The sequence below is a fragment of the Dromiciops gliroides genome, chromosome 2 (genome assembly GCF_019393635.1).
Source record: "Dromiciops gliroides isolate mDroGli1 chromosome 2, mDroGli1.pri, whole genome shotgun sequence".
In the NCBI taxonomy this organism is placed as follows: Eukaryota; Metazoa; Chordata; class Mammalia; order Microbiotheria; family Microbiotheriidae; genus Dromiciops; species Dromiciops gliroides.
The window spans coordinates 322,024,010-322,096,098 of record NC_057862.1 but is presented as its reverse complement, the minus strand read 5'-3'; positions in this window follow the sequence as shown (position 1 = coordinate 322,096,098).

Sequence of the window (72,089 nt, the reverse complement as noted above, 5' to 3'; positions counted from 1 at the left end):
GAAGTGGAAAGAAAACCAAGAAAAGCCTCTTGCAGAGGGTAGTGCCTGAGTGTAACCATGGCATTCCAAGTGGCAAAGGTAAGAAGGTTTGAGGTATAGCAGGATAAGCATTCCAAAGGCATAGAGACAAGAGATGGAGTACTATGTGTGAGAGACAGCAAATGAGCCAGAATGACTGGGCCATAGACATGGAGGTGATAAATCATTGAAGTTTATTAAGTAGGAGAATGATAGTTTTCCTTTTTTTTTTCTTTTTCTTTTTCTTTTTTTGGCGGGGCAATGAGGGTTAATTGACTTGCCCAGCATCACACAGCTAGTAAGTGTCAAGTGTCTGAGGGCAGATTTGAACTCAGGTCCTCCTGAATCCAGGGCCAGTGCTTATCCACTGTGCCACCTAGCTGGTCCCCAATAACTTTGCTTTTTAAAAGTATCAGATGGGTAACTTTCTGGGGTATGGATTGGGATAAGGAGAGATCTGAGCATAGGAAACTAGTTAGGTTATTAAAATGGTATAAGCAAGAGATGAGGGTCTAAACTAGAATAGTGGTTGTGACAGTAGAGGGGAGTAATAAAAAAGATATAGACATAAAAATGAGATTTGTCAGCTGATTGGATAAAGAGTTAAGTGAAAATGAAGAGTTGAGGACAACATTGACATTTCAATCTAAGACGACACCCTCAATAGCAATAGAGAATTTTGTAAAAGGAATGGATTTGTGGTAAAGATAATGAGTTATGTTTTGGACATCATAAGTTTGAGATACCTATAGGACAGCCACTTCAAAATGTCTAGTAAGCTATTTGTAATACAGGACCAGAAGTTCATTGTCTTTCTCTTAGTCTCTCTCTCTCCCCACTTAGATTCTACTTTCATACTAGGGGACTACAACTCACATGTCATTCCCTCAACTACTCTAACTTTTCAGTTTTTTAATATACTCATCTCCCATGTACTACTATGTTATACCTAAACTACACAAGGGATGAGCATATCCTTGCCTTTTCTATAACCCACATGTGTTTTGCTTTTGTGTTCATAAACTCTGAAATTCCTTTAATTTCGTTATAATCTTTCTTAATTCTCAAATTCTTGCTCCCTTATCCCATCTCAGTTTATACCTTGCCAAGCCTCAACCCTGGATCATTCACATCATTTGCCTCTGTTCTTTTAAATCTTTTTTTTGGTGGGGCAATGAGGGTTAAGTGACTTAAATGAGGGTCACACAGCTAGTAAGTGTCAAGTGTCTGAGGGCAGATTTGAACTCAGGTCCGTCCTGAATCCAGGGCTGGCGCTTTATCCACTGCACCACCCAGCTGCCCCCTTTTTAAAATCTTTTTTTTTTCATTTGCCTCTGTTCTTACTCATGTGCTACTGAATGCAGCTGAATGCCGAATGCAGGAAGAAGTTATGCAACCATTATCCTTCTGTCTATTACAAATTTACATTACCTAATTTCAACTGGACTCTCATTCCAGCAAGACATTCCTTCTATTCCTCCATAAATGATCAGCTATCCCATGGTTATATCAAACCATTTCTTCTCAAGTGTCCCACAGTGACCCTTCTAAGCTGAGAACCTCACTTCATACTTTGCTGAGAAAATCAAGGCTATTCACCTTTATCCCTCTCTTCTCTCCCACTCCTGAGTTCAAATGTGGCCTCAGATACTTGACACTTACTAACTGTGTGACCCTGGGCAAGTCACTTAACCCTCATTGCCCAACCAAAAATTTTAAAAAATGTTTATATGAACTATTTCTGCTCAGCCTGTGTTAGAGCCTTCCAAGCTTGTATTGGTCTGATCAGTCACAGTCAGATTCACTGTACCTTGACCTCAACAAAGTGATGTCATTGTGGTCCTCTTTGAGCACAAAGGATGAAAAACCAAGCCAAATAATCTCGGTGGAGGGGGGAGGCGCTGGCAGATCTAAATGAGTACTAGAAAATAGAATAAGCATGTCTAACCCAAATCCCTTCTGGTTCCATTCAAATACATTACCTCTCATCCTGTTCTTTGTCAAAGTATTCCCTCACATGATGTCCTTCACATCCCTTGAAGGCAGTTTACTATGACTATTCAACTTTCCCTTCATCTTGCTTAATAAGGTTCATTTCCTTTTTTTTTTTCCTTGATCTGTAGAAAAAGTGGGTCACTTTAAGTGCTCTTTGACATCCTGCTTAAAGATTAAGGACGGGCAGCTAGGTTGCGCAGTGGATAGAGCACGAGCCCTGGAGTCAGGAGTACCTGAGTTCAAATCCAACCTCAGACACTTAACACTTACTAGCTATGTGACCCTAGGCAAGTCACTTAACCCCAATTGCCTAACTAAAAAAAAAAAAAAAAAGATTAAGGCCAAAACTCTGAGTCAGATTATCCATGGTGAAGAGTTTGGAGCCATGTATTTATTAAAGCTGGAGTGGGAGGCATCTGACAGAGCCAGCCAGCATGTTGATCAGATTCCTAGAACCCCGTGGGGGTTGTTTCATTGATCTTCCATCTCAGATTAGCCTCCCATGTTCACCAGACTTATTACTCAAGTCTCATAGGAAGCTTTGCTAATTCCCCCAACAGCTAGTGCCTATCCTAAATCCAAATTGTCTTGAATGTACTTTGTATATATTTATTACTTATAAGTATATATAATATTGCTCCTGGTAGAATATTAACTCCTTGAAGACAGAAATATTTTATCCCACAGGGAGAAACTAAGGCATTTAGCAATTAATAGATATTTCATAACTGCTTATTATTTGATTGATTTTTGAAAAATTAGCTGTTTTGAATTTCCCGGGAGATCTACTTTCTTATACAAGTTTCCATGACAAGTGGAAAGAGATGAACCATAACAGAATCCTTGAAAGTCAGAAGTGAAAGGGAATGGATATTGTAGGATGCTGGTGATAAAAAATAACTTTAAAACCTAAATTTTATATTCCAAATATCAGAATGGAAGGAAATGAAGAACATAAACTGCCAGACCTGGAAGTGCCCTGACCACATAAAACATAAAGCATTAGGAGTTAGAAGGCACCTTGAAACATAAAATGTCAAAGGACATCCTGGCTAAATCCCTTCATTTTACAGTAAAGACTCCAAGGTCTAACAAAAGGGAGGGTTGTGACCAAGATTACACAGCTCATTAAGGGAAGAACTAGAATAATTATCAAATATCTCCCTCAATTATGTTAACTTTTATTTTGCTTTTAGAAAACTCAATGTGGCTCTATGACACCAAAATGCATGTAGATTTTCAGTGGGAAATCTGAATAAGGAAATGCTCATTGCAAACGTTGCTTCACAGCTCTAAAATTAGGCACGAAGTAAGACAGATCTGGCATTCCCTGTCCCAAGTTCTCTTCCACCTGTAACACTTACATTCTATGTCCCAAATCAGTTATGACATTCTGTGTTCTACACTTTACATTCCAAATATTTTGTTTTACTTCCTATGGCTCCTTCTAGCTCTAACATCCTATAGTTCTATTTTTTTTAATCTTTTGAGAAATGATGGTCTCAGAGGGATAAAACCTAACATTTTTTTTTCAGATAGATGCCTTGAGTTTTTCAAAGTCCCAGTGGAAAGGAAAGGAATGTCACACCAGGACACAGAAGTATCCATCCACTTATGTAAAATGAGCAGCAAATCCATAGAGGGGGAAATCAATTGATTCCTTTTTCCCTCTGCTCTTTTCTTAATCATAAACAAGAACCAGGCAAAGACTATAAAACTGTAGAGCTCAGTTCTTCAAGCAGTATAAAAACCTTACCTTTTCTATGGTACAGGAAGTCATGGTGCTAGGGAATATTTCAATGCCTCTGGACAGTGTGAGTAAACCATCAGGCCCTGCAGTGAAGAAAGGAATCATTTAATTAAAGACCCAATTATATTGACCCTAGTTATAGAAACCTTTTAGTCCCTATCTGTGCCAAGGCTCCATTTGAGGCAAGAGGAAGCAAAGAGCAGCTCATTAGTCCTTGGAGAGCATGGAGAGGCAAAGAAAGAAATTTTCTAACCCACAAAACCCTTTTGAGCTGAAATAATGTGAGAGTCATTTCTGCATTTTCACTAATTGACTTTTTGTAGTCTATTTTCATTTTACCATCCATACGAATGGAATATATTGGAGCTATTAACCTTGATGGAAGTAGGGAGGGAAGGACGTGAGCATTATCATGATGATGATGATGGTGATTCATAATACTAGCAAATATTATACATAGTGTGGAAGAGATAAGTTTACAAATGAATATTATTTAATCAAATTGTTGTTGTTGTATGAGAGGCTTCCTTGTCATATGAAGGGCCCAAGTACAAAGACCTTTCCCTTCTTTAACTCCTCCTGACCCAGGTGATATCTAGGAATATTAGTCTCCTTCACTACCCATGCATAATTATTAGCATCCCCTTGCAAGCACTGAGGTTCACAAGATTCCAAACATACAGCTTTTTGTTGCAAAATTAAAGGATTCACATCCAAATCCATAGACAATTTAGATACCTCCTTCCTATTCTAACAGGAACACTCTACCCAGAGATTCATACAGTCTCAAGTACTTTAAGTATTGTCATGGTTGGGGCTTTAGTAAACTGAGGAAGCCCGGCTTTGCTACTCACTCTCCTGTGGTTCCTCTTAGCTTACATGAAGTGGTGGTAACTACTTGTAGGTACCACTTACTATACTCCAGTGCTCCATTTCCAATATCCCATATGGTTATGCAAGAACTCAGCTCCTGGTACTATTGTTCCAATACCTATAGTTCAAACTCTCTGGCGATGTCAGATGTTCTACTGCTTTCTAGCAGATTGCAATTGTGAACTCTGCCAGAGGTTCAATTTTCTCTCCAGACCAGGAAGGACAGGTTAGAAACATCCTGGCTTGAGGCCAGCTAGGTGGCGCAGTGGTTAAAGCACTGGCCCTGGATTTAGGAAGACCTGAGTTCAAATCTGGCCTTGGACATTTGACACTTACTAGCTGTGTGACCCTGGGCAAGTCACTTAATCCTCATTGCCCTGCAAAAAGAGAGAGAGAGAGAGAGAGAGAGAGAGAGAGAGAGAGAGAGAGAGAGGGAGAGAGAGACACATCCTAGCTCAATCCCTTAATTTTACAGATAAGGACTCTGAAGTCTACCAAAAGGAAGTGCTTTGATCAAGATTACATAGCTTGTTATGGGAAGAATTAGAATAATTATTGAATTTATCGTTGAATTATATTAACTTTTATCTTGTTTTGGAAAACTCAATGTATTTCTATGACACATGTTGATTTTCAGTGGCAAATTTCAATAAGTGACCCCTTGGTTCATATGGGAGTGACTACTCTGACATCCTTACATCATCCTATTGTCTTCCAACTTGAAAGCAAACATTGGTATCAGTCTTGTGGTCAGAGGTCCTCCAATTATTTGAAAATATTTTGTGCACTGGTGTCTTACAGTACCTGTCCTAACAAGCCACTGAATTCTTAGTGCTACAATCAAGTCTTCTTCTTTCACTTTTCATATCAGTCCTTGTCTTGAACCTCATACAACTCATACATCATTACAGCAAATAATGTTTCTGTTCTCTCATCTCATGCCTACATATCCTATCTTGTAGAGATGGGTCTGGAGGAGAGAGTGAGCTGGTGATTTTGCACAACCCTGGCTCACAAGTTCAATTCACTTTTAAGTCATGGCATCACCTCCCTGATGCCATTGGTCCTTTTGGAGAACAAAGGACTAACAACAATTATGTCTTGTACTCACATCAGAACATCACCATTGAATCTTAAATTTCAAACAATTCCAAATCTTAAAAACATGAGTATCCTTACTTTCTCCCCAAGGCTTCCTCACCAAAGTGATATTTCTTTCCTTTTTTGTGGGGCAATGGGGATTAAGTGATTTACCCAAGGTCACACAGCTAGTAAGTGCCAAGTGTCTGAGGCCGGATTTGAACCTAGGTACTCCTGACTCCAGGGCCGGTGCTTTATCCACTGTGCCACCTAGTTGCCCCCCAAAGTGATATTTCTAAAGCACTGGTCTAACCACAGGTCTCCCCTCCCCAACAAACTTCAGTAGGTCCCTCTAAGACCAGAAAAAAGACTCCTTTTCTTGTTATATAAAGGTCTTCAAACCTGGCTTTAGCCCAACTACCCCAGCCTTACACATTCCTCCATTTACCCTTTGGTCCAGTCAGACTGGCCTTCTCACTGTTCCTCATATACGAAATTCCATCTCCCATTTCCATGTATTTATAAAAACAATCCCCTGGAATGCTTTTCCCCCTCATCTCAGCCACTTGGCATTTTGCTTCCTTGAATGCCAAGCTTAAACACCAACTCCTACCTGAAGTCTTTTCTGATCTATCCAGCTTCTGTTGCCTCCACTAAAAATCATGCTGTATATATACACATTATGTACACACACGTGTGTTGATGTGTGCTCATGTATATGTATGAGTATGTGTACATTTATACGTCCATGTTATATACATTGTAGACATATTGTCCCCCTATGGCAGTGCCTATATACCTTGGCTTTCAGTACCTCATATTCAATTTCAGGTAAACGAATTCTAGAGTTTACTGTGCAGATGAAATAAAATAAAAATTAAATACATTTTCAGAAATAAAACTATATAACCTATGGACATAACATTTTATTATCATAAAGTTGTTAAATATTTATCAGAACACAGTCAAATAAATTAGTGAGACCCTTAATTCTATTTCTAGCCAACCATCAGTTTTATTCTCCATATAGTTTTTGAAAGAGATTCTTTGGGGGGGGGCTGGGCAATGGGGGTTAAGTGACTTGCCCAGGGTCACACAGCTAGTAAGTGTCAAGTGTCTGAGGTCAGATTTGAACTCAGGTCTTCCTGAATCCAAGGCCAATGCTTTATCCACTGCGCCACCTAGCTGATCCTTTGAAAGAGATTCTAATATGTAATGTTCAACCTACAGGTTGTTTCTTGCTTTGAATTTGATCAAGATCGGAATGAAGAATACTGATTCACACACTTAAGTCGTTATATATGTAAATCAGGACTGGTGAGTACATTTCAGTAAAAAGGAGATAGGATTCTCCAAGGGGTATACCAAAAATTTGGTAACTTCATTGTTTGGAAATCAATTCAGAGTCTCTGGATATTATAGAAATCAATTTGTTCATCTTTTACTGGGTCGTTGTTCTTGGGGGTGGGGGGTCTGGCTTAATATGAAAAGAATTTCCTATCCAAACCTCGTTCCTTTGATGTAGTTCAGTAGATGCAATTCCTTCGATTGTATCTAAATTTTTCTATTGCTATTTACCCCTGCCTCTTCATCTTCGTCTCTCACATGCATTTTGTTGTTTTTTTTTAATATTTCAATTGCACAATATAGTTACATATCAAACATTGCATGTATCCCCTTGACAAGCTTCTCATTCTCCTGGGAGATAGGCATACACCAAATTGGGAACCTTTGTCCTATAGAAGATAAACTCCTTGAAGGCAGGAACTATTTCAGTTATCTTTGTTGTCACCAGTGCCTAGTATATAATTGAGACTTAATAAATGATTGCTTGTTAATCAATTAATTGATTATCCTCTGGTGAAACTTGGCCAAATAAATTATTCTACAGCTACTTCCCTCCAAAAGGGAGGGGGGGGATCAGAACCAGTTTTTTTTTCAATTGAAGGTGTTATATGTTTCCAGTGAAGGTGTTAAGGAGCTGTGTGGCACAGCTAGATCTATAGTAAGGAAGACCTGAGTTCAAATCTGGCTTCAGACACTACCTATGTGACCCTGAGCAAGTTGCTTAATCTCTACCTGCCTCAGTTTCCTCATCTCTAAAATCAGGATAATAATAACACCTAACTCCCAGGGTTGTCACGATGATTTAATGAGATGATATGTGTAAAGGATTTTGCAAACCTTAATGTACTATATAAATGTTATTTATATTATATTGTGTATGCTATTATATAAATGCTATATTATTACTAAAGCAACAGAGATTTATCAATCTTATTACATTTCCATTTATTAATCATTATTATATAGTCATCAAAGACAGGGTAGTATGGCAGTAAGAGAACCAGTCTCAAAGTCAGAAAAGTTTGGGTTCAAGTCCTACATCTGAAACATACTAGCCATATCACCCTTGGCAAGTCATTGAGCTTTTTGATATCCCAAAAAAGTCTCTAAAGCTATTAATAGAAGATTCCATAGTGGAATGATAGAGGGATTTTCATTATCTTGAGGTTCCTGTATAAAATGAATTGACAAATACACACTCCATCACATCCCCTCCCAAAAAGGTATTCATCAGTATAGATTGTCAGAGCTAGAAGGAAACAGGGCACTGAATATTGGAATTTTCAGATTCCTTGCAGCAAAAATTACAAGAGCTGGAAGGAACCCGAGAAATCACCTAGTTCAAACTTTTCGATTTATTTAGAAAAGAAACTTCATCATCACAGCTGGTGAAGTAGAGGGCAACTAGGTGGCATAGTGGATAGAGCACCAAACCTAGAGTCAGGAAGACTCATCTTCGTGAATTCAAATTTTACTCCAGACACTTACTAGCTGTGTGACCCTGGCCAAGTCACTTAATCCTGTTTGCTTCATCTGTAAAATGAGCTGGAGAAGGCAATGGCAAATCATTCCAGTATCTTTGATGAGAAAACCACAAATGGGGTCATGAAGAGTCAGACCCAACTGAACAACAACAACAACAACAACAACAACAACAGTGGAGTGGCAATACCAGACTTCCACCTGAGTCTCCTTGTTTAAATGCAAGGATCTTTCCAGGACACCATAAAACTCCTTTTTAATAGTGAAATATGGTTCCCATTGGACTAAGCTATTGTTTCTCTCTAAAATGAGCAGCCTGGAGAGTCTTGAGGGACTTGAGATCACCATCTGTCAGAGAACACAGAGATGGTAGTTTTCTTGTCCCTGGTTACCTTGTAGTCAACTTGGGCCCAGACACACATGCTGTGCTTCCATAAAGAATGTTTCCTGAGTGCCCCTTCTGTTTCTGACAAACCTGGACTAGTCTACAGGTAATTAGACTAATTTTCAGTTGATCATAATAAGAAAAGAAGGAGGAAAAAGGTAGAGTCAGGAGGGAGTGTTGCTAGGAAACTGAAATTGCATTTCAATTCAAAAAACTACACTAAGGAAATTATTTCAATTCCTTCAATTATATGAGGGGAAAGAACAGGTCCACAGCCATTAGCAGATTTGGCCCATGTTCTTTACCCAATGTCTATCATTGCTTGAAGTGTAGAACTTAGGGAAAGGTTGCAGATGGCCCTGAAGAACCAATCCCCACTCTTGAAGATCTAGCCCAAAGTTCATGCCTTCCTAATCATTACCATCATTGATCTTTTGGGGGATGCTGATTTTGTGCCATCTGGACCTTTATTTCTTATTCCTTTGTTACCTTGTCCCCAAGCTGAAAATGAATCTAGAGTTATTGTTAAAAGTCTTGTCTCCATGTGGCCTCCTGCCAGTGTTAGGCCCCAGATATAATTCTCAACCCCAAGATGGCTCTAGAAGTCTCCATTTTTTTTTCTCTATCATAAGTCAGAATCAGGGAATGACTGGATCTAAGAGTGAGAAGGGACCCCATAAGTCAGCTAGTCTTACATGACAAGTGCTCACATGACAAGAAATATTATAACTTGAACACACCAAAAATGGCCATCTGAACTTTTTCTTTTTCTTTTTTTTTAGTGAGGCAATTGGGGTTAAGTCACTTGCCCAGGGTTACACAGCTAATAAGTGTTAAGTGTCTGAGGCTGGATTTGAACTCAGGTCCTCCTGACTCCAGGGCTGGTGATCTATCCACTGCCCCACCTAACTGCCCCCATCTGAAATTTAAGAAACATCAGTGATGGGAAAATCACAACCTTCTAAGTTAAACCATTCCATTTTCACACAACTCTAATTGTTGTAAGCATTTTTCCTTATACTGAGACTGAATCTGCCTTACTGAAAACTCCATACACCCTTGCTATTTCTGTCCTCTGAAGTCAAGAAGAATTCAATTCAATTCAATAACCACTTGTAAAGCAACTTCTTCCACATGACAGTTTTTCAGATAAGGGACATTTTGCCCTCTAAGTCTTCTCTGTTCCAGGTTAATTACCCCCAATTCTTTCCAACTTTCTTCATATACCATGATTCTCCATCCCAGCATGTGAATATCCTTCTTTAAATGTGATAACTACAACCATAAGTAATGCAGATGAGATCTGACTAGGATCAGGAACAACAGAAACTATTACCTATAAAAGTCCTACTTTGATAACTCATAATGGTACAGAGTGGACCCTGGCTTTTAGAGGTCTATACCTATGCAAACTCTGATGGGTCTTATCACAATAGGCTATGCCTATTGTCTGAGGAGACCAATTAGTCAGCCAATAAGAATTTGTAAGTGTCTATAAGCCAAGCACTGTGCTAAGTACTAGGGATATGAGGAGAGGCAAAAGAGTCTTTGCCCTCAAGGAACTCACAGCCTAATGGAGGAGACTACAAGCAAACAAATATGTACAAACAAGCTATATACAGGATACATAGGAAATAGTTAACAGAGAGAAGGCACAAGAATTAATAGTGGTTTTGAAAATGTTCCTTTAAATGGGATAATTTTAGTTGGTACTTGAAGGAATCCATAGATGCCAGTGGATAGATGAGGAAGGAGAGAATTCTAGGCATGGGGGACAGCCAGAGAAAATATCTGAGGCTGAGAAATGGGTGTCTTGTTCACCAGATAACAAAGATACCAATGTCATTGGATCAAAGAATATGTTATTCGGAGAAGGGTAAAGTATGAGAAAACTGGAAGGGGTAGGGGATTGGTTATGTAGGGCTTTGAAATCCAAATAGAGTATTTCATATTTGGTCCTGGAGATGTGGCTAGAGAACCTCTGGAATCTATTGAGTAGGATGGTGACATGGTCAGATACTTTATTATAGGCACTGAACCACATAAATATTTATATTTTATCATAATTGAAACCAGAAGATAATTTTTTAAATGTTCCAAGTAAAAGAAAGAAAAAAATCTTATGTACTCCCCAGACAGACAAACTAAAGATCAAAACTAAGCCTATATAGACCTTCACTTGTGTGATTTGAATGCCTTGGTCTAAAGGTAATGTGACTCAAACAATATTGTCTTGGGGAAGTGACAAAAAGCTGGAAAAATTAGGTGTGCCAAATCTAAGGGCAGCCTCTCTGTAAGACCATTGTTGATCCCCTTTCCTTTTCCAGGGATATTCATTATACTTCTCCCCCACCACAAAGGTTAAAGTACTTTATTAGATTTTTAGAACAGTTACTTCACATTCATCTCAGACCTTCATTGGTCTGAGATCTCCTGGTCAGCCAAAGTAGGCTTTCCTTAGTCCTTCATCTGTAGGATGATCATGTAGTGTTCATGTTCTCTTTGCAGATATGCTCTTCCCTCTGGTAAGCTGATACCCAAATCTAGAATTCTAGAACTCTAAGCCCATGAAGCTGAAAATGACAATTCTTCAAGGATCTCTAGTGTGAGATTTAAAATTGGATATTAGATCATAAATCTCCCCTACTTAACCCTTCCCTTAATTCATCTCCCAGACTAGTAAATGGAAGAAGCTTCTGGTTTTCTAGATAGAGCCTTTATTGTATATAAGGTGTTGTTGATTAGAAGGAAAGGAAAACAGAAATACAGTACAAATCGTCTTAAATCTAGGCTTTGTCTATATTCCTTATAAAAACTCACCAAACCGATTTAGGCCACCTTTGGAGTGAGTCAGACCGTCTGTGCCGCGCCGCCCGGAGTCCCGCCAAGCCGGCAAAAAAGGCTCCTCTCCTCCTCTCCACCCCGGAAGTCAAAAAACCCGGCAGGCAGTCTGACATGCGCAGCAGGCGGACTGTACCCGGCAGGCAGTCTGACATGCGCAGCAGGCGGACTGTACCCGGCAGGCAGTCTGACATGCGCAGCAGGCGGACTGTTCATCTCCTCCCCAAAAGGGTGGTCCTTGAAAAACTGGCGTCTTTCAGTTATCCTAGCCGACTGTTAAAAACTTTCATATTTTACCACACTAGTAATTGACATGTGCTCAGGGAAGGAAGCCAGGGATGCAAGGTCCCACCTCAGGTTTTCTTGGGCAACTACAGACTGATTGCTGATATCATGTGCTTCTCAAGCACATCACACTGTTGTTGGAAGTGAGTGCTGGCAGAGTCCCAAAAGACAAGACACAAAAAAGGCTGGAGCCATTTCCACATCTCTTGTGGTGAGTCCACCATGTATAGAGGGATGGCATTCATTCAGAAGAGTCCATACCCTTGATTCTCATTGGTCAATCATCTGCACAACCATCTGGTCATGGAAACCAACAAAGGAGTTTCTGTGTTATCCCAACAAAGTCCATGTCTCTTGTACATGAGCCAGAGCACACATTCAGCGCCCTGGGAGATGTCTTTTTCTGACAAAGATCTGCACACTATAATGTCATCAAATGAATTAGGGGATTCAACTGACCACGTATCACTTGCTATGTGTACAATGAGGGCATTGGACCTGAGTTGAAATACAGCCTCAGACACTTGACACTTACTAGCTATGTGACCCTGGGCAAATCACTTAACCCTCATTGCCCTGCAAAAAAAACGTAAATGCCCCTGGATCAGTTGATATCTTATAATTCTACTCTCAGGTAATTGGTGTCATAAGGGGTGGATAGGTGGCACAGTGAATAGAGCACCAGACCTGGAGTCAGGAAGACTCATCTATATGACTTCAAATCTGGCTTCTGACACTTACTAGCTATCACTTAACCTGAGCAAGTCACTTAACTTTGTTGGTCTCATCTGTAAAATTAGCTGGAGTAGCTCTGCCAAGAAAATCCTAAATGGGATCATGAAGAGTTGGATATGACCAAAATGACTGAACAATAAAAACTATCTTATCATAGATACATAATCAAAGTTTTATGTGAATTTAATTTATTTTAATTTCTACTCTATCCTACAAATTTCTGGCAATTTAGGAACATGATAATAATCATCAACTGCTAGACAGAGAGATCCAGGTGATGGGTAGGAGACAAAATTATAGTGTCACTGGCCACTTAATATAAAAATAAATATGTTGGACAGGTGTAAATTAATGGGGAAATGTAATTCAATTTACCTACCCTGTTTGCACACAACTTTGTAGGAATACTCCCTTCACCTCTAACTTCCATGTACCATGTAAAATAAATACTGCCACAGGCCTTGGGATGACTCATAGACCAACACAAAATTCAACCTTGCTATGTCAATCATACTTAAGTCAATTCCTAGAATGAAATTTCACAGGATTGTGCTTTCTAGGAATCCAATTTCACATGATGTTGGCTATTTCAGTTCAATTCCTAGCTACATAATAATTTAGGGATTCAACATAAGCGAGCAAAAAGAGCCCAGGATTGGAAATCAGGAGCCTGAGTTCAATTCCTGACTCTACGCTTCATAGCTTTGTGACCTGGATTAGATATGTCATATCTCTGGACATTGATTTCCTCAACAGTCAAATAGGAATCATTGGATATTTAGAGCTTAATTGAACATTAGAGATGACCTAGTCTTACAGATAAAACTGAGGCTGATGGAGTGATCTGAGGAAGAGCAAACAGGTAGTAAGAAGCAAAGCTATAGGATAGCTATATCATTTGGGATAAACAAATGATACAATCCATATGAATTATTTTACATAAAAATTGCACAGAAATGTCAGCTATTATTGCTTATGTTGACCTAATACATGTTTGTTGTTGGAGATAAGCCAAGGAAGGGTTTAGTGGGCGATTGAAGATGACCCCATAAAGAGGATAAAAGTTGAAAATCATGTAAAACATATAAGAAAAAAAGCCATGGCCTAGATATCTCTCTCTCTATTTTTTTTTAAATTTCTGGTTTCAATCCCCATGTAGAGAAACACTCTTTCCCAATATGGCTTAAGAGATGCCAAAGGAAATGAGATAGCAAATTATAGGACCACAGCTGGTATATCAGAGTCAGGATTTGAATCCAGGTCTTCCTGGTTCCAAGGCAAATCCTCTAACTACTATGGCTGCTTTTTCCCTCTAAATCTTTTTTAGGGTTTGAAAGGCCCCTGGGGCCACTCCATTTAAGGTTTCTAAGTTTTATGCTTCAAAATTCCCAGTAGCAGCAATATGAGCTGCCAAACAACTTCCCTTATGGGGATTTTCTCCCTTTCTGGTCACTGAGCCAGTCAAATTCCATCTCTTATTATTTCTCTGCTCCCTCCCTGTCTGCTGTTACTCCAGGGTTGGGTTAACTCAAATTTCTAATTGAGGAAAGGAGGGAAAGAAAGAAGGAAAGAAACACTGCAAGTGTTTAGAATATAGTAATATTTTTAATCCTCACACCAATCCAGTATGGTAATATAAATAGTGTTATTTCCATTTTATGGATTAAAAAAACAGAGGCTTAAAGAAGTAAATTATGTTGCCCATGATAAGGTCACATAGATAGAAAGTTTAAGAAGCTAAGTTTTGAACCTCTGTTTCCCGACTCCATCCAGTGCTCCTTGTAACTGTACCAAGCTACTTTGCATCCTGAAGGATTATTGGTCCTGCAGAGGCAGTTATTGAAATGTAAATGCCCCTGGATCAATTGATATCTTATGACAGTTGGTGTCAGAGTCAGAATGAGGATCCAAACCTCTTGACTCTAAGCCTGGTGCACCAGTCATCATATTGTCTCTGGATGCCTTAGAATAGTATTAGGGTTATAAATCCTACAAAGAGCTTCCTAAGAGACAATCACAGACACAAGTGGTAGGATTGCTTTCAATCAATAGACAATTAGACTTACCCTTTCCAATCTTGGAAGCCTAAAGTAAGGGGAAAATTAGCCTTGACTTCAATACCTTCCTGCTAGACCACCCTGCAATTGTCATAGGTGCAATCTTCCATCTGGATCTATAATGCCTGCCTGTTCTATCCTGCTTAGAGGGAGTTTACCAGGCCTAATCACCTACCATACTTCATTGCCATCTTCCTGCCATGCCACCCTACAGGCATCTCCATTACCACCAACCACCACCCCCAATTTGGGAACAATAATCAAGAAAACACTACTATTGCTTCTGGAAAGGACAAGTTGATGAATTTCCCTATGGTTCCACTCTACATCCCTGTGACTTCCCAGAACAAAACATACCTCACTGGTCACCACTCCCATATGTATGTGTGTATGTATATATGTATGTATGTACGTGTATATGTGTGTATTGTCTCTCCCTATAGGATGTAGCAAGCTCCCCCAGTACTATAACCTGTATTTTTATCCCTAGTACTTTTTCATTCATTCATTCATTGATATTTTGGTGCCATCCGAAAATAAGTCCTCTAATCAGCCTGATCCTTAGACAATGAATTTACCTCAACAGAATCTCAATTCCTTAATTACTTAATTGGATCCATGGCTTTTTTGGCCTATTGATTCCAATTTATTTTAATTCAGGGCAATGTGAGCATAGGGTCTGTATTTTACCTTGTCATATTGATCTGTTCATATGCCCCTGCTTCCCTGCTGTTGTTTCATGCTAAAAGGGCCTTGCTTCTCTACAAGGTCCTGTGCTGTTCTCTTCTAGTAAATGTGCTTGATACATTCATAAATTTCCAAGAGGTGATACTTTGATCCTCTCAAGGATCAGCCCAGGTTTGGGTTTAGTCTCTGCCACAGAAAAAATGGGTGGTTTAGTCATTGTTGTTGAGTCATGTCCGTAATGTCCAACTCTTTGTGGGTTTTTTTTTTGTTTTGGTTTTTTTTAGTGAGGCACTTGGGGTTAAGTGACTTGCCCAGGGTCACACAGATAGTAAGTGTTAAGTGTCTGAGGCCGGATTTGAACGCAGGTCCTCCTGACTCCAGGGCCGGTGCTCTATCCACTGCGCCACCTAGCTGCCCCAATGTCCAGCTCTTTGTGACACCATTTTGAGATTTTCTTCACAAAGATAATGAAGTGGTTTTACATTTCCTCCTGCAGCTCATTTTTACAGATGAGGAAGCCAAGGCAAACAGGCATAAGTGATTTTCCCAGAGTCACACAGATAGTAAGTATCTGAGTCCACATTTGAACTCAGGTCTTCCTGACTCCAAGCCTGATGCTCTATCCACTATGCCACCTAGCTGCCCTGGAGTGATGTAGGCTACATGCTTTTCTCCAGATTTCTGTTTCCTCTCTCAAATGAGATCTAAATGATCCCAAATTTCCCTTCTATAGCTAATGCTCTACCATGTCAAGTTCCTAGAATCATTGACCTAGAAGGAACATTGAAAATCATCTAGTCCAATCCCTTCACTTTACAAATGAGGAAACTGAGGCTTCATGAGTTGAAATGATGTATCAAAAGAAGCATAAGTATCTAGTATCAAAGGTGGAATTTGAATTTGGGTTTTACAGATACCAGAGCCAGTGATATTTCCACTGAACCACATCTTTCTGAGTTCTCATTTTATCTTCTGTAAAACGGGGTATGTAGTAGATAGAGCACCAGTCCTGGAGTCAGGAGGACCTGAGTTCAAATCCAGCATCAGGCCCTGGACAAGTCACTTAACCCTGATTGCTTCCAAATAAATAAATAAATCACGGGCGTGGTGGTGGGGCGGAGAATACTTGTTCTACCTCCTACACAGCCAAGCCATGACTTTAGAAATGACCATTTTCTCTCGCTATCCCCCATGCCTGAAATGCTTTCCCTCCTCTACTCCACCTACTGACTTCCCTGGCTTCCTTTAAATCCCAACTTAAATCCCACCTTTTACAGGAAGCCTTCCTTAATTCCTCTTAATTATAGTGCCTTCCTTATTTTAATTGTTTTCTATTGATCCTGTGTATAGCTTGCTTTGAATATCTTTGTTTGCACATTGTCTCCCATATTAAACTGTAAGTTCTTTGAAGACAGGAACTGTTGTTTGCCTCATTTTCTATCCCCAGCACTTAGCATAATGCCAGCAACATAGTAGTAGCTTAACAAATAGTGATTGATTAAACTTTAAAACACCATGAGGAAAGGGGGTGGCTAGGTGGCGCAGTGGATAAAGCACCAGCCCTAGATTCAGGAGTACCTGAGTTCAAATCCGGCCTCAGACACTTCACACTTACTAGCTGTGTGACCCTGGGCAAGTCACATAACCCCCACTGCCCCACCCAAAAAAAACCCAAAAAACACCATGAGGATAGAGAGCCATCATTTTTATTTTTATTAAATACGATTTCAATGAAAGCATTATATAAATGTGCTATTGGTCTCCTTGACAATCATCCCATAAGGTGTGTTCCTTCCATCCTTCTCATCCTAAGGCAAACACCATGATAATGCTTGAGAAACAGTGTAAATGTACCTGGCTAAAAGATAACTAGTGTGTCCAGTCACTAGGTCACACCATTGGCTCTCACTATTAGCCATACATAGCTACCACACAGTTCAGCTCAGTGGCCACTAGGGATCACCCTTGTGCCACAGAAAGCAGAACAGAAGGCAGTCAGCTTACTTTAGCAAATTCAATCTTTACCTTTATCGCCTGATTCTAAACAGAAGACACTCAAGAAATCTCTCTCATAGAATCACTCATGTTCCTCTTGCTTTTAATTCACTTCAAAATATTAATACCATTTAAAATCCAAGATCCTAATTGGAGGTGATTCTGTCAAGCTCAAAAATCCCTACAAAGTCCCAAGATCTCATAAAGGGATATCTTTTCTTCCCTGACTTCCCACTCCCTGCCCTACCACCATCCTCGGGGCATAGAGGAGAAAGATGATGTTCATTTGAATTTTTAAGAAAAATCAAAGTAATTTTAAAAATAATAATGCTGATGAAAGCTCATTTTTATAGTATTTTTTTAAATAGCTCTTTTGCAGCATTATTATCCCCATTTTACAAGTGCAGATCTCAAAGCCAGGCACATCAGAAGTAAGAGAGTCTGTGTCTGACCACAAAAGAAACAAGCCATCCTGAACCATTAGGCAAGGCTGCTCCAACTCATATATAATAATGTTTTGAAGATGGCTTCACTTCAGTCAATTAGTTAATAGTAAGTCAAGGGACATTTATTAAGGACCTAATATGTTCTAGGTCCTATGCTAAGCCCTGGGAATACAAAGAAAAACAAAACACAGTCCATAATTTCAAGACACTTATAGTCTAATAGAGAGACAACATGCAAACTATATACATACAAGATATATACAGTATAAGTGAGGAGTAATCTCAAAAGGAAGGTTCTAGCTGGAAGGGGGGACAGGCAGAGACTACAACCGGTCATTCATTTTGATTCAGCTTTTACCATTACAGAAGATCAAAAGGATCATAGATCTAGAGGTGAAAAGGATCTTGGATGTCAGTGAGTCCAACTTTGAAATTGTACATATGAAGAAAATGAGTCTCCAGGAGGTTGTGACTTTTCCAGGGTCAAACAGGAGCCAGAATTTGAATCCAAGTGTACTAATTCCAAACTCTCAGTGGCTTTTTATTTTGTTTTGTTTTTTTTTTCCAGGGCAATGATGGTTAAGTGACTTGCCCAGGGTCACACAGTTAGTAAGTGTCAAGTGTCTGAGGTCACATTTGAACTCAAGTCCTCCTGAATCCAGGGCCAGTACTTTATCCACTGTACCACCTAGCTGCCCCCTAAACTCAGTGTTCTGTGCATTATTATACCATGCTTCTTTGGATCCTTAAGGATTTTGGTTTTTTCAAAGACTGTTATTAAAATATAAATCACTATGAATCGGTTTACACCTTACTTAATGAAAATAACACTGACAGTGAGGACACTTGGGGATCTTATGAATTAAGAAGGTAACTACCAAGCTTGGAAACATTCATTTCTCAGGATCACTTGGGCTTAGCAAAGGAAACAAAAATGCAGAAGAAAGAAGGCAGGACATTGAAGCCAACTCTGATGCTTGCCTAGGCAAGCACGTTTCCCACTGATATGTTCTTCTGCTGCTAGGTGCCATTTGCCAAGGCGGGGAGGTGTGGTGGAAAGAAATTCCTCCCCCCAACAAAGCTCTCAGTCACCAATATCTTTGGCAGAGATCTGTTTGGTCAGTCAACAAACATTCATTAGTCACTGTGGATGAATCAAGAATTTCCTATGTCATCCTAACAAGAATGTCTTCTCACATCCTGCTACACACGTGCGCACATGCGCACGCACACGCACATACCCCAAACATATACTAGAGACATATTAAACTGGTGCCAGAAAGATTTTTATGCCAATTTTATCAGTATTAATTTATACATTTTCATTTATATAAGTTAATATAAGACCAACCAAATAACTATTGTTAATCATTGCCAGAAGAACATTGTTAGAGAATGAATGGTCTGGCTATATAGCCTTCTATCATATGTATATTAGTAGAATGTATTGATCAGAATAGCTAATTGCCACCTTGGAAAGAAGATTACGTTCGGCTCTAAGGGGATGAGTGAAAGATGATCAAGCAATAAGGAAAGAAGAGAAGATGAAAAAAGCACGGTCTCAGAACTGGAAGGAACCTCAGAACACCCTTCTTCTGAGTCCAAAGTATACTTGACAAGCATCTATTCCACAACATTTCCAAGCCTTTTATTGTTTTGTTTTTGGTTTGGGGTTTTTTACTGAGGGGCAATGAAGGTTAAGTGTCTTGCCCAGAGTCATACAGCTAGGAAGTGTCAAGTGTCTGAGACTGGATTTGAACTCAGGTCCTCCTGAATCCAGGGCTGGGGCTTTATCCACTGTACCACCTCGCTGCCCCCACCAAGTCTCTTAATGAAACTCTGCCTCACAAGACTAACCTATTACCTCTCAAGACAGATTGTTCCATTTCTGAGCAGCTCTAATTGTTGGGGGGGGGGGGAATTGCTTGTCATTAAATTCTCTTTGCATTGCCTCTAAGTCTGTCTCTCTACTGTAAACCCATTTCTCCTAGTTTCAATTTCTATGAACCACCAGATCAAGAGGATTTTTGCAGGTACCATTGATTCATATACTGAAAAATAACTATGATGCCCTTTCTAAGTCTTCTCTTTTATCAGATAAGTATCTACCAGTACCTAAAATTGATCATTCTATGCTATGAGCTGCAGTCCTCTCCTCTCCGGTCCAGTCATTCTGGTGACTGTCTTCTAGACATACTGTTGACTTATGTTGCACTTGTAGTTTATATAAAAGTGGGATAGCTAGCCACTTTCCTATAAAAAATGTCTCTTACATTTGGCAGCCCCACAATTATTGGGGAGGTTTTTGCTCCATGCTGCTAGATGGAAGTACTGAGAAAATCCCAAATTCCCTTAAACAAAGACTCAGTAACTTTTTGTCCCCCAGATATACCTTTCTCAAAGGAAGGTATAGATACATACAGAAGTATGTAGATTTACCCAATCAGAACAGATCTCAAGTCCTTATCCTATTGGAAAACCTTGCCTACATCTTGAACAGGATATGTTTTAGCAAGCCCTAGTCACATGGTATTGGCATGCTAGAGCCCCCTCTTATCTTAAACAAACATGCATAGTGATTTTACTCTTAGAATAGACTCAATAAACAAACAGCACATAATAACAAGAAAACCATGCATAATAAAATACCTTCCAGGGGGACAGCCAGCTGGCGCAGTGGATAGAGCACTGGCCCTGGATTCAGGAGGACCCGAGTTCAAATCTGGCCTCAGACACTTGACACTTAATAGCTATGTTACCTTGGGCAAGTCACTTAACCCTCCTTGCCCCACAAAAAAAAAATTAAATACCTTCTAAGTGCTGTGTTCCTAAAGCCACTCCCCAACTCTCTGCTGTCCCCACACATAATTTTTCCCAAATCCAGAAATTCTAAGAAATGTACAGTTTGAGCTTCTTTAGTCAATAAGTCAATAAGCATTTAATAATTTAATAAGTCAATAAGCACCTGCTATGTGATAGGCAGTGTAACAAGTGCTAGGATTATAAAAAGAGGCAAAAGATAGTCCTTGCCCTCAAAGACTTCACAATCTAATGGGAGAAAAAACACAAATATGTACAAATAAGCTACAGCTTATTTGTACATATTTAAATGATGTTGTTGTTATTGTTGAATTGCTTTGGAGTCTTCTTGGAAAATATATTGTAGAGGTTTTCCATTTCCTTTTCCAGCTTATTTTACAGATAAGAAACTGAGACAAACAGGGCTAAATTATGTGTGAAGGGTCACACAACTAGTAATTGTCTGAAGCATATTTGAGCTTCCAAAGATGTCTTCCTGACTCCAGGCTGAGCACTCTATCCACTTTGCCACCTAGCTGTCCTACATACAGGATAAATAGGAAATAATTGAGAGAGAAGGCACTCCAATTAAGAGAGATTAGGAGGGGCAGCTAGGTGGCACAGTGGATAGAACACCGACCCTGGATTCAGGAGGACCTGAGTTCAAATCTGGCCTCAGACTCTTGACACTTACTAGCTGTGTGACCCTAGGCAAGTCACTTAACCCCAATTGCCTTACCAAAAAGAGAGAGAGATAGAGAGAGATTAGGAAAAACTTCCTGTAGAAGACAGGAATTTAATAAAGATTTGAAGGAAACCAAGGAAGAGAAGAGGTGGCGATGAGGAAGGAGAGCATTCCAGGAATGGGAGACAGCCAGACAAAATGGACAGAGCCATGAATGAATTGTTCATGGAGCAACAAGGAGACCAATGTCACTAGATCAAAGCATATGTGGTGGGGAATAAGGTGGGAAAGGTTGGAGGAAGAGGGCAAGGTTATGAAGAGTTTTGAACACCAAACAGAGGATTCTGTCTTTGACTCTGAAGGCAATGGGAAGACACTGGAGTTGGGGAGGGGGAGGGTCCAGAGTGTAACATGATTGGACCTTTGCTTTAGGGAAGTCACTTTGTTAGATGAATCAAGAAACTTAAGGCAAGAAGACCCACCAGCAGGCTATTGCTATAGTCCAAGAATGAGGTGATGAGGGCTGGCACCAGAGTGGTGGTAGTGCCAGAGGAGAGAACAGGGTTTATTCAAAAGATGTCCCAAAGGTGAAATCAACAGGCCTCCCCAACAGATTGGATAAGGGGAGGGATGAGAGATAGTGAGGAGTTGATACCTAAGTTGTCAATCTTAGGGACAGGGAGAATGGTGGTGCTTTGCAATAGGAAAGCGTAAAAGAAGGAAGGGTTTTGGGGACCTAAGATAATGAGTTCAGCTTTGGACATGTTAAGTTTAAGATGTCTACTAGGCACCCTATTGGAGATGTCTGCAGAGAGATCAGGGAAAGATAGAATTTGAGAATCATAAACATAGAGATGATAACTGAATCCATGGGAGCCAGCAAGTGAAGTAGTATAGAGGAAAAAGAGAACCCAGTCCTGTAGGACATCTAAATGGTTAGAGAGCATGACCTAGATGAGGAGAATGAGGAGCAGTCTGAAAGGTAAGAGAAGAACCAAGAAACAATGAAAAGAGGGTAGTCATAAGGGTCAAAGGCTTCAGAGAGGTCAAGATGAATGAGAATTGAGAAAAGGCTGTTCTAGGGGCAGCTAGGTGGTGCAGTGGATAAAGCACCAGCCCTGGATTCAGTAGGACCTGAGTTCAAATCCAGCCTCAAACACTTCACACTTACTAGCTGTGTGACCCTGGGCAAGTCACTTAACCCTCATTGCCCCGCAAAAAAAGAGAGAGAAAAAGCTGTTTGATTGGGCAATTAAGATGGTGTTGGTAACTTTGGAAAGGGCTGGTTTAAGGTGGAATGATGTCAGAAGCCAAATTGTAGGGGGTTAAGAGACTGAGAGATAGTGGAGGCATCTGTTGTAGATGGCCTTCTCAAGGATTTGAGCCACAAAGGATAGAAGGAACATGTGGCAATAAGGAGAAGGGAAGGATCAAGTGAGGATTTTCTGAGGAGGGGGTAGATACAGGCATCTTTGTAGGGAAGGAGTCAGTACACAGGGAGAGATTGAAGATAAGTGAGGGGGTGGAAATAACAGAAGGGGCAATGTGTTAGAGGAGACAGGATGGAATGGGATCATTTGGGCAAGAAGAAGGGTTTGCCTTAATACAAAATAGAGTCACTCTTATGCATTGACAGGGGTAAAGGAAGAGATAGTGGCAGAAGGTTTCTGGGGGATGAGATGAGGAAGAGGGAAGAAGATGGAGCTCGTGGTGAATAGCCTCATGAAAAGCAATGTTTTCAGCTGAGAGATTGCAGGGAGAAGGAGCCATGGGAGATTTGAAGAGGGATAAAAAGGCTTAGAAGAGCTTCTATGGAAAGTGGTATAGTGAGTTGATAAGTTCCCTACAACTGGTCCTCTGTGAGTAGTCAAAGTGGTGAATACTCATTGTTTAACCCACATTTCCAGTAGGACAATTCTTTTAGAAGAACACCAAATATGGAATTGGTATCTTAGGTCAGCCCAAGGCATCAAACTTTAAAACCCTGTAAATGGGAGCTCAGGAGCATCTGTGCTTTCCCCTGTCTCTGCTGTCTAGTTGCTGGCAGGGACCTCTGGCTATTTTTGCCTATTGCAGGACAGGTTCGCGGACTCCACCATCAGTCCCAACAAGAAGTGATGCAGCTGGCATTGCTTTCTCTCTGGAGTGACATCACTTGGTCTTATATATTTCCTTTCTTGCTCTCTTACCAGGCAAGAAGGAAAGAGAGATGGAGATGGAAGTGGGGTGGTGCTTCTGCGTAAGTGTGCTATCTGAACAACCAGCCTAGGCACCCTATCCAAAAAGAAAATGAGATTAGTGTAGCATGCCCTGTGCTTGCTAAAGCCTTTTAGTAACCATCATTTCCTTTTCTAAGTGCTTACAAATTGTCCCTTAATAAAAGACTCTAGAATTTTGCCAGGAATAAAGGTCAAGATCACTAGTCTATAATTTGCAAGATTCCACCTTTCTCCCTTTTCTGAAAATTAGGACATTTTGGCCTTTTCCAATTCGGAAGCACATCTCACATTACCCAGGATCATTCAAACATCACGAACAATTTCTTAACTATCATTTCTGCTACAGCTTTCAGGTCCAAGTGTAGTTCATCTGGGCCTGATGACTTGCAGTAAGAGAAGGCAGCTAATTGCCGCTTGGAGGACTCCACTTTTCTTGAGATTCTATGCCCTCCTAACCATTCTATCCTTTCTAATCCAAAGATCATTCTTAAAGGAGAAAGCATGGGAGCAACATGCCCTGGGGTGGGGGAGCGGTTCCTGAATGGGGCAATCACTAAAGAAAGGGAGCTGGGGCAAGTGTGCTTTCACTGGGACAATGACCACCACGACCACCACCATCCTATACTTACTGCTAGAAATTTGTGCCTAGGACAGTGGCCAGAGGTTAATGGATCTCCAGCCATGAACTTACCTATCCACTAAGACTTGTTCTTGAGAGGAGGCAATACACCCAGGTACAGACCTGTTTATGCCCAGGAGCTCCCACTGCTGACCCTTCCTAAGGTCCTTTCCAACCCCTGACATACCCTGTCGTACAATCCCTTCTATGTCTGGTATTGGGATAATAAGATCTTAGCTTTGGACCTCTAACAGACTTTAGACATGACCTAACCCTACCCTATCATTTCACAGGTAAAGAAACTGAGAGCCAGAGAGTCAAGTGACTTCGTCACACAGGTAATAAAAGACAAACCAGGACTTGAACCCAGGCCCTCTGACCCCAAATCCAGCCCTTTCCCCGCTGTTCTACAACTACTTCATTCCCTGTTCTCTGCCCAAAACTCCCTTCCAACTCAAACACTGAGTCTATGAAATCTGCATGCAAGATCCAACAAAATATGAATGATGATGAGTCAGAAACATTAAATTATTTGAAATCAAAGAGCATAACCAGATCAGAGAATTTTCCATTATCCTGTGGACATCCCTAGTCATTGAATTCATGATAGCCTTGTTTTGTGTTATACTGGTTATCATTGACCAATAGATGGCTCTCTCATCCTTGGAAAGAAGAAATTCTAGAGAAGGAATCAGGGGCCCTTACATTTCCTCCAAAATCACTTGCAGGCCTCTCTGAAGACAAGAAATAGTCCTACACATCCCCTGCATAGGATTCTGGCCCTTCTTCTTCTAAAGACTTTTCTTTGAGCACTATCTTGGGTGTGGGTAATTGCTTATTTTCCCTGGAAGAGAATTTGATCGATTTGAGTAAATTCTAAAAGCCAGCTTTTCTGTGTTGTTATTGTTGTTTTGAAGCCTCCTCAGAAAACCTTTGCCCAAGAGGCCTCCCCACAAGGACATCCATCCAGTCAGAAGGGTCCTCAAGCCCATGTTAGGTAACTTTCCACTGCTATTAGGAGTAACAAGAGAGAAAAAACCTTCCCTCCTAAACTGACCCAAGATACAGTAATGTAGTGAATTCAGTGCCAGGCAGGAATTGGAAAATCCTAAATTCTATTCACACTGATTTGACATTTTCTTAATATATTTCTGTAAGGCATGCTACTCCCCCTCTCTCATCTTTAGTTCACTAATCCATAAAGTGAAAGATTACCAATTATCATCCACCATACTGGGCTGTTGTTAGAATCTGATAAGATGAAGAATGGATAATACCTTACAAGCCAGGAGCACTAAAGAAATGACAGGTAAAGCAAGCATCTTGCTACCTAAGCAGGTTCTCTGCCTGTTCTCCTGCCATCTCTTGACAGAGCCAAGGACCCCAGTGGCAAAAATCATTCTCTTATTATTAACAATAAGAGACCTCCCATTTCTATATTACTTCACAATCTACAAAATACATTTTTCACAACAGCCTGAGGCTGAGCAAAGATGATGCAGCAGAAAAACATTTAACTTATCTTCTGGTTCTGGCTCTTCCAATCAAGTGTCACCTTTGGACAAGTCACTCTAGCTTTCTGAGAGATTTGACTGACTCTAAAAGGTCCCTGCCAAGGCCAAAAGGCTGTGATTATTATTAGCATCATTTTACAAAAAAGGAAACTGATGTCTAGAATGCATGGAAGTGATTAGCCCAAGATCACAGAGCTGGTGAGTGATAGAATGGGATCAAGTGCTTTCTGCATCACCAGCCAGAGGAAGGGGCCAGACTAGCCTGCCTAGAGTCCCTGACTGAGAGCTGAGACAGTGCCAGGGGATGAGATTTGCAAGACTCTCTCAGCAAAGGAAACCGAGCCACTTACTGAGAAAGTGCTAGGGCTCAAGCCTTCAATCCATTTGCCAAAGCACTTGCTGTTCCCGTCCCAAAGCCAGTAAAGCAATAATGAATAAGCAGGCAAGGAAAATTAATCAGCTTCCAGAGCGTTTTAATAAAACTTTATTAGAAATCAATGCAAGCTGGCGCACATCTCAGCAGCACCAGCACCTGTTTCTATTTTAGCAGGATGAAGAAAGCAAGCCAGGCAACAAAGGGCAGGTTGTTTCCCCAGTGGCACAGGCCCGAATCCAGGAGCTCAAGAGCCAGTAAGAGGATCACAAAATCACAGAGTGAAGGAAGGAGGGCTTTGGAGACCATCTACTCTAATCCATACCTGAACAAGAATCCCTTTACAATGAGCTGGGAATGTGGTCATCCACCCTCTCCTTCCCTAAAGGTCTCTGGAGAGGGAGAGCTCACAACTTTCTAAGGCACTCTATTCCTCTTTGGGGCAGTTCTTGATAATGGGGACGGGCATTGCAGGTCCTGGCCAATGAGGTCCCAGTTCTCTGAGTAGGCCCAGGGGGTTATCCCTACTATGTATTTTTTTTAGTGAGACAATTAGGGTTAAGTGACTTGCCCAGGGTCACACAGCTAGTAAGTGTTGTGTCTGAGGCTGGATTTGAACTCAGGTACTCCTGACTCCAGGGCCGGTGCTCTATCCACTGTGCCACCTAGCTGCCCCAGGTTATCCCTACTATGGCCAGACTTCCTTTGCCTCTTTATATTTAATTGTGAGGAAGGGGGGTTGTTTGGTTTGGTTTTGTTACATTGAGATGAAATCTGCCTCTTTCAACTTGCTTCTATCTATTGCTTTCATTTTGGCCCCCTGGCATCAAGCCAAACTAGTCTAACCTGTCTTCTGCGTGAAAGTCTTTCAAAGACTGAAGTCCAGGTTCAAGTCCTTTCTCTCCTCAAGCAAAATATTTCTAATTCTTTCTATCAGTCCTCATATCCCATGCTTCAGATTGTCTTTGTCCTTCCAAAAACATAGTATCAGAACTGAACACAGTACTCCATATGAGGTCTAACCAGGGCAGAGCATAGGAGGAATGTTGTCCACCCTGTTCCATCCACTGGGCCTCCCAAGGTAGCCTAGCATATTGGGCATAAACTCTTTTGGATTCCATATTCAATTTTTTTTTGGTGAGGCAATTGGGGTTAAGTGACTTGCCCAGGGTCACACAGCTAGTAAGTGTTAAGTGTCTGAGGCTGGATTTGAACTCAGGTCCTCCTGATATCAGGGCTGGTGCTCTTTCCACTGCACCACCTAGCTGCCCCTCGTATTCAATTTTGACCTGTATTAAGTTTGCAATCCCCAAACCCCCAAGTCTTTTTTTCACCAGAACCATTATCTAGTCCTGTTTTTGCAATGTTGATTGATCCCCTCTGTCCCTTTCTTTCCTCTGAAATTGCTACCACTCCGGTACAGGCCCTCAACACTTCATGCCTGGTATTGTAATAAATAGCCTTCTGCTAGGTTTGCCTGTCACAACTCTGTCCGCACATCAGTCCTTCCTCCACTCATCTGTCCAAGTGAGATCTTCCCAAAGCATAAGTCTGGCCATATCACCACTCCCCACTTCTCCATCCCACTCAGTAATCTCCAGTGGCTCCCTATAACCTGCAGGACCAAATAGAAATCCTCTCTCTGGTGCTCATAACCCTTCATAGCATGTTCCCCCACACATCCCTTTCAGGTTTTATACCTTACACCCCTCTAGGCACTCTTCAATCCAATATCACTGGCCTCTTTGCTGTTCCTTGAATAAGTAACTCCATTTCCAGACTCCCAGAATCTTCACTGACTGTTCCTCATGCCTGCAATGCTCTTCCTCCTGATCTCTGTCTCATAGCTTCCATTGTTTCCCCCAAGAACTGGACTATCTACAGGAATCCCTTCTGGATCTCTCTTAATTCTAGCCTCTTTCTCCTTTTGATTATTTCCAATCTGTCTTGCATATATCTTAGTGTGTATATGCTTGTTCAGCTACTATCTCCCAACAACAACAACAATAGCAAGACTCCCATTGAGTTCTCTGAAAAGAGGAACTTCTTTTTTGCCTTTGTCTCTAAGCATTTAGTACAGTACCTAGCACATGGTAGGAGCTGAATAAATATTTATTGACTGATGGACTGATTGTGTGCTTTATGTAAGTCATTTTAGCTCACTGAGTTTTGTATTCCTATAAGGACTAAAGATCTATCTCATAGTGGAACTGCATTTTACAGCATTCATATTCTTGCCTTCGATTTACTTTCATACTAACAACTGATATTTACATAACAATTTAAGGTTTACAAAATCCTCTATGTGCAGATATACAATATACTATAATGGTTCTGGGAAGTAGAGAGGGCAAAGATTATTCTCCTCATTTTACAAAAGAGAAAACTGAGGCTGAGTGTGGAAAAGGAAGGAAAGTATCTTATCCAAGATAACCCAACTAGTAAGTGTTATCATTGAGACTAGACCTTGAGGTCTTCAGACTCCAGTGTCACATTCAAAATTTAGCATGTGACATATGGTGACAAGATAATGGTCTGAGGTTGGGGCCATAGTGTATAGCTGAAGAACAGCACAACTAACTGACTAATAACACTGATCTTTGGATTCTAGCTTCTGTATTTTCATGCTTGCTAAATTAGCAGGTGACATGAAGCTGAGAAAGAAAGGAAGCCCATTATGATAAGAGTCAGGATCCAAAAATATTTCAAAAGGTTACAATAGGGGGATAAATATGATGAAATACATTGGGATAGGTGTAAATACGATGAAATTTAACAGGAATAAATGTAAATAACTACCAGAGGGTTCAAAAAATCAATTATCCAGGTGCAGGATCAGGATAAATAACGGAATAATAGTTCTAGTAAAAAGACATCTGTGGACTTTAGGAGACTCCAAGTTCAATACAAATCAACGATGTGACATGGCAGCGAAAAGAAGTTAATTTGTAGAACAGGAGGGTGCATTAAGTGAAACATAGTATTCATTGACAATGTTTCATTGCAGTTAAGGTCAATTTCTATGTGGGCCACTATTGCTATGCTGGCGCTCTAACCACCAATATAAAGGTTAATAAGTAATGCTATTAAAGCTCTTTAGAACCTTACAGCAGACCCTTTAATTCCTATGATCCACACAAGGATCACATAAGGTAGGCAGTATAAATTTGAATATACCCTATTTTACAGAAGTTTCAAAAAAACTGAAGCCCAAGGAGGGGAAACATGAAACCAGGTCTCCTGACTCTCGATCTACTATACCCTCCACTAAAGCAAGAGATTCATTCATTAGTCAGGGTTTGGACTGGAAGGCCCCTATGGAATTCAGTATTCTTAGAATAATAGAGTGATGAGGAAACCAGTCATAAGACCAAACAGAGAGAGGCAAAACAGGTGAGCTGATTTTACTTAGGCTTCATTTAAAGTTTAAGACATCAAGTATAATGAAACAAATCATCTTCTTAGCTATAGGAAAAATATCACCAAGGCAACTTTGATATTAAATTTGTTAGAAAGAGCAGCGTAAGGGCTTTCCCCCTCCTTTGGTTTTTTATTTTCTCTTTTATTAATATTCTATATTTCATAGTTATAAAAAATACCTTCCACTGCACAGAGAAAATAAATTGGAGACGTCAGCACTTTTGCTTCACAGCTGGGTCCCAAGTTGGTGGTGTTTTTTTCTCTGTAAAACCATAATCCCATAAAATTTAAGGTTATTAAGTTGGAGGTGAATAATTCATGAGGCAATTATGAAACATTTATGATGAAATATTATGAGCTTCTGAAGGGAAGGAAACATTTGGGGTCACCCAGTTGAGAAACCCTGGGCACCATTCTGTGATCTCCCTTGAGGAGATGGAATTAGCTTGTAGATCTCATCTCTGCTCTCCCATCTCACCCTTCTGGCCAGAGAGGAACAGACTGCCTTCCCCTTCCTCCTCCTCCTCACACCTCATCAGCATGGAGTTTCTGGATCTAGACAATAGTGCTTGTCTTATAAGAATACAGGCCCTTTTCCAGGGTTGGAACCTGATCAATGAAGCTCCAACATGATGGGACTAGCTACTCAACAACCTCTGTCATCCATATTCTGTAGCTGTAATACTAATGAGCAAATCCTTGTAACACTCCTTGTACTGTGGTAAGAAAAATAACTCACGTTTTTATAATGCTTTAAGGTTCAAGAAATGCTTTCCTTACAACAACCCTGGGCTATAGGAAGTACAAAGTATAAAATCCTCATAGGCTACTAGGTAGTATAATTGAAAGAGCAAGTAATTGGGACATGAAGTCAGGACTCAAGAAGTGCTGAGTTCAAATACTGCCATGGACACTTACTAGTCAAATCACCTAATTTCTGTCTGCCCCAGTTCTCTCATCTGTAAAATGGGAATGATAATAGGAACTCGTTCACAGGGCTATTGCAATGACATTATGAAATAGCATGTATAAAGCTCGTTGCAAGCCTTAAGGCACTATATAAATGCTAGTTGTTGTTATTATCATTATTATTTCAAAAAGAATTGGTCTCTGAAAGGTGAAATCTTCTCAAGGTCACACAGCTAGTAACAGAGTCAGTGGTACTGGAGCTCAAGTCATCTGAGCCCCAGTAGAAACAGTGGATTAAAACTCCCTTTCACAACATGGGGTCAGGGCTAACCCTGGTGCTATAGGCTAACTGTGTTCCCTCACGTACTTCACCATGTACAATCCCATTTCAAGGAATGTAATCTGATCTAACTAGCTACCTTATAAAGGTGCAGTACTATATTTTCAGAGGAAAAAAAACCAGGTCTATCATTTTCTGCACCATTTGAGCAATATTGCAGCAAGGACAGTGCTACCTTGATAACACACACCAGTGATTCTAATGCCTGGGTCCTGCTATTTCTTTGACTTCATTCTTTATCACTACCTGCAGTCTTCACTGAAAACCCACTCTCTGTATCTTAAGTGTTAACTGCAGCCTCCCTTCTACCCTGAAAGCAAATATCCCCAACTCTTAGAAATCACAGTTATGGCCTCTAGGAGCCATGCACTGAAGAAACAGTGGAGAACAAATGAATTGTAATGCAGCAAATTTTACTTCCCCTGTTAGCAATGCTCAAAGAATTTTGGAAGGTACTGGAGCCACTGTGATCCTCAAGGCCTCTGCAAACCATCCCCTATAAATACTATTTTATTTTGAATACTCCAAAACAATACTCTATTGCCAAGACTTTGCATATGTTCTGTTAGCTATTGTCCAGTCCTGTGTAAACAACATTTTGTCACTGATGCTCTCTAAACTGTATCTGCCAACTTTATTCAGTAAATATTATAGCATGACAGCTGAAAGATCACTAGATTTGAGGGACATAGGATCATAGATTTAGAGCTGGAAAGGACCTTAGAAACCAATGAGGACAACCCCCTCATTTTACAGGTAAGGAAACTGAAGCACAGATTAAGTGATTTACCCAGGGACACAGCTTCTAAGTACCTTTGGCAGGATTGGAACTCAAATCTTCCCAAGTCTTAGTCAAGTGCTCTGGGCAGCTAGGTGGTGCTTTGTATAGAGCACTTGGGTTGGAACCAGGAAGACTCATCTTCACAAGTTTAAATCCAGCCTTGGATGATTTATTCACTGTATGGCCCTGGGCAAGTCACTTCACTCTGCCTCAGTTTGCCTAAGTTTCCTCATCTATAAAATGAGCTGGAGAAGGAAATGGCAATACAATCTCTATCCAAGTGCTACCTACACCATTATGCTTCTCTAAGAGATTTAAAAAGAAAAAAAAAACCAAGTTTGAATCCCAGCACTACCACTTACTACTGGGGTGACTGAACAAATCCCTTAAGGTCTCTAGGCTTTAGGTTCCTCCACTATAAAATAAGACTGTTGGTCTAGATAAGGGTTTCTTAACTTTTTTGTGTTATGGATCCTTTTGGCAGTCTAGAGAAGCCCATGAACTCCTTTTCAGAATAATGTTCTTTTTTAAAGTTCATCATTTAAATAAATACTAAATTTCAGATAGAGATTAGTGAAAATAAAGTTTTAATTTTCCCCCCACCTAGCTCATGGTTTTCCTGAAATCTCTCCATGGTCCATGAACCTCAGGTTAAGAACTCCTGGACTCTAGAGAATCTCCAAGATTCTGCCCCACCCTAAGTAATATGATCCTAAGCCCACTACTATAAAAATAATTAGTTATTACTAATACTCTGTAAACAACACTCCAATATATATAGTCCAGTCAAAATATCTTATCTATATCATTAAATAACCTAAAACACAGCAAAGATAAAGTTACCACCACCACCATCACCAAAAAAAAAAAAGAAAGAAAGAAAGAAAAGAAAAAAGAAAGTCAGAAAATATTCTGTCTTGTCACAATGTCAACATCAACCTGGAGAGAGGTGTCTACTAAAGAACCCTAAGTCTTTGTCCTTGGTCCTATCCTACTCATGACAGATTTGAGTGATGGAATAGAAATCAGGCTGTCAAATTTAGAAGTGACATAAAGTTGCAAAGGGTATCTAATACATTGTATGACAGAAGAAATCCAGAAGGGTCTCAAAAAGCAAGAACAGTACGTTTGATGAAATAAGATTGAATTTAATAGGGATAAATGCAAAGTTCTACATTTTGATTAAAAAATAAACTTCATAACTATAGGATAAGAGAAATGTGACCAGACAACAGGTCTTATGAAAAATATCTGGATGTTTTGGTGGCCCATAACCTCAACATGAAATTTGAATGAGCACTTTGAAATGGTAGCTAATATTCTCCTAGGTCACATTCAAAGAGGCATAGTATCGGGGCAGCTAGGTGGCGCAGTGGATAGAGCACTGGCCCTGGATTCAGGAGGACCTGAGTTCAAATCCAGCCTCAGACACTTGACACTTACTAGCTATGTGACCCTGAGCAAGTCACTTAACCCCAATAGCCTCACCAAAAAAATAAATAAAGAGGCATAGTATTTAGAACAATATAGCTGATTCTCTGTTCTTGTCCAGTTACATGAAGAGTATTGTGTTTAATTTTGGTTACCACATTTTAGGAATGAAATAGACCCACTGGACCATGTACAAAGTTTGATGACAGCATTGGAGAATAATGCATGTGAAGATTAGTTCAAGGAACTAGTAATCTACAGAAGAAAAGCCATAGAGGGTCATAATAGCTGTCTTCAAATATTTGAAGAGCTACATGGATGATGTCAGTTTATCTGTTTGGAAAACACAAACACGAGAGTTGAGCTACAAGGCAGATGGAAAGGCCTAGTATTCCTGAAGGTACAGCAGCAGGATAGCAAGGTACAGGGCTCCTTATGATGCACAAGCATGTTAGATAGCAATGCCTGGGGGTCTAAAGGATGTAGTGGCAAGGAAGATGGTAAAGCCCAGTGGGTCAGAGAATGTAGTGGCAGGGAAGATAAGGCATGGTTGGTCCACCATATTACCAGAAAGATTGCAGTTTTAAGTCCCTGCCTAGGAGATCCAAGGAGGTGAAAAGGAGTAGAAGTAGGAAAATGGTAGAGGTGACAGGCACACCACCATTGGGAAGTAAGGAATGGACCTATGGGTAAGAGCAGGACTAGACTTTTGGCTTCCTTTCCACAAGGATAGTGATAGGAAGTTAATATCCAGCCAAGAGAGGAAAAGGGAAATAGAACAGGGTCACAATGGGGTTTGGAGGGAAGGAAGGTCTCCTTACAGCACCTACTCCTTCTGGGCCCTATATTTTCCAGACAGGATCTGGGCAGTAAATTAAAAAAAAAACTCATGACAATGCATGACAAACACCTTCAAGAAAAACAAAAAAAGCAACTGGACTGGACAAAGTAAACAAAGAAGAGATCTATTCTGGAGGTTGCGAACAGGTTAATAAACTAGCTTACAAGGTGTCAGAAAAAGGGAAGATACCAAAGCTATGAGAGAGAAAATATCAGACCTTATTAATAGTAAAAAAAAAAAAAGTGACCAAGAGAACAACAACTACAAACTTATATGCTTATTTTCTCATCAATACAAACATTTTTATTAGAAACACTATCCATGTATCAAGGGCATTCTTCAGGAGGAAATTAGTAGGAATAGCCAGGCTCTTGCAATTGATATTCCACAATAGAACACATCTTTACCACCATGGAACTGAATGTCAGATGGAGAGAATAAAAGATCCCACTGTGATTATTGTTTCTTGATTGCATAAAAACATTTGATTTGGAAGGACAAAATGTTGCTTTAAAGGGTCTCTTCCAACAAGGGGCATCTCCATCCATGCAATCCATACATCACCATTATTCAGGATTCTTTGTAAAGCATAACAGAGGTGACATTTTTCAGTGACTGACCATAAATATCAGGTAAGGCATAAAACAAGGCAATGCATACTCAACAAAAATGGTAACCACTGTGATAGAGAAGATGCAGTATAGAGTACAAGTTGACAAGAAATCCCCTTCAAATGGTAAGGTCCTCCATGTCCTGTTGTTCATAAATTGTATTAAATCAACTGCATCAAACCCTGGAATACTGCAAAGCTTTCTGGAAGAGATACATAACCACTCAAAAAGAATTTTGCATAACCATCTGCTCAGGACAAATCAAGCAGATTAAAAAATGTCTATTGCCCAGATTATGAATACAGATAAAAAACAACCTAGAGAACTTGTGTGTATATAAACACACATAGGAACACATATACATGCATGTATGTGCACACATGTGTGCATATTCATGCATGCACTGTACACATGTGTATACAAATTGTATGTGCTTATGAATATGACAAACAGTACAAATGAATGACAAGTTGGACCCACAATTAAATAGGAGGAGAAAAGTGGAAATTTATTTTTGGAAAATTGAAAAGCTCTTTTAATAACCCCAAACTTCTCTCAGATTTCAAGGCCCATGGTTTTTGTTTTTTTTTTTTTCATGCCAGTATCCTACCAGAATCATTGTATGGCTGTAAGAGATGGAACACAACAATCTCTGAAAAACTAAAAATTAATATCATGCAGAAAGGCAATGGAGAAACTCTTAGTGAGTGTGAGTAGGCAGCAATAGGTAATGTTGTAGTGGATGTAAATAGGTAGCAATATATAATATATCTTATAATGTATCCAAGGCAGTGACATAATACAGCCAGTGAGAACCTCAAAGAACTGAAGTAGATGATGTCATCAAGAAAATGTCATTGAAATGGAAGATGGCAAGAGTGAGGGATGTCAGGTGGACAGCTCAAGTACCCCACTAGTATTCTTGTGATTAAGGAGAAAGAGGAAAGCCCATTAAATGGGCATTCTTTGGATAACTTATATAAGGTAATACCAGCATCACTCTGATTAGGTAGGCATGGACAAGAGATAATCTGCAATGTTTGAGGGAACATCTTAATCAATGAGAAAACATACATTTGGGTATTTGAGTGAGATCTGAGAATATTTCTAGGTATCAGGGGAGGAGATGAGATATGGAAAAGTGGAAAAAGAGAAGACTAACCAATCAATGGTGAAAGTTCTTAGAAAAGACACAAGGGATGGATCCAAGAACACAAGAGGCAGATGCTAACCAAGGGATTAAACCAGAGTAGGTCTTGAGTTTACTGGGCAGTGTAGTTCCCATGGCAGTGTGGGGTAATAAATAGAATAGTGGACCAGGAATCAGGAAGACCTGGTTAAAGTCCTAACTGATATTTATTAACTATATTATCCTGTACTGATCATTTGTTCTCTATGTGCCTTAGGCCACTTCCTAGGATTTACCTACTAAGTCCCAGATAGAAGATAGGTTGCAATCTGTGTTGATGGTGAGAGTTCCCAACATTGAAAAAAAAAAAAATCATGTCCTCTATCCATGCATGGTTTCTGTGATTTCCACATCTCTTTTCCAGATCTGAGTAGCATGGCTGGTGCATTAGAATTCTTCTCACAATACGATGGGGGACACCAGGTGGATTCCAAGCAGGTGAGCTTGTCTCTGAGAGCTTTGGCACTAAGCTCATGTTAAACAAAGCAGCCTACAGCCTGAAGCATGGGGGTTTGATTAACCAGCAGGCATCTCTGTAGAAAGATTAAGCTGACTCTATCCTGAGAATGTGAGACTCTTAATTTAAACCCGAGTCACTTATAGGAGTTCCCTAGAGAGGATTAGGTTCCCCAACCCCACCAGGGTGCCTGAGGCTCTACAACTTCTCAGCCACTCCTGGGATAAGCACGCTTGCATTTTCTTTAATGTATTTGGTTCCTGGGGAGGGGTGGAGTGGGGTGTGGAGGCTGCTGCAAAGGACAACACATAAATGCACACATATGCACACATGTATAAATTTACGGGTATAAATATGTCAATATATCTATTTCTTACATAATAAATATGACAAATTATTTAATTTGTTTATATGCATATAATTCCACTATCTATGCATATACATGTTTATATGCAATATATTTACATGTGTTTATGTGTATGTGGACATGTGTATATATATGTGTGTATATGCATATCTTGACCTTATGTGCGAGCCAATCATTTGCCTCCAAGTTTCAGTTATTTCAGCATAGTGCATTTGAAATCTGGCATTTATTTGGGAGGATAAACACAATGCTTTTGTGTTTCAATTTGTAAAGAAAATTCTGTTTAAAGCTGGTGGCTGGCCTAGGGGCCCACAGCTCCCGCAGCAGATCAGCACAGCTGCAGGCAGTCCTCTGAGGAGAACCAAGAACTATCAGTCAAGGTTTGAGGGTGAAGGATGCAACCCCTAGAACAGATTTTCTTTTGTCCTGCAGGAAAAGGTCCCAGGGCCTTGGAACCAGACACCTTCCCACACATACTAGTCTGTATTTGTTTGAGAAGCTTCATGGACTTGAGCCATGACCCCTACCCAGACTTGAGTTCTCACTATGGCTGAAAACATGGCAATGTGCTACTGCCACATTATTCCATTTGTCCTGCCATGGAAGCCCTAAGGACCACCAGGTTTTCCCATCTGCTCTGCTATTGTACTCTCCACACCCTGAAACACTGCCATCTAACCTACCAAATGCACTTAAGAATGGCTGTGATTTTGCATTCACCCTGAAGCTGAACCCACCTATAATGCATTCTTTCCCCTAATTAGAATGTGAACTTCTTAGGAATAGGAATGGTTTGTTTTTTTCCATTTGTATCCTCAATATATAGGACAATATTTGGTACATGGTAAGAACTTAAATGCTTTTTCATTCATTCATTCATTCATTCATTCATTCATTCATTCATTCATCCTTACGTTTGTTTGTTTGTTCATTCATTCATTTTTCTCAGTTTTCTCATCTTTAAAATACTAGTAAAAATACTATATATACATACTATAATAATAGTAGAAAAATAGAATACCCAATGAACTTTAAGGTTTGGGGCGGGAATAAGCATTCATATAGAACCTACTATGTGCTAGATGCTTGTCAAACAATAGCTCCTTTGATCCTCATAGCAACCCTGGAACTTATCACCATTTTACATTTGAGGAAACTGAGGCAAACAAGTGAAGTGATTTTCTAGGGTCACACAGCTAGTAAGTGTTTGAAGATAGATTTTTAACTCAGGTCTTTCTGATCCCTAACTGTGACAGCTAGATGGAGCAGTGAATGGAGTGCCAGGCCTAAAGTCAGGAAGGTTGATCTTCTTGAGTTTAAATTTGGCCTCAGACACTTACTGTGTGACCCTGGGCAAGTCACTTAACCCTGTTTCCCTCAATTTCCTCATCTCTAAAAAAAGGTCTGGAGAAGAAAATGGCAAACCACTCCAGTATCTTTGCCAAGATAACCCCAATTGGGGTAACAAAGAGTTGGATATAACAAAAATGACTGAACAACTTCCTGATACCAGGCCCAGAGCTCTACTCAGTGGGCCACCAGCTGCCCTAAGTTCATGGTCACTGTGAGGCTCAGACATATTGTATTAGATTATTAGCTCTTTGAGAACAGTGTCTGTGTTATATTTATCCTCTATCTCCAACTCCTGGGATACTTCCTTACACATAATAAGCCTTTAATAAGTGTTTGTCAAGTGAATAAATCAAGAGGAAAAAAAGACTTCCCACTATAGCTAAAATCGGGAAGGTAGCAACTCTTTCCATCTACAAGAAGCTTTTCTAAATCTTCCAACTCTAACCATTCCTCTACCTCTCTCAGGAATTTGGGGTTTTAAAATTAGGGAAGAAATAGAGTAACGACGAAAGGGAGAAATAAGGAAAGAACTGACTTTGACACTAACAATGTGGAGCTTTAAGCAAGACATTTCCCCTCTTTGGACCTTATACCCCCAACTATAAAATAAGGAAATTGATAATTGACGATCCTGAAGTTCTTTTATAGCTTTGACACCCTATGATCTATGCACTAACATCCTGTCCAGCCCTATGATGGTGATGGTAGTGACGATGGTGGTGGTGTTATGAGCTTCATCCTATGCCTTTTTGAAAGGAAAGGTGCAAGGGAAGGCCAATTCCCCACCCCCATTCCTCTCTCCCAATCACTGCCTTTGGAGCAACTAGGTAGTGCAGTGGATAGAGCACTGACCTTGGATTCAGGAGGACCTGAGTTCAAATCCAGCCTCAGACACTTAACACTTACTAGCTATGTGACCCTGGGCAATCACTGCCTTTGAAAATCTAACTGCAGCTAGCATCAGCTTCCCATTTAATGATGCTGTTGTTTTTAAATTTTGCCTGTGGAGCAGATGTGAAATCATTATCCTCCTTTTACAGATGAGGAAACTGAGGCTCAGAGACATAATCAAGGTCACACAACTAAGTAGCAGAAGATTCAAAGCCAGGTGTTTTGACTTCAAATCCAATATCCCCATACCTTTTCCCTATTGCATGATTATTCACCCTCTGAATATTAATTTCAAACATGTTCTTATGCCCAACAATGAAGGGTGATCAGGAGGGAAGATAGAATTTCTGGGGACCAGAATGTAAAGTCATGACCCATTAATCAAGTGCGAGAGGGAGAGAGAACCCCTGAGCTGCTTGTGTGAGAGCATCTGGGTACCATCGTGACCAGATGTGAGGCAGAAGACAGGCCCATAATTGGCTGTCAGGGAGGCCTCCTGATATGTCTCTACCAATTGTTCCAATCTCATGATGTCACTAGTGACGCCACCTGTGTTCATCAAATTACCCAGAGCCCTTCAGCTGGGGCCTCAGCCAATAATGATGCCTCCCAAAGCTAGGGCTGTGGGCAGGGAAGGGTTCCAAACCTGGCGGTTATTTAGCATTCATTTGCATTTTAAAATGAGTTAGGCCATGGACCGTTGCAAAGCCATGACAGAGGGTTTTTTATAATAATTAGTCTTGTGGGAATGGGCTGGGGAAAGGACGACTCTGTCCTAAGATTGCGCTGGAACAGAGAACAAGATGCAAGCATCTTGGCTGAGGGCTTCTTTTCCCAGCCCATGTCAGCCCAGTGGACTGATGTCAGCTGCTGCCCACTGAAAGAAGCTCCCCGACTTGTCCCAGCCTCCCCTTGCACCTCTTTTCTTCTTTCTGTTCAGCTAATGAATTCAATGAATTCTAAACTGTCTCTGATTGTTCAGTCTCAATTAAACATACTCCTCTGCCCAGACCAATGCCTTTCAGTGCTGGCTTCAGGCAGCTTCAAGGTCTTCCTATGTTAAGGGGTAAAATTCTAGCTAAACTGTCTAAAATATCTAATGAGTGGTCGCCAATCAATTATAAGCTTTAGCAAGAGTTAGACTTTTAAGCATTTATTAAGGAGAATAAGAATTTGGTAAAGAGAGAGAAAAAAGGCCTAGATTCCTATCTATTAAAGGGAGAGCACATTTCTAGCTCCCTTCTCCGCCAGCGTCCAAAGGAAAGAGCCCCAGAGTCAGCGCCAGTCTCTTCCTTCCTCCTCCCACTAGTCCGCGTCACTTCCTCCCACCAAAGAAAAGACTCCTGGTCTTGCCTCAAAGACCTTCGCTTCATGGGCAGAACTCTTCTACAGTAAGTATCCAGCAGGTGGCGTCATTCCAATCGTTACACCTATTATGGGAAATTTCAATCTTTAAAGCTTCTGAGTTAAATTTTACAAATGTGTCCCTAAGGCCAGAGCCCCAGAAATGATCTCTCCATGCCCCTTCCTCAGTCCTCAAAACCCTATGGTTCTATAATCATAGAATTTCAGAGCTAGGAGGGAACTTAGACCATAGAATTTAGAATGACCTACATGTGATTCTATGAGATTTGAACACATAAAATATTGGAACTAGGAAAGAAGCTGGAACCTAAACCTCTTCACGACAACCCTGGAAGATAGGTGGGTCAGTTAGAGAGAGAGAGAGAGAGAGAGAGAGAGAGAGAGAGAGAGAAAGAGAAGCAGCTTCATGGGGTCTTAGAAGATTTTTAGAGATGGAAGGTGTCAGTAGAACTGAAGTGTGTATTGGAGCCATCTCAAAATGGCTAGCTGAAAGCCACTTGTTAAATTTCATTGAGAGCATTAATGTCCCTTTAAATTGGCAAGCATTACAAATCAGGGCTTTGTTTAATGCTTTGTTGATTGTTTAGTCTTAATAAAATGATGGAAAAATGTTAATAATGCAGATTAAACTTAAAGGGCTCTTGTAAATACCTTTTGGAGATCTTGTTGTCAAATATTTATGAGTATACTGCTGAATAGAACCCTCTTATTTTACAGGGGGGAAAAAAAAACCTAAGTCCAGGGAGGTCATATGATTTGTTCGAAATCACATAGTGAATGAGTGGCAGAGCTGGGACCAAGACCCATGTACTCTAAATACAGTCTTGTAGTCTTTTTATTATTATTGTGGCTACTATCTGCTCTGTAGTCCTACATTAGAAATAAAAAGATATAAACATGGGATCAAAAGATCACATATTTAGAGCTAAAAAAATTTTTTTAATCATCTGGTCCAACTTTCATTTTACAGATGAGGAAAAAGAATCCCCAAGAAATTAAATGAGTTCTAGTCCTGGCTCTCCCACTAATGACCTGTGTGACTTTGGGTAAGACACATCTCTCCTCAGCTGTGAACTGATCCGATCATTCTGGAAATCAATTGGGAACTGCCCAAAGGGCTATAAAACTGTGCATACCCTTTGACCCAGAAATACCACTGATAAGTCTATATCCCGAAGAGATCTGAAAAAGGGGAAAAGAACCCATGTACAAAAATGGATGCTCATCAGTTGGGGAATGCCCAAACAAGTTGTGGCATATGATTGTGATGGAATATTACTGTACTATAATAAATGATAAGCAGGGAGATTTCAGAAAAATCTGGACTTACATGAGCTGATGCAAAGTGAAGTGAGCAGAACAAGGAAAACATTGTACACAGTAACAGCAATACTGTATGATGTGATTAACTGTGAATGACTTGGCTAGTTTCAGCAATGCAATGATATAAGACAATGCCAAAGGATTCCTGATAAAAAAGTTATACACCTACAGAGAAAGAACTGATGGAGTCTGAATGCAGAAGGAATCATACTATGTTTCAATTTCTGTATTTTTTTTTTGTTTTTTCCCATTTGGGTCTGTCTTCTTTCACAAATGACTAATATGGTAATATATTTTGCATCACTGAACATATATAACATATCAAATTGCTTATTCTCACAGGGACGGGGAAGTGAGGGAAGAGGGGAGAAAATTTGGAACTCAAAAAAAAATTTTAATTAATGTTAAAAGATGGTCTTTACATGTAAACTGTCTTTACATGTAACTGGGGGGAAATAAAATATCTTTTTAAAAACGATATCCTTCCTCTATACCTGAGTTTCCTTCTCTGCAAAGCAAGGGAGTTTCATTAGATGAACCCTAAGGTACCTCCAAGCTCTAGCATCCTATACTCATTTCTTGCAAACCACTGAAAATGGCCTACTTAATTGTTTCCCCACCCTGCCTCCTCAGGATCATAGAGAACCAAACTGATGACATTTCTTGCACTTGGGTGGCTGTCCAAAACTTAATGATATTCACTCCAGACCTAGGGCATGGTGGCTGTTTGAAAACAAAATGCTAAAGCTGAAAAGAACCTTGGAGGTCATCTAAACCAACCCTTACCCCACTCCCATTTTAGAGAAGAGGAAACAGACCTAGAGAAGGGAAGAAATTGACTGAAGGCCATGCAGCTAGTTACAACTCACAATGGCAACTCACTAAGTCTCTTAACTTCCACACCTTCCTATCCCTATCTGAGAAACTTAAGGTCTCCATAATCTTTACCTCCCAACAGGTAGTTACAACTTGTTCATCATTCTACCTGCTTCAAAGGCATTAGCTCTGTGACCAGAGTAGAGTGGCCTCATTATTCCAACAGCAGACTGTGCTCAAGATGAATTTCCCCAAAGGCCCCCAAACTTTGCCATTTTATTACCATGTCACTCCCCATTTTAACTCATATTAATCATAAGGATGTGTTTTTTTTTTACTTTGCTATGGATTTAAGTAACCCCTTCCAAGCACTAAAGCAAAGGTTGGGTTTGGGGGAAGAAGGAAAAGTAATGATTAAACATGGTGTCATCTCTGTATCCCAAGCTAATATATCTATGGAAAGATTATTTCAGGTTTTCAATTTTCTTAAGGACAGAATGTGAAGAGACTGACTTTTCTCCAGTATTCTTCAACTGCTATTAGAGACAGAGATTGGCTCAGAATGGAAATGACTCTCAGACACTAGCTCAGGCAAACTAGTCTGAGGCCAATTCTGACAATGCCTACTGCCTCATGGTAACTTAACCAGCTGCAAATATCCCCATGACTCCACATTCACCCCAGAGCCACACTAACTATTCTATTATTCTATTATATCCTATTATGGATTATTCTATTATTCTATTATATCCTATTATGGATCTCGGCTCTCCTGAAGAGAATGAGGGGGAGAGGGAAAAGGAGAGGGGGAAATGGACCGGGGTGGGGGGGAAAGGGAGAGGGGGAGATGGACCGGGGTGGAGGGGGGAAAGGAGAGGGGGAGATGGACGGGGGGGGGGAACGGGGAGAGGGAGAAGGAGGGGGAAGGGGAAAGAGGGAGGGAAGGGGGAGGGACAAGCATTTATAAAGCACCTACTATACATAGCAGATACTGTGCTAAACACTTTACAAAGATTATCTCGTTTGATCTTCACAACAATCCTAAGACCTAAGTGCTATTATTTTACAGTTGAGGAAATAGAAGTAAACAGTGACTTGCTCAGGATTACACAGTTAACAGGTGTCATCTGAGATCGGATTTGAACTCAGGTCTTTCTGATGCCAGGCCCAGAAGTCCACCCACTATAAAACCTAGCTGCCTCAAGAGACCCAGGTCCCTAGAGAAACATACATACTCAAGGACAGGACTGACCCAGCCATTAGGCACTTCAGAGACAAAGTCACTCAGGGAGCTGTTTACCACACCAGGTCCCTCTCCATATTCTTATATTAAACAATGTTTGTCAATCACCCCCGTGAGACTAGGAAAGAGTTCATCAGAATCATTATGACCTGGAAATATCAAGTTTTGGTTTATAGCATTCCATAGAATCATGGGAGCATTGATTTAGATCTGAAAGGAGCATCAGAGCTTATCTAATCCAACTTCCTCTTTTAATGGATAAGAGAACTGAGGGGGGGGTATAAAATAATTTATAAGTAATTAAAGTAATTAGTAGCAGGAGCTTTGACTCCAGACCTTTATTCCATTCTTCCCAGTACCTCTCCCATATTCTAGTTTTCTCTTACTTAGAGACACCAATCAGCAGATATCTCCCCAGTAAAATGGTCAAGTGGTCAAAGCAAATAACAAGCATGGGAAAATTCCCTGTGCCTCAAAAGTAGGAGGGGATGGGAAAGGAAGAATAGAGGGAAGGGAGAGGGGAGAGGGAGGGAGGGAGAGAGAGAGAGAGAGAAATATAGCTGCAATACATACTTGGGGTTAAATGGTAACTGACTTGGGCTATTCCATGCCTCCCACACCCTGGCATTCATTTACAACCACCGAAGATTATTATTGAATTTAAAGAATCAGGGAAAAGAGCAGAAATTGTATCCCTCACCCCAAATGGTCCAGTCCTGTTTTTGCCTCTCTCCTTAGAGGTTCAACTGAGATGCCTTCTGGCCCCTCTTTCTGAAAGATTGAAAGATATTTTATTGAATTTCCCTTTATCACCTGAAGACAACAATCCCCTGAAATGCAATATCATTTTGATAGGTGTCCTCTTCTCTCCCCAGCACTATTGCCATCATCTAGGCAGGGAAGCACTACATCCATTTGAAGTACCACCCACACACTTAGGCCAAATGCTTCCTCTCACATCCAAAGAATATCTAAACCTTAACCAGACAGCTTCCCAGGCAATACCATAACTCATATTTCTATGACACTTTAAAAATTAAAGCACTTTATGTCCACAACCTCATCGGATTCTCAGAACAACCCTGGGAGGGAGAGAAGGGATATGCAACTTATCCCCATTTTAGAGATGAAGAAACAGGCCCATAAAGTCCAAGTGACTTGTCCAAGGTTACATAGCCAGGGTTAGAACTGAAACTAGGGTCTAGGTGTCCTGACTCCTGGTTCAATGTTTTCCTTGCTACAATATCCTTTATCACTGTACCCTCCATTGTCACCCAGTTACCCTCCTAAGGTTCTACTCAGATACCTACCTCAGTGTCCTTGACCTTGACCTTGATTGCTGTCTTCTTCCCTGGTATTTTGCCTTTTATATTCTTAACCCTGCTGAGGCTAAGTGGAAGTAACCATGGGGATGAATGAGGTGGGGAAAATATAGACATTGGCTGGGAAGAAGTCCCAGAAACCTATAAAAAATTCTAGGAATGAATGCCATGTAAAAATGGATTTCTGAGAGCATAATGTCAGTCAATGAGAATTGTGATTTGATTTACAGAAATTAAATTTATATGCAACTATTCAAGATTTAACCAAGGTCTGCCTGCAACTGTTCACACGGTATCTAATGCTCACATAATTATGAGGGAATCATCATGACGAGTTATCAGAAGCTAATATATTATTTTCATCTTTGGAAAGGAGCAATAGGAGATTTAGTAATTGCCAGGTGAACCGCTAATTAATGTGTAAATTGCTTGGTAGCTTTAAGGAAGATTATCAGGGGAAGGCATGAGGCTTTATGCCTACGCAAACAGAACATAGAATGCTAGAACTGGAAAGAACCTTGGAATAATAACTATTATGTCATTCCTAATAATAATAATAGTTATTATTATTGTTATTATGAAAACTACTACTACAACCACCATATTTCTATAGCACATAAAGGTTTACAAAGTGCTTTCTTCACAATAACCCTGTGAGACAGCTCATTTTGCAGATGAAGAAAAATGTTAGAGGTGGAAGAGACCTAAGAGAGATCATCTTGTCCAATAATCTCATTTTATAAAAAAAGGAAACTGAGACCCAGAAAGAAGGAATAACTTTTCTGAGGCCACATGGATAAAAAATGACAGATCTAGACTCAAAACCACAGTAATCTGAGTCCAAACATTTACTGTGTTATGGTTCCCAGGCCTGGGAAGCAATCCATCCTACCTGAGAGATAATCTACATACACCTGATAGCCTCTTCCTTCTCTTCCTATCTGTTTAGGAACATGGAAAAGAACCCAAATCAAGGAGGTCTGGCCTTAACGTCTTGACCTTGACTTGCAGAAGAAAAGTTGTAAAGTTGGTGAAATTTATCTTGAGATCCTTCCCTGACTCCTCTTTTGGTTCCTTTTTCTTGACCCCTCCCCCCATTCCATTGATGCCTGCTTAACTGGGACCCTATATCTAGGTCTCTTGTCCCTAGACAATGACCCCATTTTATGAACCTGTTTCTCTTCCCTTCTTCCATCAAAGCCTGCTCTGAGGAGCTATCCCAATGAAATGGATGCAGTGTATATGACTGATATGTGTTTAACTTGCTGAATCATCCTTCCTAGACAAAATCTTAACACAAACGAATGATACTGAAAGAATTAAGTCTCAATGGTAGACCTCACACCTATCAGATTGGCTAATATGACAAAAAAGGAAAATAATAAATGTTAGAGAAGCTGTGAAAAAAATTGTAACACCAATGCATTGTTGGTGGAGCTGTGAACTGACCCAACCATTCTGGAGAGCAATTTGGAACTATACCCAAAGGGCTATAAAACTGTGCATAACCCTTTGAACCCAGCCATACCACTATTAGGTTTTTATCCCAAAGAGATCATAAAAAGGGAAAAAGGACCCACATGTACAAAAATATTTATGGCTGCACTTTTTGTGGTGGCAAAGAATTGGAACTTGGGATGCCCATCAATTGGGGAATGGCTAAACAAGTTGTGGTATATGAATGCAATGGAATACTATTGTGCTGTAATAAATGATGAGCGGGGGCAGCTAGGTGGCACAGTGGATAAAGCTCCGGCCTTGGATGCAGGAGGACCTGAGTTGAAATCCAGCCTCAGACACTTAACACTTGCTAACTGTGTGACCCTGGGCAAGTCACTTAACACCCATTGCCACACAAAAAAGAAAAGAAAAGAAACGATGAGCAGGCAGATTTCAGAAAAACCTGGAAAGACTTACTTGAAATGATGCTGAGTGAAATGAGCAGAACCAGGAAAACATTGTACACAGTATCAACACATTGTGTGATGATCAGCTGTGATAGACTTAACTCTTCTCAGCAATATAATGATCCAAGATAATTCCAAAGGACTCATGATAGAAAATGCTTTCCACTTCCAGAAAAAAGAACTGTGGAATCTGGATGCAGATTTAACCATACCATCTCTACTTTTTAATTTTTTTCTGTTTTGAGCTTTTTCCCTTTTGTTCTGATTCTTCTTTCCCAGCATGACTAATGCAGAAATATGTTTAATGTGATTGTACATTTATAACCTATATATGAGATTGCTTGCTGTCTTGGGGAGTCAGGAGAAAAATTTGGAACTAGAAATCTTATGAAAACAAATATTGAAAACTGTCTCTACATGTAACTGGAAAATAACAAAATACTTTTATGATTAAAATATGTTGAAAACTATCTCTACATGTAACTTTTATGATTTAAAAAAAGTATTAGTGGTAGGTCTCTGAGGAAGAGATTTTGAATGGAGAGGTATCTCAAATCTCATTTTTCTCAGTCATATCCTTCCTGTCTTTCATTTCTCCTATTTCTTCTGTCTGTCTGTCTGTCTATATGTCTGTCTGTCTCTCTCTCTCTCTCACTGACCCACCTTGTCCAGTCACTCAAGGAATATGTAAGTGACTACTATATGCCAGGAAGGGTGCTAAGCTCTGGGAATACAAAGAAGACCAAAGGCAGTCCCTGCTCTCAAGAAGTGCACAACCTAATGTGGGAGACAATATACAAGCTATATATTATATACAGAGAAAAACTGGAAATAATAAATGGTAGGCACTAAGATTGGGAAAGACTTCCTATAGAATGTGAGATTGTATAGAGATTAAAGAAGTCAAGAAAGCTAAGAGGAGGAGAGCAGGTGTAAGAGGGCCCCAAGCAAGAGGGACAGCCCATGAAAATACTGAGTCAGGAGGTAGAGCATCTTATTTGCATAACAGCAAGGAGACCAGAGTCACTGAATCACAGAGTACATGAAGGGATGTAAGGCAGAAGAAGATTGGAGAAAGGAAGAGGATAGAGGGCAAGTTATAAGAGGTTGAAATGAGAGAGGTTTTTATATTTGATCCAGAGGTGATAGGGAGTCACTGGTGTTTACTGAGTAGGCATGGGGGGGGGGAATGTGAGACATAATTATCCATGTGATTTAGCAAGACCACTTTGACAGCTGAGTGGAGAATAGGCTGGAGTGAGGGGACCCTTGTGGGAGTGAGACCAGTGATTTGGGAGTATGAGTAGAAGGAGAGCTAGTTCTGGAACAGGTCTCAATGAGAGTCAGTAGATGGAAGGAATGAGAAAAGAAAAGATTTAAGATGAAAGCAAGGCAGGGAGAACACAATGGAATGGCATTGCTCAGGCATGATGACTGGTGGACAGGTCCTGTTGTTGCTCTACTCACTGGTTCATAGGAAAGCTGGTCACTTTAACAAAGTGAAAACAGAGATGGGAGGGGGAGGGAGTGCTGGCCTTATGGTGCTCAGTGGCACACAGCCCAGAGTCAATTACACAGCCCAAAGTTACACAACAAAGTTGACCAGAGCTCAGCAGATGCCAGGGCATCTGTGACTGCAGTGATGGTGCAGCTGGGGGTCTTCACATTACTACACGTCAGAGGAGGAAGCCTGGAAGGGAAGAAGAAAGCTAGTAGCAGGGTCTCTCCACTGGAAAATAAAGTCATCAAAGACATCATATCCTTTTCTGGCATAAGTCAGCAGCCTGATAACTACACACAGTCTGGCCCCCAAGGTTTGCCAGCCAGATCTTGGCTATCTCTGACCACCAGAGGGGACTGGACCTTAAATAGAGCTAAAGAGAGATTTCCAGTTTAGACCTTGCCTTTATCCTTGAGGTTTCAACATCTTCCCTCACACTTCTCAGGACAGAGCCTTTAGAGAAATTCAGGGATTGAGAATGGGCCATCTATAGAGAATGGATGATTCTGAAAGTGTTCTCTGTCCTGTCCAAACCCCACTTGGAATGCTATGCTCAGTTAGGGTGCCACGTTTAAAAAACGACATTGGCAAATTGGAACCCAGCCAAATGAGGTAAATAAGACAAGATACTTTATCATGAGTGGTAATTAAATCACGTATGTGATTTGTAAACCTTAAAGCACTAATTAACAAATATAAGCTATTGTTGTTGTAAGAGGAGACTTTGGAATAATTACAAGTGATTAAACTAAAGAAGAAAGTCTTGGAGCGGGGGTGGAAAACATGATAGCTATCTTCAAGCATCTGAAATGATATCATGTGAAAGAAAGTTTAACTCGTTCAGTTTAGCCCCACAGAGCAGAATTGGGATTTGCCAATAAGGGAAAGTTTCATGAGGCAGATTTGGGGTCCATTTAAGGAAAAATCATTTGGGAACAGAACCTAGTTTCAAATTCTAGTTCTGCTCCTTGCAACCTGTATGATCTTGTGCAAATCACTTAGCGTCTTTGGGCCTAAGTTTCTTCATCTGTAAATTGAGGGGTTCAGAATTTATGATTTCAAAGGTCCCTTCCAGTCATAATTCCAATGAATTATAGCAGTGCTGTGAAAATTAAAAACATGAGAAACATAGTTTCTGGGTAATTTAATCATTTTATTAATAAGGCCAGTAGGTTATTAATAAAAGGATGGTCAATGGATATCTCTCTCAGACCAAAGACCAAAATGGTGGTGGACTCACAGTTTATATACCCTTCTCACTCTAGGTGATTCATCAAACAGTAAGCAAATCTACTTGGTTGACATGATTGGAGGTAGGTTATATTAAAATGAGGTATTGGCATGAATGACTTAGGTAACAAATCTTAGTCAAATAGACATCAGAGAAAGAATGTAGACTCCACCCAAGATGATTATAACACAATAGCTTCTATCTGGGTGTGGTTTGGTGAAAGAAAGTCCAAATCTTATCAGTAAAGTCTTTTAGAAAAAACCTGAGGGCAGCTAGGTGGCACAGTGGATAGACCACTGGCCCTAGATTCAGGAGGACCTGAGTTCAAATCCAGCCTCAGACACTTTACACTTACTAGCTGTGTGACCCTGGGCAAGTCACTTAACCCCAATTGCCTCGCCAAAAAAAACAAACAAACAAACAAACAAACCCTGAAGGACTTGGAAAGAAGGGGGGAGTACTGAACATCCCCAATATATTGATTATTAATATTCATTTCTCATAGTGCTGATGCCTTGCCTTGAGAGAAGAGCTCTCAGGATGGCTTTGAGCAAAAGCAGGATGGGTACATGTCATAGATGTCATAGATCAAGTTCCTGTTCATGTATAACTTAAACTAGATGCCCTCCAGATCTCTTTAACCTTTAATATTTTAGTCATCTATAGCTGCCCTCTGATAGATGGACTCCAATTTGTAGTTTGTGACTTGTTAATGACTCAGAATCTTTATAGCTGTTGGATGACTGTAGCCTTGAAGAGAGTTGCCTGAGCTCCAATTCACAGTCATGGAAAATGGTGAGCAGTATCCCTCATACCCATCTGGAGCCAAGACCAAAGGTTGACCTTTATCCCCACCCAGAAGCAATAGGTCTATTGTGTTAACAACCAGCCTGGCTCTAGAAGCTTCCCAGAGCTGGTGATTCTCAGCCCCTTTACAACCTCACTAGAGACTAATTACAGAGTCAAATTGAACACAAATAGCCTAGGGAACATGTGTCAAACTTGGCATTCCAAAGATCTCCACTAACTTCAACTTCATGTGAGAGTATGTTTCTCACAGCATCAAAATCACAGGAACTCATCCTGAGAGTTTTCTCATCATAATGTATTTCCTAGAGTGTAGCTCCCTGGGAGAAGGGAAATAGGGGTGAAATGGGAATTTGAAAATTTGTCTGTGTCTGTCTACAGAGGTTAGAAAGAGTTAGCAGATACTTGAAGCCAAACAGGTTCCTAGGGTTTGGTAGTCACTTATGAGAACTAACCCCAAAATAGCCTGGCTAGTCTCTGAAGGTTAGTTTCTCAATGCCACAGGGAGTAAGAGGCATGACACAGTTACCTCACATGAGTATCATGCTGAGGAAAAGAACCTAATGATGGGACTGGTGCTAGAGAGATAGAGAGGACATGAGAGAATAGTCCTAAGTACAGAGTATTGAACCAAAAAAACACAAAATCTTGTATCTAGAGATGACTTAAAATGGAGGGCATCCAATCCAATTTGCACCTGATGTGTGAATACCCTCTCAAATATCATCAACAAGTGGTCATCCAGCCTTTACTGTCACATATCCAAGGATGAGGAGCTCCCAACTTACCAAAGCTACCCATTTTCCCCAAATGAAGTCTCTACATGTGTTGCCCAACCCTAGAAATGGACTCTGTATCTGAGGGGTAGAGAAGATGTATTTGTTTTATGGACATTTTTCCAAAGGAGGAATGGCCAATCCCCTAGACCTTCTGACCTATGCTCTAGCCTGCTGAGGCCAGCTCTAAGGAGCTACCTTACTCTGCGGTCTCAGAGCCCTTGGAACTGTTCCAAATCAGTCACACAAAATTGACAAGAAGGAATTAATTACAATAACTGAAGTAGGTGAAGAAACGTGGAGTCAGAAAATTGGGCCTTGAGCCCAGATTCTGTCACTTATTTGTTGCCTATCCTTGGTAAGGGGCTGAGCCTCAATTTCCTCATCTGTTAAATGGGGATATTAATCCCTATCCTTCTTTCTTCACAGGGACATTAAAAAGATCAAGTGAGATACTATTCTCATCAAATTATTGCCTATACATAAGAGATTATTCTTTTAGAACTCCCTTGGGCTAACTGAGGAAGCATCTTTGTCAATCTTTAGGGAAAGTTTTCATCCCAAAGAAACTGATTCAAGATTGCTGCAGTTTAACAATAATAAAGATCATACACTACTCCTCCTCCTCCTCTCCTCGTCCTATTTTATGAAAACGACTGCCCCAGAGGAGAATGAGAATGAGTGGAAACGTGACAAGCATTCTTTTCCTATTAATATCTTCTCACATTGCAGTCAGTCCTAAAACTCCCTACAGTGGAAGAAGAGGGGGGAAGGGAGGAATGAGGATTAGAAGTGCCCAGAATTCAGGTCATGGATAGTTAAATAGGTACTACTCTTGGAGAAGCATTGTGATGGAAGGGAGAACACTGAATTTGGAATCAGCTGACCTAGGTTTCAATCTTAGCTCTGCTTTTGGCTCACTATGTGACCTTCAGCAAGTCACTAAAACTCTTTGAACCTCAGTTACATCATCTATAAAATGGGGATAATAATTCTGACACCGACTAACTCCCTTGTAGAGAAAAATGTTTTACAAATCATAAAGCACAATAGAAATTGAAGACATTAATGTCTTTGCTCAATCCCTGAATATAGATTTTGTCTATATGGTCTTGTGAGTATGCTTAAATGACTTAAGAATGTTCAATTATAAACTACTATTCATAGTAATTATCTATTTTATGTATCTTAATGATTTCTAAGCCTCTAAATTTCCTCATCATTATATATGATAGGCCTCTATCTGATCTCAGTCATTTATACACATATTCTGATTGATATTACATTTATTATATATGTGTGTGTGTATATATATGTACACATATGTGCACACACACATACACACACATATATATAAATATATTTCTCCTACTACAACATAAGCTCTTTGGAACAGGAAAAACTTATGTCTTTCACTGTGTGAACAGAATTTTGCCCAAAATAGGGTTCCAATAAAGCATCAAAAGACACGCACCTGGATACCATAGGTAAATTAGGAAAAGAAGGAATAGTTTACCTCTCAGATCTATGGAGAGGAGAAGAATTTATAACCAAACAAGAGATAAAGAATATTATGAAATGCAAAATTGATGATTGTGAATACATTAAATTAAAAAGATTTTGTACAAACAGAAGCAATGCATCCAAAATTGGAGGGGAAGCAGAAAGCTGAGAAACAATTTTTACAGCCAGTATTTCTGATAAAGGCCTTATTTCTAAAATATATAGAGAATTAAATCCATTTTTTTGCAGTGCAATAAGGGTTAAGTGACTTGCCCAGGATCACAAAGCTAGTAAGTGCCAAGTGTCTGAGGCCAGATTTAACCTCAGGTCCTACTAAATCCAGGGCTGGTGCTTTATCCACTGTGCCATCTAGCTGCCCCCTGAAGTAAATCAAATTTATAAGAATGCAAGTCATTCACCAATTGAGAAATGGTCAAAACATATGAACAGACAGTTTTCAGATGAATAAATCAAAGCTATCTATTGCATATGAAAAAATGTTCTAAATCACTACTGATTAGAGAAATTCAAATTAAAACAACTCTGAGGTACCACCTCACACCTATCATATTGGCTAATATGACAAAAAATGAAAATAATAAATGTTGGAGAAGCTGTGGAAAAATTGGAATGCATTGTTGGTGGAGCTGTGACTGATCCAACCATTCTGGAGAACAATTTGCAACTATGCTCAAAGGACTATAAAACTGTGCACACCCTTTTACTTAGCAATACCATTATTAAGTCTTTACCCCCAAAGAGATCATAAAAAAGGGAAAAGGACTCACATGTACAAAAATATTTATAGCTGCTCTTTTTGTAGTGGCAAAGAATTGGAAATTGAGGATATGCCCGTCAATTGGGTTGTGGTATATGAATGTAATGGGATACTATTGTGTTGTAAGAAATGAGGAGCAGGCAGATTTCAGAAAAATCTGGAAAGAATTACATGAAATGATGCCGAGGGGCAGCTAGGTGGCACAGTGGATTAAGCACCAACCCTGGATTCAGGAGGACCTGAGTTCAAATCCAGCCTCAGACACTTGACACTTACTAGCTGGGTGACCCTGGGCAAGTCACTTAACTCTCATTGCCCAGCCAAAAAAAAAAAAATGATGCTGAGTGAAATGAGCAGAACCAGAACATAGTACATAGTATCAACAACATTGTGTGATGTTCAACTGTGGTAGACTCAGTTCTCCTCAGCAATACAATGATCCAAGATAGTTCCAAAGGACTCATGATGGAAAATGCTTTCCATATCCAGAAAAAAGAACTGTGGAATCTAGATGCAGATTGAACCATAGTTTCTACTTTTTTGGTTTTGTTTTTTATTTTTTTGAGGTTTTTCTCTTTTGTTCTGATTCTTCTTTCACAACATGACTAATGTAGAAATATGTTTCATGTAATTATATATATATATAACCTATATCTGATTGCTTTCTGTCTTGAGGAGGGGGAAGGGAAGGGAGGGAGGGAGAAAAATTTGGAACTAGAAATCTCATAAAAACAAATGTTGAAAACTATCTCTACATGTAACTAGAAAATAATAAAATACTTTTATGATTAAAAAAAGACACACCTGGAGGAGACATCCTCTCGAGGCCTGATCTCTGATAGACAATTCATCATTCTTCTCCCATTGTGAACCTAGGAGCCTATGGGCTGGAAACCCAAGGATATTCTCAGTCCAGGAGCCAGAGTAGATGTGTGTTTAAAGGAACTCCATGGAAGTCCACACTGAAACAACAAAGTTGCAAATTCTATCTCAGCCTCTGCAATAGATGGACTCTGAAATTCTCTGATTTTTAAGTTTTGTTGATGAAACTTTCTTCTTCTTCTTCTTCTTGCTCCCTATTCCAGACTTCCAGGCTCACTATGGAGATGAAAGCAGCTTGCCCATGACTAGCTTCTCTGAAATATTTACTCCTAATCACCCAAACTCCTACCCAACACCCATTCCAAATGGGCTCATCCATCATCTAGCCCATTTCACGGTATCCTTTGGAACCCTCTACTGTCAACAAACTCTCTTCTACTGAAAGAGACAGTGTGGTAGAGTGGGGAAAGCACTGGCTTTGGAGTCAGAGGACCTGGGTCCAACATGTAGCTCAGCTTCTGTGTGACCTTAGAAAGTCACCACCTCTCTGGATTTTGCTTTCCTCATCTGTAAAGTGATGGGGTTATTATATATTATTTCTAACTCCATAATTCTTAAACTTTTCCAATCAACATCATTTTTGAACTCTTTGTTCTTTAATTAGGAGACAGGCTTTAATTAAGCCTGGCTCTTCCCTGAGGATAGCTACCCCCTATACCCTTCTCCACTGTGGATCACCACTCTCCTACATCACAAAACATCAGATAACAACATGGACATAATTGTTAAATCTAAACCATTGATCTTTCCCAATGGTGTTTCCTCATTCAAGGGCAATTCAATGTAATTGTCCCCACCATCATTCTCAAACCATGCTCTTCCTCTTGGTTAATATCAAGGACTAACCTCAGAGTCATTCATTCTCCCAGCTTTTGCAGTAAGTTCAGCAGATTTCTTTCCATCTCTCACCACCCTCCTCCCTGCCATCATTCTCAGGAATTTCAATATTCCTATTGATGAGCCCTCTAATAAACTAATCTCAAAAATGCTCAAACATCTGAAAACCCCTGACTTTAGTTAAATAACAACACAATCACAACTCAGACTTCACCATCTCATAAAATTGTGTTACTTCCAAGACCTGGGACTCTTAAAATTCCACTTTTTGAACACAGCTTCCCATCCTTCCATCTGTCCCACTTTACCACTTAACATGCTCTTTCCCTGTGTTGTAAATTCCTGACCCATCCCCATTTTCCCAGATGACTTTCACTATTTTGTTTCACTTGCCTCCATGCCTAGCCTTGACCCAATATTCTGCCACTTAATGTATCAATAGAAATTACCCTCAAATCCCTTGTACCACTGAATTTCTGGCCATTTAAAATGCAGATTGTTATCCCTGAGCAATCTCAATATTCTAATATCTCTCCTTCCTCTTCTGCTTCTGTTCCAGCACTTTGGAGAATTGCTAGAGAAGAAATTAAATTGGGGTATTTCACCTACTACAAATGCATGGGACATGACCTCAAGAGGACCCTCACTGATGTGTAAATATTCTGGAATTCCAATTTTATTGACTTCTTATCTCATTACCTACAGCACTGTTCAAAACATTTTTTTCTCCTTTCTCCAGAGATGGTTAAATAACTTGCTCTAGATCACACAAGTAAGAAATATATTCTGGTATTTGAAACTTGTCTTCGGATTTCAAATCCAGTCTTCTTCCCACTATACTATGCTTTGTTCTTCACAGAATCATTTTTGTTGTTGTCATTTCAGTTGTGTCCAACTTTTCGTGACCCCCATTTGGGTTTTTTTTTTTCAGCAAAGATACTGGAATGGTTTGCCATTTCCTTCTCTAGCTAATTTTATAGATGAGGAAACTGAGGCAAACATAGTTAAGTGACTTGTTCAGGGTCACATAGCTAGTAAGTGTCTGGGGCCAAATTTTGATTCAGAAAGATAAGTCTTCCTAACTTCAGGCCCAGCACTCTATCCACTGTACCACCTAACTGCACCTACAGTACCCCTACCCTTTTAGCTAAGCTTCTGGCCCACCACTCTACAGAAATTATCCTTTGTGGCCACAAGTTGGGTCCTCCTTACCAGATTCAGTGGCCTTTTTTATCTTCATTCTTCTTGACCTATCTGTAGATTCTGACACTGTTGACCACACCCTTCTGCAAGATCTTTCCCCTCTGTTTTCAAGGACACCTCTTTGAACGGTTTCCTTAACTTTCTTTTTCACTGATTCCACATCCTGCTGACCCCAAATGTGACTAGTTCCCAGGCATGGTCTCTGGATATGAGAGCCAAAGATAGACTTCTGGGGACATTTGTGGTCAGGGAAGTCCCAAAGTGGATGAGTGGAGAAATAAGTCAGGGATTTTGACCTTTGCAAAGAGCATGCCAATAGACTTACTGACTTATTTCTCCACTCATCCACTTTGGGACTTTCCTGACCATAAAAGTCTTCCTTGGCCACCACTCTCCACATGTTTTGTTTCCCCATTAATATGTAAGGTGTTCTGTGAATTAGCATACCAAATCTGGATGCAATTTGGAACTGTGCAAATAAAATAGCAAAAATGCCCATACCCTTTGGATTGCTAGGCATATACCCCAAGAAGGACATTAAGAAAAAGAAAGGCTCCAAATACACCAAAAATTTAGCAGTTCTTTTGTAGTTGTAAAGATCTAGAAACAAAAAAATAACTATTGGGCAATGGCTAAACAAATTGTGTCATTTGAATGTAATGGAATATGACTGTATTTTAAGAAACAATGAGTATAATGAATACAGAGAATCATAGAGAGACTTACGTGAACTGATATAAAGTGGCAAAAGCAGAATCAGGAAAGCAATATGCACAATAATGATAACAATATAAATGGAAAGAACCATACAACAATCAAAAATAAAGATGAAATTATAAAATATAAGCTTGACCCCAAAGAAGAATTATGAGAATTCTTCTTTAGTCTTATACTTTCCCTCTGTTGATTATTTCTTATTTATCCTGAATATAACTTGTTTGTACTTGCTGTATATTGTTTGTATGTTTGTTCACATGTTGTCTCCCCATTTGATTTTGAGTTTTTTGAAGGCAAGTACTACCTTTTGCCTTTCTTGTATCACCTATGCTTAGTACAGTGCATTGCAAATGCTGGATGTTTGACAAATGTTTATTGTCTGAGAAGATGCTTACCCCAACTCTTTTATAGAGCTGAGGATTAGGAAAGGGGGGTGTCAGGTGAGGAACATTGCATAGAATGTAAGATATTTTGGAAATATTAATTTGTTGTGCTGAATATTTTCTTCCTTTTTTCCATGCCTTTGTTATAAGAATCATAAGGGGTGGCTCTCTGGAAGGATGGAGGAGGAGAGATACAGGGAGACTTCTAGCTAATATAAAAACTGTCAATAAACATCTTTTTTTTTTTTTTGGTGAGGCAATCGGGATTAAGTGACTTGCCTAGGGTCACACAGCTAGTAAGTGTTAAGTGTCTAAGGCCTGATTTGAACTCAGGGCCGCCTGAATCCAGGGCCGGTGCTCTATCCACTGTGCCACCTAGCTGCCCCAATAAACATCTATTTTTAAAAAAAATTTGTTACTCTGGGGCAGGGATTGCCTCACCTCTGCATTTGTATCCCCAGCCCTTAGTTTCAGATCCACATTTCAAACAACCTACATGATCTTTCCATCTTAATATCCCAGAAACACCTCAAATTCCACATTCCAAAAAAAGAGTTAATTTCCTTTCCCTTAAACTGCCTCTGCCTTCTGGCCTCATTCTTCTGGTCATGGTACCATTGGTCACCTATTCTCTGATGTCCCTCTTTCTCACATCTCATATCCAATTAGTTGCTAAATCCTGTTAATTACATCACTGAAATATCTCTTGCACCTGTCCCCTTTTCTCTGGCCCTTGTTAACACTAATCTAGACTGTTGCTACAGCACTGTCTAGGATGTGTTACCTCCCCTACTTCAGTGAATCCTTCTTAGCAGACTCACCTTCCTTATGCATAAACCTTGTCTTGTAACTATTGCTTCTCTGTTGAAAAATCTTCAGTGGCTCATTATTTGCCAAGTAAACATTTAACTTCTCTCCCCGTCATTCCAGACACTCATTGGTAATGTTAACTTTCCTCTCTGGTGTAAAACCATACTGCTCCCACCAACCTCCTCTATGCTCCAGGAAAACAAGGCTACTGTTTGTCTTCAGAATTTAGACTGCTCTCTGAAGTCCCTTTGCCCAATCTGTTCTGTCTGGAATATCCTCCCTCTGGCTCTGTTAAATGATTACCAATGGGATGGGATGAGGTGGAATGGAAACATTTATTAAGCAGTTACTGTATGCCAAACACTGTGATAAACACCAAAAAAACATTCATTGAAAAGTTAATGTTTTCCTTGTCTCAAAAAGCTAATAGTCTACTATTTGAGGTACACACATAAAGGAGGTTCTCATTCATGGTAGATCAAAAATTCAAGTTGTATTTAGGCTCTTACAGAGAAAATAGCAGTGTAGTTGTCAAAGCACCCAGGATCTTGAAAAGCAATTGCACAGCAGAAATCAGTAACTCCACAAAGCAAAACTCTCTCTCTCTCTCTCTCTCTCTCTCTCTCTCTCTCTCTCTCTCTCTCTCTCTCTCTCTCTCTCTCTCTATATATATATATATATATATATATATATATATATGTGTGTGTGTGTGTGTGTGTGTATGTATGTATGTATATATATGTACATATATATGTGTGTGTATGTATGTATATATGTACATATATGTGTATCTATATCTCCATATATGTATATATGAACAAAATCAAAAGATTAACAACATAGAAGAAAATGTAAAATATTTGATATCAAAAACATCTGACCTAGAAAACAAGTCAAAGAGAAATCATTTTAAAATTCTTTTCAGGGAAAGAAACCTAAACACTATATTTCAGGAAATTATAAATGAAAACTCTAGAGTCATTAGAACCAGAGAGTAAAGTAAAGATAGAATCCATTTGATCACCTCCTGACAGTAACCCTGAAAGAGAAAGTCCCAAGGATGTCACAGCCAAAATCCAAAGCTCCAACATAAAAGAAAAAATATTACAAGAAAAAAAATAAAAATATCACCACCTAAAAAGAAATATTGCAAGTACCAAGCAAGATCACAAGTACTAGAGGCAAAATCACTCAAGATCTTTCAGCTTCTACCATAAATAACAGGAGATAGTGGAATGAAATATCCCAAAAGGCAAAAAATAGAATCTTATAAGTAAAAATAAATTATTCTGCAAAGCTAAAAGGAAAATGGACGTTTAGTTAAAAAAAGGACTTTCAATCATTTCTAATGAAATGACTAGAGCTGAGTAAATCTTTGAAATGTAAACTTAAAAATCCAGTGATACTTCAAAAAATAAATTTAATTGAACAACTGGAAGAAGCTGTAGGGTGATGCAGTAATAACATTTTAAGAAGAGGAAAAAGAAACAAAGTGTCCCTTCAACATCTTGATGTAAGCTTGTATTTGTTTTTAGGAAATGTTTATTGATAACCAGGATGTTCAAGTAAGCATTGCAACCCATTCTCTGACTTTACCATAATACAGCTTACTGTATGTTTATTGTAATCATCCTTCCATCCATTCATACCTAACAAATAGAAATATGTAATCCTACAATGAAATGGACTGCCTAAGAAAGTGATGGGTTCCCCCATCACTAGACATCAAGTAGAAATTAGTTGAACATTGTCAGAGAGATTGTCAGAGGACTCCTGCACAAGTAGGGGTTGGACTATATGCATTCTGAGATTTTTTTGTTTCTGATCAAGATTCCAGGATTCAATGATTTCCTCCTCAAAAGTCTACTGATAGGATATTTTTAATGTGATAAAACAAAACACCTGCTTAGAGGAAGCCCACAGACTGCCAGACAAATGGAAACCAATGCCCTCAATTTTATGACAGGTATATATTAAAAGGAATGCATGTGTTTTGAATTACCAATATTCCTACTCCCCTAATCCTTTCTTCCCCCTTTCCATTCCCCATTGCCACATTTGCTCTCTTCACAATTCCTAAAATAAGTTTTCTTTGGAGATATGGCCACTAAGCATCATTTTCCATGTTTCCATTTTCAAAACTAAAAACTCACTCAGCTGCAATGAAGAAACTGACCAGAGGATTCGGGAGAAAAGCCAGGGAGCCCAGAGCATAGATGGCAAGTTATCTTGGAGACATTTAGGGAATGATTCAAATGGCCACTGGGATATAAGCCAGTAATGCCTTGTCTTCCAGAGGGTCACTAAACAAGTCAGTCCCTAGGACTTAGCAGAGTGTAGTCCAATCAGGATCGGCATCCAGTGTAGGCTACTGTTTTCATGATTTGAATTTAAGAATAGGGAATAATAACAGGTCACACTTCTACAGTATTTTGCAGTTTACAAAGCACCTTGTTCACAGTCCCAGGAGAGTTGTTCATCACTCCCAAGAAGTGTTATTACTCCTTCCAGGGAAGTACCATGTTCCTCCTTTTCCAGATGAGGAAAGGTAGGGGGAAGATGTCCCAAAGTCATGTAACTAAGGAAGTGAATGATTGTGAAGACTCAAACCCAGGCCTTCTCATCCACATTTTGTGTTCTTTCAACTGTATGCTGCTATTATGCAATTACTTGTGACTCTGAAATTCTATGGTTCTATGAGCATCAGATTCTGAAGCAGTCCTCCTTTCCTTCCCAGAATAATCAAGCCAAGAAACGCTGTAAGGAGTTCTGAGCTATGGATGATTTACAGCAGGGAAAGCATGGCTGCTGCAGAGTCATTTCAGCAAAGGCACCGCATTCTAAATCTTTAGCTCTGGCCCAGCTGGCCTCTAGGGAAAGGTTTGTTTCCTTGCTGTCCTTAGCATTTCAGTTTAAGGTCAAAAAGGTTCCTGCTGCCTGCTCTGTGCTCCAGATGAGCTATACTTTGGGGCTCAGGGACAGATTCATTTTCCAGTGGCTTCTTTAGTCAAAGCACCAGTCTGCTCATGGACAAACATAGCATCTGTGAGTACCCACACAGTGCTAGCCCAAAGGCCCTGGGTACTCAATGGTAGATGAAAGCATCACAGAACAGGGTAAATGTAGGGACACAAGAAAAAACAAACTCACATCATCATTTTTCCTAGGTCAGGTCCTAATGATGCTCAAATATTCCTCCTAGAAACTTGTTAAGATTGTTCCTAATTCTGCCCTCCAGGGAAATAGAGAATAAATCATATCTCTTTTCCCTATAAACCCTTTAAGAAATGTGATAGCTATCATTCCCCACATTCTTTTCTTTTCCAAGCTAACCAATTAATGATTTTTCATCCCCTCACTCTCTTGATTACTCTTTGTTGTTCACTTGTTCAATATGCCTCCTAATATAATACTGAGACCCGGATATTAGAGAGTCCCAGTATTGAGAATAACAGCTAGTAGTAATTTCCAATTTTAGAACTGAAAGGAATTTTAAAGTTTGAGAGCTGAGAGGAAACTTGGAGATCATCTAGTGCAATCCTTCTTTCTGCAATAAGAAAACTGAAACCCAGAGATAAGTAGTTTCACCAAGGACAAGCAAGAGAGCTGACCAGGATCAGAATCAGGATCCAAACATTCAAACCTGATTTTCTGACTATTAATCCAGTGTTCTTTGCACAATACCACACTAACAAATATTAGGTCAATTTCCATGGTCAACCAAGGTCTGGACTCCCCAAGCTTTATAGGGAGGAGGGGAAGGATGGGAAAGAGAAACATAATAGATATAAAACTATAAAACTGATTAAATGGAAGAAAACTCCTCACATAATTGGGGTATAAATCCTTTCAGATGTGAATAATGATATGAAGACAGGCAATTTATTTTAACTATTAGAGACATATAATAATGCACGCAACATTCCACCCTCATAGTCCCCCACCCAGCCTCTCTTAAAAAAAAAAAAGGAAGGGGCAGCTGGGTGGCACAGTAGATAGAGCACTGGCCCTGGATTCAGGAGGACCTGAGTTCAAATGCGGCCTCAGACACTTGACACTTACTAGCTGTGTGACCCTGGGCAAGTCACTTAACCCCAATTACCTCTCACACACACACACACACACACACACACCCAAAAAAGAGAAGGAAACATATTTCATGATCTGTTCTCTAAAACTACAACTGTTTTTTAATTATGCAGATTTTCATTCCATTTTAGTGATTTTTTCTTTTACATTGTAGTAGTCATTATGTATATTGTTCTTCTAGTTGTTCTCTGCATCAGTTCATACAAATTTTCCCAGGTTTCTCTGAGTTCATTATACTACTCTTTTCTTATTGCACAATAGTATCCCATTGCTTTCAAATATCAGTTTGGTTAACCATTCCCCAGTCAACAGCCACTCACTTTGTTCCTAGTTCTTTGCTTCCATACATATATACACAAAAGTAGTGCTATAGTGGTGGATAAAGAGCTTGCCCTGGATTCAGAAGAACCTGAGTTCTTCTGAGTTTCCCCCACCCAGCCTCTCTTAAAAAAAAAAAAGGAAGGGGCAGCTGGGTGGCACAGTAGATAGAGCACTGGCCCTGGATTCAGGAGGACCTGAGTTCAAATGGGGCCTCAGACACTTGACACTTACTAGCTGTGTGACCCCAGGCAAGTCACTTAACCCTCATTGCCCTACAAAAAAAGTAGTTCTATGAATAATCTGTTATATATGTAACCTACCTTTATGTTTTTTACCTTCTTGTTGATATCACCAATAGATTAATCATTTAATCAAATGGTAGAAACAGATTAGTGACTCATCACATAATTCCAAATTGTTATTTGGAATTGTTGGACCAATTCATAGCTCCACAGGTTAATGGCATTATCTTCTCATGGCCTTTCAAACATAGACCATTTCCATTTTCCCAATAATTTTTTAATTATATTAATAAGAAGAGAGCAAAGAAAGAAATAACTCAGTCTGTGGACATAAGCAAATGCAAATTGTCAGGTTCCTAGATGCTATGGGTTTGTTTGGTTGACTCAAGGCAGGGCTTTCTTTCTAAGTCAGCAGAACAGATACTGGAAAAGAAATCTATGAGTCTTCTCACTCCCACAAGAGTGAAAAGGGAGGCAGAGGCAAGATGGCAGAGAGAAGCCAGGAAGTTACCTGAGCTCTCTCAAGTTTCCCTCAAAAACAACATGAAATAAAGCCTCTAAACAGATTCTAAAACTACAGGACTTACAAAAAGACAGAGATATACAATCTTCCAACTTGAGATAATTTAGAAGACTTCAGGAAAGATCAGTCTCACTCAGACAAAAGGGGAGCACAGCACAGCTCACAGCACCACACAGCATGGAGGTGGTCTGGGCAAGTCATCAGGAAGCTTTTGGCCACAGTGGAGCAACTGAGGCCCCTTGATCTTAGCTAAGCAAGCTGGTAGCGCAGCAAGCACACCAGCACGAGCAAAGAAGTCACACTGCCAGCTGGAGGGCCACCCACAGGACAGGTATGACCAGGTCTGGCCATCCCAGTACCTGGAGCAAGCACAGGGAGCAAGCCCAGAGCAGTGAGAAATCCACAAGCCATAGAGGCCTCAGAGTAGAAAGCCAGTGACACAGCCCCTATCCCCCAGTACAAGAAGCTTGAAACAGTGGTCCTTGTGTCCCTGGAGCAGATCTCAACTTTAAAAAAAATAAGCTGCAATATCAGTAAAAAACAGAAGAAGGCTCTTAGCATTGAAAGCTTCTGAGTGGACAGGGAAAAGCAAAACAGAAACATGGATGAGGACAATACTCTCAAATTGCCTACATGTTAAGCCTCAAGAGGGAAAATGAATTGGTCTTAAGACCAAAAAGCCTGCTTAGAAGAGCTCCAAAAGATTTTTCAAAATCAATTGAGAGAGGTAGAAGAAAAATGGGGAGAGAAATGAAAGCAACACAAGAAAAGTACAAAAAAGAATCAGCAGCTTGGAAAAGGAAGCACATTCCCTAAAAAATTCATTTGGCCAAATGGAAAAGGAGGTACAAAAACTTACTGAAGAAAACAAAGCCTTAAAAATTTGAATGGGACAGATGGAAGCTAATGACTCCATGAGATACCAGGAATCATTCAAACAGAATCAAAAGAATGAAAAAAAATAGAAGAAAATGTAAAATAAACTCATTGGAAAGACAACCGACCTGGAAAATAGATCCAGGAGAGACAATTTGAGAATCATTGGACTACCTGAAAGCCATGATCAGAAAAAGAGTCTAGACACCATATTCCAGAAAATTATCTAGGAGAACTGCCCTGATATTATAGAATAAAAGGATAAAATCGTCATTGAAAGAATTCACTGCTCACCTCCTGAAAGAGACCCCCAAAAGAAAACTCCAAGGAATATTATAGCCAAATTCCAGAATTATCAGATAAAGAAAATACTCCAAGCAGCCAAAAAGAAGCAATTCAAATATCACGGAGCCACAGTCAGGATTGCACAGGACCTGGCAACTTCAACATTAAAAGATCACAAGGCTTGGAATATGATACTCCAGAAGGCAAATGAGCTTGGATTGCAACCAAGGATGAACTACCCAGCAAAACTGGTCATTCTCTTTAAGGGGAAAAGATGGACATTCAGTGAAATAGGGGACTTTCAAGGTTTCCTGATGAAAAGACCAGAACTGAATAAAAAATTTGATCTTAACATACAAGACTCAAGAGAAGTTTAAAAAGGTAAATGGTGGGGGGAGGGGAAAGTTATTCAATATGGTTAAACTGTTTATATCCCTACATAGAAAGATACTACTTATAACTCTTGAGAACTGTATCTCTATTTGGATAGACAGAAAGAGTATACATAGAAGGTATAAATATAAATTGTCTTTGATGTGATGATATAAAGAAAATTAAGGGGTGAAAAAAGGAGTTTATGGGGGAGAAGAAGAAAGCAGAGGTGGAATGGGGTTAATTACATTGTATGAAGAGGTGCAAAAAACCTATGACAACAGAGGGAAAGAAGGGAGGGGTAAGCATTGTTTCAACCTTTCATCAAATTTGTTTCAAAGAAGGAAAAATATATATGTTCATTTGGATAAAGAAATTTGGCTTATTTTTAGGGAAGTAAAAGGGTAAGGGGAAAGGGGGAGGCACTGATAGAAGGAAGGGCAGAAGCAGGGGAGAAAAGGGTAAAGAAAAGGGAGGGCAGATTGGGGGAGGCAGGAGTAAAAAGCAAAACATTGGTGAGGAGGAATAGGTGAAAAATAGGGGAAAGTACAAAGGGGGTAAATAGAATGGAGGGAAATAGAGAGTTGGTAATAATAACTGTAAATGGGAATGGGAAGAACTCTGCCATAAAACAGAAGCAAATAGCAGAGTGGATTAAAAACTAGAATCCTACAATATGCTGTTTACAAGAAACATATTTGAAGCAGAGAGATATACACAGAGTAAAGGCAAAACATTGGGGCAGAATATATTATGCTTCAGCTGAAGTAAAAAAAAGCAGGGGTAGCAATCCTTATCTCAGACAAAGCAAAGACAAAAATAGATCTAATTGAAAGAGATAAGGAAGGAAACTACATCTTGCTAAAAGGTACGATAGATAATGAAGTAAGATCGATACTAAACATTTTTGTGTCAAGTGGCATAGCATCCAAATTCTTAGAGAAATTAAATGAGTTACAAGAGGACATAGAAAGCAAAACTATACTAGTGGGGGATCTGAATCTTCCCCTCTCAGAATTAGATAAATTTAGCCACAAAATAAATAAGAAAGAAGTTAAAGAGGTGAATAGAATGTTAGAAAAGTCAGATATGATAGATGTCTGGAGAAAATTGAATGGGGATAGAAAGGAATATACCTTTTTCTCAGTGGTAACAGCACATATTCAAAAATTGATAATGTATTAAGGTACAAAAATCTCATAATCAAATGTAGAAAGGCAGAAATAGTAAATGCATCCTTCTCAGATCATGATGCAATAAAAATTACATGCAATAAAGAGCCATGGAAAGGTAGACTGAAAATTAATTGGAAACTAAATATTTTCATCTTAAAGAATGAATGAATCAAACAAGAAATCACAGAAACAATCAATAACTTCATCCAAGAGAATTAAAATAATGAGACAACATATCAAAATCTATGAAATGAAGCCAAAGCAGTGCTTAGGGGAAATTTTATATCTCTAAATGCTTACATGAATAAAAAAGAGAAAGAGATCAATGAATTGGGCATGCAACTTACAAAGCTAGAAAAAGAACAAATTAAAAATCCCTAATTAAACACTAAATTAGAAATTCTGAAAATTAAAGGAGAAATTAATAAAATTGAAAGCAAGAAAACTATAGAATTAATCAATAAAACTAAGAGCTGCTTTTATGAAAAAAAAACAATAAAATAAACCATTGGTTAATTTGATTTTTAAAAAAGAAAGAAGAAAAACAAATCACCAGTATCAAAAATGAAAGGGGTTATTTCACCACCAATGACATGGAAATTAAAGTAGTAATTAGGAACTATTTTGCCCAACTATATGACAATAAACTTGACAGTCTAAATGAAATGGATAAATATTTACAAAAATACAAATTGCCCAGGCTAACTGAAGAGGAAATAAAGTCCTTAAATAAGCCCATATTAAAAAAAGAAATTGAACAAGTCATTAGTGAACTCCCTAAGAAAAATTCTCCAGGGCCAGATGGGTTTACAAGTGAATTCTACCAAACATTTTTTTTTTGGCAGGGCAATGAGGGTTAAGTGACTTGCCTAGGGTCACACAGCTAGTTAAGTGTCAAGTGTCTGAGGATGAATTTGAACTTGGGTCCTCCTGAATCTAGGGCCACTGCTTTATCCACTGTACCACCTAGCTGCCCCTCTACCAAACATTTAAAGAACAATTAATTCCAATATTATACAAATTATTTGGAAAAATAGGTAAAGAAGGAGTTCTACCAAATTCATTTTATGACACAAATATGGTGGTGATACCAAAACAAGGCAGAGCCAAAACAGAGAAAGAAAACTATAGACCGATTTCCCTAATGAATATTGATGCAAATATCTTAAATAAGATAATAGCAAGGAGATTACAGCAAGTGATCACCAGGATAATACACTATGACCAGGTGGGATTTATATCAGGAATTCAGGGCTGGTTCAACATTAGGAAAACTATTAACATAATCAACCACATCAATAAGAAAACTAACCAAAATTATATGATTATCTCAGTAGATGCAGAAAAAGCTTTTGACAAAATACAGCAACCATTCCTAATAAAAACACTAGAGAGCTTAGGAATAGGTGGAGCTTTCCTTAAAATAGTAAGCAGTATCTACCTAAAACCATCAGCAAGCATTATATGTAATGAAGACAAGTTAGAGGCCTTTCCAGTAAGATCAGGGGTGAAATAGGGATGTGCATTATCACCTCTATTATTTAATATTGTACTAGAAATGTTAGCTTTAGCAATAAGGGAAGAAAAAGGAATTAAAGGAATTAGAATAGGCAAGGAGGAAACAAAACTATCACTCTTTGCAGATGACATGATGGTATACTTAGAGAATCCTAGATAATCAAATAAAAATTACTAAAAACAATTAACAACTTCAGCAAAGTTGCAGGATATAAAGTAACTACACATAAATCATCAGTATTTCCATACATGGCCAACAAAGTCCAGCAGCAAGAGAAAGAAAAGAGAAATTCCATTTAAAGTAACAGTAAGGGGCAGCTAGGTGGCGCAGTGGATAAAGCACCGGCTATGGATTCAGGAGGACCTGAGTTCAAATCCAGCCTCAGACACTTGACACTAGCTGTGTGACCCTGGGCAAGTCACTTAACCCCAATTGCCTCACCAAAAAAAAATATATATATATATATATATTTGATTCCTTAGCCACTGGAAATGAGTGTTCTATACTACTATCTATCTATCTATCTATCTATCTATCTATCTATCTATATATATATCATCTTATACATATAAAGTAATAGTAGACAATATAAAATACTTGGGAGTCTACTTGCCAAGACAAACCCAGGAACTCTATGAACACAATTACAAAACACTTTTCACACAAATCAAATTAGATCTAAATAATTGAAAAGATATCAATTGCTCATGGATAGGCCAAGCTAATATAATAAAAATGACAATTCTACCTAAATTAATGTACTTATTCAGTGCCATACCAATCATACTACCTAAAAATTATTTTATAGAGCTAGAAAAAATAATAACAAAATTCATCTGGAAAAACAAAAGGTTAAGAATATCTAGGGAACTAATGAAAAAAATGCACAGGAAGCTGGGCTGGCTGTACCAAATCTGAAGCTTTACTATAAAGCAGCAGTCATCAAAACCATTTGGTACTGGCTAAGAAATAGAGTGGAGGATCAATGGAATAGGTTAGGCACAGGAGACACAGTAGTAAATTACTTTAGGAAAGTACTGTTTGATAATCCCAAAGACTCCAGCTTCTGGGATAGGAACTCAGTATTTGACAAAAACTGCTGGGAAAACTGGAAGATAGCAAGGCAGAAACTAGGCATAGACCAACATCTTATACCTTATACTAAAATAAGGTCAAAATGGGTACATGATTTAGACATAAGAGGTGATACCATAGGTAAATTAGGAGAGAAAGGAATAGTGTACCTATCAGATATTTGGAAATAACAGTTTATAACCAAATAAGAGATAGAGAATATTATGAAATGCAAAATGGATGATTTTGATTACATTAAATTAAAAAGGTTTTGTACAAACACAAGCAATGCATCCAAAATTAGAAGGGAGACAGAAAGCTGGGAAACAATTTTTATACCCAGTATTTCTGATAAAGGCTTCATTTCTAAAATATATCAGGAACTAAATAAAATTTATAAGAAATCAAGTCATTCCTCAATTGAGAAATGGTCAAAGGATATGAACAGGCAGTTTTCTGATGAAGAAATCAAAGCTAACTATTGCCATATGGAAAAATGTTTTAAATCACTATTGATTAGAGAAATGCAAATTAAAACAACTCTGAGGTACTACCTCACAGCTATCAGAGTGGCAAATATGACAAAAAAAAAAAGAAAATAATAAATGTTGGAGAAGCTGTGGAAAAATTGGAACACTAATGCATTGTTGGTGGAGCTGAGAACTGATCCAACCATTCTGGAGAGCAATTTGGAATTATGCCCAAAGGGCTATAAAGCTGTACATATCATTTGTCCCAGCAATACCACTATTAGGTCTTTTCCCCAAAGAGATCATAAGAAAGGGAAAAGGACCCACATGTACAAAAATATTTATAGCCACCCTTTTTGTGGTGGCAAGGAATTGGAAATTGAAGGGCTGCCCATCAGTTGGGGAATGGCTAAACAAGTTGTGGTATATGAATGTAATGGAATACTATTGTGCTTTAAGAAAGGATGAACAGGAGGAGTTCAGAGAAACCTGGAAGGACTTACATAAATGATGTTGACTGAGAGGAGCAGAACTAGGAGAACATTGTTGCACACAGTAACAGCAACAGTGTATGATGAACAATGGTGATAGACTTGGCTCTTCTCAGCAGTGCAATGATCCAAAACAGTTTCAAAAAACTCATGATAGAAAATGTTCTCCACATCCAGAAAAAAGAACTGTAGATTATGAATGCAGATTGAACCATACTGTTTCTACTTTTGGACTTTTTCCCTTCTTTTTAAAAGTTTTTCCCTTGTGCTCTGCTTCTTCTTTCACAAGATAACTAATGTAGAAATATGTTTAATGTGATTGTACATATACAACCTATATCAGCCTGCTTTTCATCTTGGGGAGGAGGGAGGGAAGGGAGGGTGGGAGAAAAAAAATTGGAACTAAAATCCTATGAAAACAAATGTTGACAACTATCCTTATATTTAACTGGAAAATAATAAAATACTTTTTAAAAAAGAAAGAAAGTAATGATGAACAGGCAGATTTCAGAGAAACCTGGAAGGACTTACATGAACTGAGGGTGAGTGAGATGAGCAGAACCAAGGGAACATTGTACACAGTATCAACAACATTGTGTGTTGATCAACTGTGATAGACTTGACTCTCCTCAGCAATACAATGGTCCAAGATCATTCCAAAGCACTCATGGTGGAAAATGCTCTCCAAATTCAGGGAAAAAAATGTGGAATCTAGATGCAGATTGAACCATACTATTTCTATTGTTTTTATTGTTGTTGTTTTTCTTTTTTGAGGTTTTTCCTTTTTGCTCTTATTCTTTCAAAGCATGACTAATGCAGAAATATGCTTAATGTGATTGTACAGATATAACCTATATCAGATTACTTGCTGTTTGGGGGAGGGCAAAGGAGGGGAGGGAGGGAGAAAATTTTGAAACTAGAAATATTATAAAAACAAATGTTGAAAATTATGTCCACATGTAATTGGAAAATAATAAAATACTTTTATGGGAAAAAAGAGTGAAAGGGGTAGAGGCAAAACAAGAAGATGAAAATAAAACATAAAACTATGTGTATGTTATTTAATTCAGCACACATACTGTCTCAGAGTCTAAATTTAAAAAAAAACAACTGTTGTAATAAAAAAAAAACTACCATGCTAGAGACTTTCGTCTTCCACGAATTCTTGATAGTAGCTCCCTTGATTATGACCTAAGAGGTGAGAAACCAGGTTTGCTTAAGTCCTTACCCCTTCCCATAAAACACTTATTCTTCTTTACCATCCTCAAACTGCTGAGTGACAATGGGAGGAGTAGCCAAAACCTCAGTGTAAATATGTACAGTCTTGGAGGCAACCTCTCACATGATTAACACAGATTCCTTCCTGAAGACCATTGGGTCTGAGATTATCTATCCATGCACTATCCCCATATTTCTCTTCCCCATTGTCCTTTGGAAGTGTTGCTCACCTTTGATTTGGTGGGATGGGTGCTGCTCTAATTTTGGAGGGCTCAGCTCCTGACCCAGTTTGGAAAGTGAATGCTGCCCTAGTGTCTTTCTCTTTCTCGCTCTGTCTCCTCACCCAAGCTCCCAGACTTGGGTGTGCCCAATAAATTACACAGGCTTCCATGAAACATAACAAAGAAAAGACCTATTATTATGTATCACTGGCCCACCTAATTCTTCTTCATAGCCTCTCTAAGTCCTAGGACTTGGTCTAATCCTAGTATTATACTGGAAAAAGCCCAAAGCTTGGAATTCTAGCTTTGCCACTTATTAGATATGTGGCAATGGGCATGTCACTTCATTCTGAACCTTAATTGTTTCATCAATAAAATGAGTAGATCCTTACCCTGTCTAACCCACAGGACAGCTGAGATAAAATAATAGATACAAAGTACTTTCTAAGCATAAAATGCTATATCAATGTGAGATAGCATTAGTATTATTAGCTGAGAGGGAAGTGATTTGACCAAACCTTCCAGCTAGTGAGAGATTGTATTGTTACATCTGTCACACAACACACTTGCATCCTCCATTCAACCTTGATGGTTGGTGGCTTCCTAGCCATGACATCAAAGGTGAGAAACCAGATTTGTTTAAGCAGGACATTTTGCCTCTCTATAAAATACCCATTTCTTCTGATGAAATATCCGTTCCTCTTCAATATCCCAGAGCTTTCCTTTTTGCTGATTTTTCTTCCATATCATACTCCCTTACTGCAGGTTTACCCTTCCCCCCCCCCTCCCAAAAAAAAAAAAAAGTCACTACATGATCTCGTCTGGTCACCTCATAAGCTCTTATGGTTGTAATTTAGCATCTTTATACAGATGACTCCCACATCTGTATATCCGGACCCAGCCTTTCTCCTGAGCTCCAATCCCACATCACAAATTGCCTTATCAGATATTTCAAATGGGATGTACTGTAGACATCTCAAACCCAATAAATCCAAACCAGAACTCATTATCTTTCTCCTCTCAAACCCATCTCT